Source organism: Platichthys flesus, chromosome 5, assembly GCF_949316205.1.
Source record: "Platichthys flesus chromosome 5, fPlaFle2.1, whole genome shotgun sequence".
NCBI classification, from domain to species: Eukaryota; Metazoa; Chordata; class Actinopteri; order Pleuronectiformes; family Pleuronectidae; genus Platichthys; species Platichthys flesus.
The window spans coordinates 12,501,252-12,567,142 of NC_084949.1; the positions used below are offsets into that span (position 1 = coordinate 12,501,252).

Sequence of the window (65,891 nt, forward strand, 5' to 3'; positions counted from 1 at the left end):
GTAGGTAGTAATACAGGTTCCAAATGCTTTGCAGCACAAGTCAGTTTGGTCCCTGTTGGTAAAGATACTGGATTTCCTGCACTATTCAACCTCCTTGCACAAAATGCAGCACTGTTAAATACATGCAAATGTCTTTTAAAGATAGTTGAATCATTCTCAACTTAAAACATTGATTTCTTATAGTAAAAGTAGTAACAGCAATAGATGCCTGTTATTGGACACACCTTCCTAAGACCTGTTGGACCAAAAAACATTGTTGTTGAGCAAAAATGTTGAATTTGGTGAAGTATTAGCCACAACACAATCGGAGTTTGTTTGAGAATGCCCTACACTAGCCAGTAAAATATATGTGAGGCAAGCGCACATTCCTGGTAGATTACTTTGTTTCATTATTGTCAATGTTTGGCATTGACTCTTATTTTCTCCTTGAGTTCCACTCGGTCACACGATTGTTGGCATCGTGCGGTTCTTTAACGCGGTGATGTTTTTGTTCGGAACACGCTGTAACACAGTGTAAATATTTAAAAGTCTTGTATGTGAAATGTGTGCGTGGTTTTAAATGGGGACAGAAGCTGAGTAAATGTGGGTTTTTTTTCTTGCAGATCAGAGACTGGACCTGAATAAGCTTGGCCCCAATGACAATGATACTGTGAGAGGACAGATAGTAGGTAAGAAGCTCAACCTACCGTGTGGCAGAATAAAGTAGAGTCATCAGTTTGTGTGTTATGTCATCCTGTGTATTTTTGTAAAATTGTAAATTGTATTTATGAGTCAAACATTTTAAGGTCATGGTGTTTTAAAGCGCTGATTTGATTATTGCCTTCAGGAAACTGACTATTTCCCTGCATGTGTCATCCAAACTGTGAAGACAGAGTTCAGTTATTCCAATTAGCTAAATCTTCCAAAATTTACTGCACAAGTTGTTCTATTCACACCCCAAATATTTTGCATTCTTCACATGTGAAAGGCAAACACCTGGACCCCATTGTGAAAGAATTCTCCTGCGATCATGTCTGAAAAAAGGCTTATGTCTGGTTGTCTCAGTGCATTGTTTTATTTAAACATTACAAAACACAGCTTGACCCAGACTGTCTCAATCCTCTGACTCAGTTCATTACCTAACCACCAAACCCAACAAAGCATTTTTTTTGTGTTTACTCTCTGGCTTTATGATACAAAAACATGTTTGATATCTGTTACCCAAGAAAACCTTTTTATTTTTTTAATATTTTTGTCTTTCATTGACATCAGGAGAGAAAAGGAATCATGGACAATATAAAAAAATCACCAATGTATAAAATCATTTGTGGAGATTGAATACATGCTCCATGGGGATTTCATATAAAATGTTGACTGTGCCAAATATGAGTCATCAATATTTCAGCTGTGAGGGTAGAATTATGTTTTATCTGTTGTCTTTCTTGTCGTTAACTGTAGTAAGTCTCCAGTCCAGGGATCGCATCGGAACAGGAGGACCAGTGGTGGACTGCAGTCGTCTGTTCGACAATGACTTACCTGATGGGTCAGTATTTTTACATGTTTTCCTTTTAAATTGATATTAAATCCATTTTCTGGAATTGCTTGGTTAGGAGACTGCAGAGTGACAGCAATATTCACATTGTAATATTATGGCAGGGCAGTAGCTTGAAAAGTGAGGTGTGTGTATATAAGCTATGTCCCAATTCAGGGGCTCCCCTCTTCAGGGCCCATGAAGACAACCTCCTCCATAGACCACGTAGACCACTAAGGCCAAACTGAAATGTGATGGTCTGGTCTGCAGAGGGATTCTACAGAGGATCCGCCTCACCAGCTTGTCCCACACTTTTTGCTGTTGCCTAGCAACAGAGCTGCAGTTGGACATGACAAGAACATTTTAAAGCCCCTTGGTTTTTTAACACGTGCACTGTTAGCTGTTGGGTTGAATTCAAGCATGATACTCAAGTATCTGATCTCGTCGCTTGCGGGCGCCATTACCTTTTTGAAAGTTTGTTCTTAACCAAATCCACCTGTTGGAGCCTTGGTTTCTCTCGGATGAAGGGATGCATTTGTCTTCCACATTTGAAGTAGTATTCAAAATGTGACAGTCCTTTGACACAACCAGTCTTGAACTGCAGTCTTTGAAGGATGCAGCCAGTGAAATGGGGAACAAAAGCTGTGAATATTACTGCTAATCTATATGTTTTCATTGTGGACATTGATTTGTTTATGATACATTCTAACCTGTTTGTCTTAACATGTCATGAATCAGGTGGGAGGAGAGGAGGACAGCTTCTGGAAGGATACAGTATCTGAACCACATCACACGTACCACACAATGGGAGAGACCTACCAGGTAAACCTGCACACACGCAGACATCCCTGAATATCACCTCAGATGATGTAGACTTGTATGAAGGTGAGCCATGCAAAAATGCAAGCTTTCCAATGGCTCAAATCTTATTGTCTTCAACATGCCACAGTGTTTAGTACAGCAGTCACACTATTGCAATCCACAACAAACTTGACCTTTTACAGAAAAGCGAGGGGGGTGGTTCTATTGATGTGCTTGTACCTTCCTGCAGTTTCCTTTTCAAAAGAAAAGAAACCCTCCACTTAGCTCGACTCACAACTCAACAATAACAGTCTGTTGGTCTGCAACACACACACACACACACACACACACACACTCACACGCACACCTGATTAAACTAGCCAGCCAGTTGGGCAGCCAGGTTTTACTTGGCCCCTGTTCCTGCAGGAACAACTGTCGCCTCCTTGCTTGGCTCATATCAGTGAAGCCTTTTGGGTAGTATCCAACCCCCCCAGAAATTAACACCAGTTCTCCACCGCCTCACCCTCTATTACTCCACATCTCTTTTGTGGTCCCAAGGCAGCAAAGCAGAACAAGGTATATGAAAATGGTGAAGATTGTTCAGTTTGGGATTGTGTAGGAGGGAGAAAATACTGATAAGTGATTGAAGATGAGAAGGTCCATGAAAAAGACTGATGACAAATGTAATGTGGTCCATCAGCTATTTGTGAGGAATACTTGAGCTTGGCTCAGAGACAGGGAAAATGAATAGAACATGGAGACCGGACAATGGAAAAAGGAGACAGAGGGGCTAATTAATTGGGCATTGGAGGAGGAGGGAGTTGAGGGGGGAGCAGGTGGGTTGACAGCCAGACAGTGGTCAGACACACATGTGCACACACACACCTAGTGTTAGTGAGCCAATCTGTCTGTTTGTGTCTGCTTATCCGATATCTGCTCTAGATGTCCGAAAAAAACACACTTTAATGTTCTACTATAGTCTTCTGGGTTGCATTGGTTTTTGCTACCCATAATCATCCGTAGCACTTTAATCCTAACCGTAACCATGAAATACTTTATTTCCCCTTGAGGACTGATGACACACACTGTTTTCCAATAATTACACTACACTTGTGCTTATGTCTAGACATCACAATAAGAAATACTGCTGCAACACCTACAACTTAAGCCGTGTTACACCAACTCCCAGTTGCATACCTCTTTGCACACTTCACAGCCAGGTTTCTGCACGTAGAGCTTAATACTGCTCACAGTCACATCTGGTTAATAAAGACGAAAGTCATTCAATTTATTTCACATCCAGTTCCATGTAACAAACTTATCTTTTATCAAAAATGCTGTAAAATGTGTCTAATTTCCAATTTGTCATTAAATTTTTGTTTTGCATTATTGTAGAAATATGGAACTTGAAAATAGCACTGAAGAAATAAATAAACTCTGAAGAACCCTCATTAAGAGGACCATAACCTTTATACACATGAACATGCATACTCTCTGTTGTTTCCCAGGCCGGCGTCTGAGTACTCCAGTCCATCAGGGCGTCCACTGAGCTGCGTGGTGGACGAGAACACACCAGTGATGACACCCGTCAATGGGGCAGAGGCCAGTGTCCCACCAGGTGAACCCAGGATCCAGGAAAGACGGGTTCGATCGCAGCGGCATCGTAACTACATGAGTCGGACACACCTGCATACACCGCCGGACCTCCCAGAGGGTTACGGTGAGTGATGGAAACACACAGACAGAAGCACACCCTCTACGAAGTGAATGTCTGTTTATAAGTCATTCTGTAAAAGTAGAGAATAAAGGGGGGCCGTGTCTCACAGTCTCACATCATATTGTCTAGTTGTGATCATACGATTAGCTGCTCATCCCCACACACAGCTGGTGTGAAACAAAAGCATCACATGATCGGATCACACAGCAGCTACACTGTTTTTGGCCATTGTTCAGCTGCATGCATATAGCATTGTACAGTTACCAGAATTACTGATGAGGTCTCAGGTCATACCCGAAGAACATAAAAGATAAACAAACTTATAACATAGTGAGTTGCTCTTATGCTGTGCCTTGTTTGGCGCCTGCAGGCATTTATACCTCTAATGACGAGAATACAATTTAAATGCTCCTTCTTTCATCTTGTCTCGTTTTCTCTCCGTCTGTTTCTTTGTGCTCTTTCCTCAGACTCACTCTAACTTTATCTGTTAATCCTCTTCTCATCCTCTCTTGCTCTTTCCCAAAGCACCACATCATCACAACTTCATTCAAACCATACTGTGTGTTCCTCTCCTCTCCTCTCCTCTCCTCTCCTCTCCTCTCCTCTCCTCTCCTCTCCTCTCCTCTCCTCTCCTCTCCTCTCCTCTCCTCTCTGTTTTCAAACACTTCCAGCATTGGAATGTTTTGGTTTGCAGACTGATACTCCCACAGCGAAGAGAAGCAAGCTTGGTGTTCCGTTCAGAAAAGGCACTTTAAGTTACTGGTTGTTCTTTGTTGTACTGTAATTATTCCGCTGACTGTACGACATTCAAATGCATCGAAAAAATAATGCAAAAGCTGAAGGATATTTTTCATAGTCGACCACAGAACCCCACAGAATACCCACAGTCTGTAAAATAGATTATTATTCTAAGTGTGCGGTTGTGTGCCAGTGATTTAGAATGGCACTGTTGGACCTCTGCCCCCCTTTTGAAATGTCCTGCTGTGTCCACTGAGGCTGGCCGAGGTCGGACAAAATGAGTCACTGATGCCCAACAGCTAGTGAGCTTTCTTCTTCAGCTGAACCCTCTGAACTGGTGCCTGGGTGTGGTAGGAGAGAGCGTGAGAGAGAAAGAGAGTGAACAAGGGAAAAAAGGGGAATGTGTGAGGGGAGAAAAAGACTGGGAGAGGTGGGTCGGAAATGAGTTGTGCCAGTAGGAAGTGGGGGGTGGTGATGGATTAGTGGGTGAATATACATGCATGAACACCATGCCCATGCAACACCACACACACACACATACACATACACACACACACACACACACACACACACACACACACACACACACACAGACTCCATTCATCAGTGGATGAGATAGAATAAAAGGTCCAACAAGCCAGTGACAGATTATAAATGAGAACCATTCTCCTCAGATTTCATCTCAGTGTCCCCAGCTCCCTTATTTGTTTACAGTATATTATATACGTGGGTTTGGCTGAAACCCTTTACTCTCCATTTCCTTTGGTTTTAGAAATTAATTGGACCGGATGATTTTCAACACACACACTAACCTTAAAGAGAAAACAAGTAAACTAGGATGCATCAAGGAACTCTCTGCGAGGAAAAACACTTATGAAAGTCTCTAATCTGATTAATTCCCCCTCACATTTTATCCCCCCCCCCCCCCCCATACTCACGGGATAAGCCCACTGGGGCCTGGACGGGAACTAATTGATTACATTGGCATACACCTCTCACAAACTCTTAGTTCAACATTGTCCCAGCAGTTTGCTTGTCACGTGTATCATTAACAGACTTCCCCTTCTCCAAAATACACACGCTCACTATCTGCACCGGTGCCTACCGGGACTCCATTGCACAACAATAGTCGCTGCAACAGTTCCAAATTGTTTTGCTGCTGTTTTTGTCTTTTGATAAATTTAATAAAATCCACTGTCTTTTGTTTTTTTAGAGCAAAGAACAACTCAGCAGGGCCAGGTCTACTTCCTCCACACACAGACTGGAGTCAGCACCTGGCATGACCCCCGGGTACCCAGGTACATTTCTGTGCATTTTCCATTGTGTATTTTTCAACTTAATTGTTCAGACCTGCCTGTTTGGAATGGGGTGATGATGGGGTGATGCTGGTTGCAGCTTTCTCTCTGAAACTTTCTGAATACTTTTCATAAAAACTTGAACACTTTTCTTTTTATAATTCACATGTGTGGCTTATATATAGGTTTTGAATTACTGATTTACCCTAACCCTTCTAACATATAGTAACAACAAGTAATTAAACATATTGACTTGAATATATGATAATGCTCCACAGTGCACAACACTGTATTGTATTAATCCCTATATACAAACTGACATATATTCCCAAAACTGACAGAAGTAAGCTGGATGTTACTGGGTTGAATCAGACCTAGTTACTCCTTTTTGTCAAATTTCATGCCTGGGTCAGCCAAAATACTGACCTCTGAGTCCGACACAGAGCAAGAAGAACATTTCTGTACAGATGTTGATCTGAACACAGTGGTCCTGCATTCCATCAATCTGTTTCACCAACTCTCAATAGTCCACTAGTTAACTCACCGGAGACTGCAGGCAGTGCTATTGCGTTACGTTTTTGGCCATGTCTCGATGTAGCCGCTGCTCAGGGATGAAGCACATGCGTGTAACGTCCAACTCACAGCAGCAACTCTGGGTTTGGTCATCTTGGACAGAGCCACTAAAATGACCCAGTATTTTGTGATGAGTGCAGCGAGGCATGTTCTTTGTCCCTGACTTCACACAAGGACAAAGTGTTCACACACACACATATAATCACAAGACCTCCTGAGGCTACGGCCTTGTCCCAGATCAGGACTTTTCTACTGACAGAAATGTCAGTGTGCTGGACAGAAGAAGAATCTAGAAATTGGAGCAGTAACTTTGTCAGGTGGCTAATGGCCATGTTCATGCTGCTAATGGTCCTGGGTCTTTTGATTGGATGATTCTTGTGAAGCTTCTGTAAAAACCTTCATGTAATTGTTAACCCATATCAAATCCCTCATATGTGTTCTGTCGCTAAATCTGTCGTTGATGGACTAATGTTGAGTTTTAGTTATTTAACTATCATCTGTTCAAAATGAAGGATTTATTCAAGAGTTGCTTATATTTATGTTGTTTAGAAAATAAATTAACTAAATATCATATGTGAGGACACTTGTGTCACTGATGCAGAGCAGGATGTTTAATTCTAAGATAACAATCTGTACTTTGTTAATACCGTACTCAATTATACAATAAAATACCAAATCATGTTTGTTAAGAGGACCTTTTCTCCCATCTGAGACCATTCAGTCACTTTAAAAGGCATCATAATTCTAAAGTCCTAGAACTACTTGACTCCTGGTTTTGGTCTGCAGGCCCTGTAGCTTTATACAGTATGTGTGTTTGTATTTCTAATTTAATTCAGCATTTGGTTAAACTTGTATACACGTATAATGAATGGCTTTTATTTATTTTGTTCAGGGACTTGAGCAACGTGAACTGTGAGGAGCTCGGCCCACTGCCTCCAGGTTGGGAGATCAGAAACACAGCCACCGGCCGCGTCTACTTTGTTGACCACAACAACCGGACAACACAGTTCACAGACCCACGACTGTCTGCTAACCTGCACCTAGTACTCAAGTGAGTGTCTCACAGACTGCGTTACCAAGGCCAAAGAATGGCTTTTATTGTTCCATTATTTTTATTTTTTTAAATAAAAGCAACATTGTACGCCTACATTACTCCTTCAAAACTGAAATGGTAAATTATGAGGCTGCTTTGTGCGGCAGCATGGTGATACACTGGTACCCAGGTTGGCTGAGGTCTTTCTTTGGAGAGTTTGCATGTTCTCCATGTGTCTATGTAGGTTTTCTTTGGGTACTGCAGCTTCCTTCATCTTTTTCTTATATTCTTTGGACTTTTCTCCCCTGTATAATATTTTCTGTGTCCTTTCCTCTTTCATTGTTCCTTTTTTAAATTATATCCCCTATTGTGGTTTCTATGCTCTATTCCTCTCCTCTGTCATTCATCTCCTCTTTTTGTGTCATTTTCTCACTCTTTGTTTTTCTCTGTCTCTTCCCCCCCCTTCTCTATTCTCCTGCAGCCCAAGTTCCAATGGTTCCCGTGTGGCCATGGAGAGCCAAAACACTAACCTCAGGTAACCCGCGCGCGCACACACACACACACACACACACACACACACACACACAGTGTGACAAATATGCACATTCCCACCCTTGCATGTAGGAAACTGTCTGTATGGATTTTCCCATTTGCACATGGTCTGGGACATATATGTACAACAATGTGATCAGCACTCACAGGCTGACAGACATTTTCATACTCACAGCTGTCTGTATAAAGCAGTTTCAGCAGCAAGTCAATCACAGCTTCATGCACACACACAAAATGCTGACTTCCACATTGGAATGTCCAGTCGGTGTGTATCAATGCATACACATGCACGTTTATGTGTTTACGTGCATGTTTTGTGCAACCACTTCAGAACTGACCTTCCATTTGACCCTGAGTGTCATTGAAGTTCAAGGCACAGACATGACACACACTTATCTTTCTTCTTTGCATATTTGTGTTTATGTAAAAACGTTTTTTTCTGAAGCAAAAAAAGATATCACCTGCTCGTACAATCATCATCCTGTGCCAATGCACCTTACGTAGGACATTTCATACAAACCACTACAGTGAAAAGGTACATACTCAGCAGTTTTAACTTAATTTTAATAATTATCATTTTTCTATTGCTTTTTTCTACTTCTTTATTCTTGTGTCTAACTGCACTAGATGCAGCGCTATTTGCCACTTGCTTGCGTATGCTGACGTGCTACTGTGAGCTATGGTCTGTTTTTACCATCCACACAGACCGCCAGACTTCATCGTTTTTAAATTGTGGTATCAATGTACCATGTGTGTGAGAGTGTATTTCATGTGTTTACATGTGCAAAACCATAGATTGAATTAATTCTGTAGGAGAAGTTTACACACTCACCATACCCCTAACCCTGGCTGTGTGTAATGGAGAGTTGTCAGTCCATCTTTCAGTGTGTTTGTGCTCTCTGTCAGCAGTCTGCCTTCACTTGAGCTCAGTTCGCAGCCTGCTAAGCCAGCAGAGAGGCCTGATAAAGCCGACCCCGCTAGGGAGAATAATACAAAACACGTGTTAGCACAGCAGCTGTTAGCGAAGTACCAGTTCTCATAGACTCAGTGAACACACATGCGCTGAAGACTTGAGTTGTGTGTTTGCTCTTCAACTTTGCATTAAGTGAAAGTGATGGCTAGTAAAAGCATCTGTGAAGAAAAAGCGATTCATGTGGAAGGAACTTGTGATTGTTATATATGAATCACTGAGAAAAGACACTGCATGACAAACTGAAATCTAGGATTGTTTAAAGGTTTGTTGGCTGTCTTGTAATTTCCTTTGCATCCAGCCTGTAAATGTATGAGGCTGAAATCCCCACAACATGGAGATGTAGAGATTTTCTTCCCCTTTTTCTTTTTTAGAGCAAGTTCTTGGTCAAGATCTCTTGCAATAACAGCGGCTGGCACGACAGACATGTTTGAGAAATCAACATCTGGTCATTTGGTTAAATAGTATCCATATGTGTCAGAATAGCCCCTGGTTGTGAGTTGAGGCTCAGCTATGTTCTCCATTCTGCATCATTAACTGCTTGTCTGACTCCTTATTAGGAGAGATTTGAATAGAGCCAGACAAAGTTTTTGAGCTTTGGGAAGGTCAAAATTAACAAGTTCTATTTTTAATGCAGCTATTTTAGATGTGTACTGATTGATAAAAACTCTCTCTACAAACAGTTCATGTCAGTAATTGTTTGCATGTTATCTGGCCTATATCTGAATAAATAAATGACCGAAGTCTTTGCCAAATTTGGACATGTGGCCTTTCAGGTTCTTGACAAAAGTTTAAGCAAATCAGATATTTATTCTGGCTTTAAGGACTAATAATCTAACAGCCACATTTCAAGCAAAGAGAAGTAGAACTTGAAGGGGTCAAGAAATCATGGTGTTCTTTTTTCCCCAAAAAATGTTGTATATGTAAAGTATTATAGGCAGACTGTGAAGGTATATGAGCTCAAACTCAAATAGTTTGACAGTTGTTAGACAAAAACGCCACTTCTGCCTAGGTACGTCTCGTCCTTATTAAACCTCTGGTGATAGTTTAAGTGTCAACTTCAGTTTGTTTTTCAAAATTGCTCATACAGTATTTATTCAATTATTTATTTTCCTTCTGTGATAGATATTGAATCGTATTAGACAAGTGTAGTACAAACTATGTTGATGAGACTGCCGACTGACTTTGGCTCTGATAAGCTATATTTTATTGGGCGGGCTTTTAACGATCCAGACATGATCTGGTATTATTTACTGTGAGTGAGGCTCAAATACACATAGGGTGTCTGACAGCAGGCCCATTAAAAGAAACCGCAATGGTCAGTGTTATCTTATTATTCCTTACGACCTGTTTTTATACACAGAGATTGAATGCTGGTTTATGGGAACGTGTTTGAAGAATAAATCAAAACCAAACAGAATCCTAACCCTTTTTTCTATTATCTACATGGTTGCATAGATATTGTATTGATCTCATATATTGTCTTCACATACTGTCTAGCGTTTATCTTGCCGCGTTTTATTTCAAAGTTTCAAATCGGTATCCCTCGTTAGTGCATTGCCTCAGTCACTGTTGTTTGCTCATATATATAAATCCTTTCTCAGCAAAATTCCTACCTATTATTTTAAACTCATGGACATCATAATCTTAGTTCTCTGGACATTTTGTGTTTGTTCCCAAAGTCTGGACTGAATTGGGAAAGAAAGCTCTGAGGTTTCCAGCACCAATGCATAAAATAATTGTTATTAATTAATTATTACAGAAAAACTACTGGACAGATTAGCTAGAAACTCGATAGAAGGTCAGGGATCTGACATGAAGGGTGGAGCCAGGAATTTAATGTCACATTCTCTGCAGCGTTTCCCACAGAATTCGTTCAATCTATGGCGGTAGCTCTCATGTGCAACAGATTCCAAGTGACAGTTACAGAGACTAAAGAATGAAAGACAATAAATAAATAAACAGAATTTAGTAAACATAGGGTTAAATAGAAAGAATATTTTCATCTTATTAAACCTTTATAAAAGTATTTTTTCTGATTGACCTGCTGACAAAGCCTGTAGATGCATTGTCGGTAGTTTGAGCTTAAGCAACTAATTTAATTTGCATCTCTGACCATGTGTATCCTTTAACACTCTGTTATCAGACGTCTGTGAGATTAAATGGCGTGGAACAGATCTGATATTTCATCACTGTGAATCTACAGTTAGCACCTCAGTTGACTGCGCCACCAGGACACGTTTTGGTTTAAATGTGACTCCGACAGCCACATCGTCGTCGACCTCAGACTGATGAAAGCCTTGAGTTGTCTGACAGTCAGACACAGCTACATTACTGTGGTCTGCCACACTGTTTCTCACATACCCAGCTTCCTCCCTTGCACCAGCTCATAGTTTATGTCTGCAAGATTACATCAGTGTTTGCTGAAGGTATTTTGGTTTGGCTCTGGTTTTTAGTTTAGTGGCTTTTCTTTCAATCAATTTATAAATCTTCCCCAGATTTAATCTCGACATTTGGATTGATGTGTTAAAAAGTGCTGATTAAATTTGGTGTATTATGGCTGTGTGGTATATGTAACCTTTGAAATATAAGTAGGATTAGCATTAAATCCCAGGATGTCTACGATATGCACTGTGACTGAACTTTTTGCTCGTCTGGTGTATACAGTGTTTCTACATGTCTTGATTTAGTAACTTTGTAAGTATGATTTCATCAGGAAAATTAAATGAAAGCTGATTATTTCTGTCAGGGCGGATTTTTGCAAATCTTTCATTCTCTGAAAGTGTCTTCAGATATTTTAGTCTCATCACCACAGTCTGTCTGCTACTGGTTTCCTGTACTTCATGTACTTTTGGAGAAGGTAGTGTGCAGATGTGGGCGCTTGGCAGCTGGGAAAAATGTTAGAGCTCACATCTTAACTGGCAAAACACACATATTATCCAGGTAAATCACACACACACACACACACACACACACACACACACACACACACACACAAACATACATACTGTATATATGTACACATTGTCTCCATGTTGTGCAGAGTCTGCAGTATCGCTCGCCACTTTTTGCCTGACCTGTCTGCCAGGCCAGTGTAAAGAGCAGGGCAGCAGCTGATACTCTGAGCAGAACAACTCATAAAGGACCCTTTGATTCTCTGGGCTGGTTCGGGAGGGGGTGCCGAGTGGGTGTGTTATGGCGGCTGGTGCTGCTTTCACACCCCTACACTTACTCAACACTCACTGCAGCCCACCTGTGCCAGCTGCCACAGTAAAAGGGGCGAGTATACTTAGTCCTACACAAACAGACATGCAGACTAGCTCTCGTGGGCCTGCTCCCCCTTTGCCTGACACACACCCAGTCTGCCTCCACTGCTAACACAGATGATGGAGGCCGATCATGACTCCGCAGGTTCAGGTGCAGGTGATCCAGTTCAGGAAAAATGTTCACTCCCTCAATTCTTGACTTCTTCAGCTTCTTTCCTTCCACCTTGAAATAACAATATTCATCAAAATCATCTGGCTCTCACATTGAATTTGAAAGTTTATATTTCTTTCCAAACTTCGTATTTCACCCGAGCTGTCACAGCAATTGGAACCTTTTTTTTTCTCGTCTCAGGCAGATATTTCAGCTCTGCTGTGCTTGTATTTTCTATATTTACCATCAAATATGCAGAGCTCGTCCCGTTTGGAAACCAGAGAGGACGAACTATGTCGAAAACGTATTTTTAATTACACCGTGTCCTCCGAAGGAAAAAAAAAGTGCGCTGAAATTATGCTCTTATTATATGGTTCTTGAACCTCCCAGCCAAAAGCAACTCATTCCGTTTTGTTTTAAGGTCATCTTTTCTTCCCCTCCTCATTCCTTAAGTGGTTTTCAGGACTGCTCCGCTGCAGTCTACCCTTTCTTTGACATGCTAGGAGCCTCGGCGCCTGCCAATAAAATAAATAGCAGTGGACTTGATTATACAGGGATAGACTGGTGAAACACTGCACCCATTTAGTTTGGAAAGCCCATATAGGTGAGGCCTTTTTCAAGCTACTGAACCAGAGAACCCAGAAGTACAATGAGTGTTGCAACACGTGGGTGGCTACATGCTGCTACCTTAGAAGGCCTCTCTTTCCTTAAGATACCAATTCAGGCCTCTTGTTTTGCTGCCTTTCTTTGGCCAGTAGCAGCAGCCTCAACACTCCTCCCCCGGCGGAGGACAGTCGCCTCTTTTCTAGAAGTCATCTGCTGGCTCAGCATCTCTCCACGGCTAAACGAGGGCTGCTGTCCTGTGAGATTATGTTTTTACGAGGCCCACCCAGACATCTCACCACCAAGACAACAGCGAGCGCCAGAGGAAGCCAGAACACTGACCATGGCACACATCTCTGCCAAAAGCGTACAAGAATGTATCTCAACCTTTCTCAGAATATACAGGCTCTGAATGGCAACAGAGCAGAAGTGGATACAGCTCAGGCTTTAAATTCCCTGAGGTAAGATCCCAGGTGACAGGCTTGTTTCCCAGCTCACGCTCTTTACCTCACTTAACCGTGCTCATCGGAAATTGCAAAACAGTGCTGCACTTTGGCCAGGCAAACTTGAACACAGTGCAGGGGCTGGATTTTTACATTTATCAGAACATCATTTGTAGCCCAGAGAGATTCAGTGCCATGCTGATAGAAAAAAAGACTGTTGGATAAGAATAAGGAAAGGTGGCAGCTCCATCAGTTGGATGATGTAAGTTCCAGTCGTGGTTGATGGTGGGCAGGGGTTTCCAGTAGGTTGGAAATCAATCATGTCAGTCAGCCTCTCAAGGCTTTAGACAAGAAGTTACGATTTTTTGGGATGCAAAAGACTTGATGACGCACACAGCTGGCTATTTAGGGGCTATATAAAATAATTAAAGTTTGAGGGGTTAGACATTGAGAGAAACTAGCCAGAGGCACCAGCCTTTCCACCACTCTCCTTTCTTCCTTTGTGCGTCTCTCTGCCTGCTCAGGTTTTAACCGCCTCACTCTGTCTTTCCTGGGGTTGATATTTCAGGGCTCTTTGCTTTGACAGGACAGTGAGGGAATTTCTTACCAAACTCCCTGGTTCAGCGGTTTGAGGATATCTGAGATAGAAGGGCTATGGAATTCCCTGCAGGAGTTATCCCTCGTACCTTTTTCTCTGTAAAAAATCTGTTGCCTCCACCAAAGCAGTGTATTTAAAAAATATGTCTATGACCACGTGACAGTAAACGGCGGCAGTACACCGAATGGACATTGGCCTTTGGAGAGGGCAGCTCAGGACAAATTATTCATTACTGCGTTTTAAGTGGATGATAAATCATGCTGACACATTACTGTTCTGTCTTTTCCCTTGTGTCCCTTTTTCATGTCACTCACCTCACGCTCTGCTGACCCCCCCCCCCCCCCCCCAACTGCTCCTCTTCCCCTCCACCTCTTGCTGACTGCTCATCGTCCACCTCCTTTTCAACCGCCTTCTTCCTTCCAGTCATCCGCCTCAGCTGAAGGAACAGGGTGGCCCTGGGGCCCCCCAGCAAGCTCTGTCGCCAGCGCAGTTACCCGAAGAAGCAGAGTGCCTGACGGTGCCCAAATACAAGAGGGACCTGGTGCAGAAGCTGAAGATCCTGCGGCAGGAACTGTCTCAGCAGCAACCCCAGGCTGGCCACTGTCGCATCGAGGTCTGCCGTGAGGAGATATTTGAGGTATTAAAAAGAAACAAATATATTACACAACTCAGTTTAATACACAGACTAAAACAAAACCAGGGCTGCATGTTTTTTGGTCTTTTTTTATGCACAAAGCACTGGGCTACAGAGGTTGATAGTGTTGTAGCACAGGCTGCAGAGTTGGTAAGTATAATGCACTTAATAAAAACATCAATATATATTCATATTGGCAGTTCAACTGTCTTTAAATTTATTATCTTTAATATACATATGTATTTATATTGGATTAAGATAGTGTATAAATCTTTAATAAGAGAACAAATAAAAAAGTGTGAAAACATGGGTGTGTACACACAGCAAAAAGGTTCCTGGTTTGAATCCCTGGTTCTACCAGGATCTATCTGAGTTTACATATTCTACACATGCCAGGTTGGGTTTCCTTTAGATACTCTGGCTTCCTCTCAGATTGAAGTTCTGTTAGTACGAGACTCTAAAGTGACTGAAGGTGTGATGGTGAGTGTGGATGATTCTGTGTCTCGGTATGTTGGCCCTGTGAATAGGCTGGTGACCTGTCCAGGGTCTATCCTGCCTCTCGCTTAATGTCAGCTGGGATTGGCTCCAGCTCCCCCCACTACCCTCAAAGGATAGGCACTATGGATAATGGATGGACACAGTTTTTTTTTTGTAGCACGTGCAACATATGTCTCGCTCTGTACAGCCCTGCAAGATGATAACAATGCAACCGTTTTAGTAGCCTAATGCTCTTGAGAGCAGTCATAGCAGCTAGATTGCAAAAAGAATACAAACACTTCCTTCGTGCGCACAGATCATGAACCATCACGCAAACTTCAATAAACTGTTTGACTTCAGCAGAGCAGATTATTGTCTTAACATAGTGATGATCATTAACATGACGCTCAAACATAAACGTGTTCATTAAACCATAAAAGTCAACATCTGACCACAGCAGCAAAACGCACGCACACAACTGACAGTTACCATGTATTTTATGTGAAGTGCATTGATCACTAGTTTGTAAAACTCATCATTGTGCATTCAGAGCAGTCCATGCTGACAGGCAAAGTCTAAAACTACCATGAGAACAATGGCAAACCCGGAAAGTTGGATTTTACGGGCATTTTTTCACCCCGTTTACGATGTTTGCCCGAAAAGGGCCCGAGGCAGCACAGAACCAGTACTCGGAACCACTTTATGATTTCCAGAGAAAGGCAGAACAAAAGACCTCCACAATACCACAAACAAAGGTTTATTTTTTTTCTCCTCTCCTCCGTCGCTCGTTTTCTTGCTCTCCCAATCATTTGTTCTACTAAGGCAGAGGCATTCTTCCTGGATGATTTCAACAGCTTCAGGGTTTGAGGGGAGGAGGGGAGGGGGGAGAAAAGAGCGGGTGAGAAAGCGGGTGAGAAAAGTGAAGTGTGAAAACCAGCTTCGCAGACCCAGGAACCAGCTCTGCAGCTTTACCACTTGCAGGATGTGCACATTGTAACTGTGCTTTACCTGAAACTTCGACTCCTGTGTTAGCAGCTTCAGAAAAATCGCTGTGGTAGTTCTGTTAATAGGCCATTAACAGACAGACTAATGTAAAGAGGAAACTGGGAGAGGTAGGGGTTAAAAGAAAGAACAGAAATACAAAAATGCATCAGAAATGTTATTTTTTTATTGTAGCTTATTTTTGTCCATCCATCCATTTTCTTCTGCTTGTCCGAGCTCGGGTATTCTTGACAACCCAATCCCCAGCCACGCTTTCCAGCTCCTCCTGGGGGATCCCGAAATGTTCCCAGGCCAGATGGCACACGTAGTCCCTCCAGCGAGTTTTAGGACTACCGCTGGGTCTTCTCTCAGTTGGGAGTCACCAGTAAACCCTCAATAGAAGGCGCTCAGGAGGCATCCTGATTAGAAATCCCCTTTCCCCTTTCTAAGTGAAGGAGCAGCAGTTCTACTCTCAGCTTCCTCCAGATGGCTGAACTCCTCACCCTATCCCTGAGGCTGAGCCCAGACACCTGACGGTGAAAACTCATTTCAGCCGCTTGTATGAGCATTCTCGTGTTCTTGGTCTCTACCCAGAGCTCATGACCATAGGTGAATGTCGGAACGTAGATGGACCGCTAAATTTGAAACTAAGCCTTGCACCTTAGCTTCTTCTTCAGCACAACGGTCCAGTACATTGTCCACAATACGGCCAACACCTCATTGACTTTACTTGACAGTAACATCTGGTCAATCAATCATTTTATTTGTATATCCCATATTTACAAACCACACTTTGCCGCTAACCACAAGGCTTAGCAAGATGTGACATCCTCTGCCCATAACCCTCCAAAAGAAAAGGGAATTAAAACAAATGTAATTTTGACAATAATTGATAGTCTTTAATTATCCTTGAATGCTAATAGTGTCCAGGACTAAGCTATTGTGACATCGTACCAGTCTGTTTTCCTGCCTCTGCTCTACATGTCAATCCCGAGCTGTAAAGAAGAAAACCATCTACATCTGCGATGAAACATTCCTTCATGTTGACAATCATAGTTCCATGACCTAAGTGTGACGTGACAGAGCTCACACACAGCTTCAATAGGCCAGTCCAGTATTATTCTACAGTCTTCCTCCCACCCATCATTAGTACATGGGCTCTCTGAAGGTTTGTTAGTCCCATAACAATCGAATGTTTGTTTGTTGCCGTTTAACTTCAGCTCACATTGTGTTTGTACATACACACACACACACACACACACACACACACACACACACACACACACACACACACCAGCAAAGCTTTACATTAAAAGTAACATTTGGAATGCACTGTTTAATATAACTTTTACTGTGTGCTGAACCGTAGGAGTCGTACCGACAGGTGATGAAAATGCGTCCAAAGGATCTCTGGAAAAGACTGATGATCAAGTTCAGAGGAGAGGAGGGACTGGACTACGGTGGAGTGGCAAGGTAAAGAGTCGTATTTACTTTTCTGCTTGTGAGTTCAAAAGCCAGATTACATCCTATATGTTGGTTTGAGAGTCTTTGTGTGTGTGTGTGTTTGTTAGGGAATGGCTATACCTGCTATCCCATGAGATGCTCAACCCGTACTACGGCCTGTTCCAGTATTCCAGAGATGACATCTACACTCTACAGATTAATCCGGACTCTGCCGTCAACCCGGTATTATATTATATTATTTTGTTTCATAGTCATATTTGTGAAGAATTGGTGTTTTCAGTCATTAGATGTAGATGAAAATGTAAAATATACCATTTGTTTAAACATCTACACAGATCTTGGCAGGAAATCTTTGGATGTTCAAACTAGAGTCACATTTCAGCTGTCCTGTGACACCATGGAATTTAGATTTTTCTTTTAAAGAGCAAGAGTGTCATTGTGACATAATAGTACTTCAGCCACAAATTCTTCTCTGTATAAATATTGATTAATTTATGTTCATGCAGTAGTTTGACAGAGCAGTAAGTGACTGTATCGCCTTTCTTAAAGAAGTATTAATTAAAGACTTCCCATTAATATCTGTGGTGTCATCTGCAGGAGCACCTGTCGTACTTCCACTTTGTGGGTCGCATCATGGGAATGGCGGTGTTCCACGGCCACTACATCGACGGAGGCTTCACGCTGCCGTTCTACAAACAGCTGCTGGGGAAACCCATCACGCTGGACGACATGGAGTCTGTGGATCCTGACCTCCACAACAGCCTCGTCTGGATCCTGTAAGACCTTCTCTTTTACCAGGCGACTATTTACTGACAACATATTATATTTTTCTTGTTAATACGTGTGGAAGTACACAATTTCAAAATGCTCATTTTACTCTGGCTATAACTTTGTTCTAGCTTTCTGATTGCAGACAGGGTGGAAAAAATAAAATGTGTTGATATATACTATAAAAGCATCAATGCACCATTCATTTCTCAACAGTCTAACAAATACCAAGCTAATTCTAATGACTTTACTGCCCTCTGCTGCCACATCAGGTGAACATCTAGTCACTAAAAGTCTGGTTATGAGTCATTCTTATCGCGATAGATCATCTAATTGATAATGTTGCCTGTTCTCATGACTCATTCTTGCTGAATTATCACTGACTACCAGGGGTGAAAAATTACTCAAATAAAGTTCAGATTAAGAAGATTAAGATTAAGAAATCCTTTATTAGTCCAACAATGGGGAAATTTGCATTGTTACAGCAGCAGAAAGACATCACATAGCATGCAGTACTTGGATGAAGGAATATAAAGAAGTGGAAATATAGAAACAAATTCCAGTCGTGACTGTGACCCTCTCTCTCTCTCTCTCTCTCAATCTCTCCCTCTCTCCCTCTCTCTCTGATCAGGGACAATGACATCACTGGCGTCCTGGACCACACTTTCTGTGTGGAGCACAACGCCTACGGAGAAATCATCCAACATGAACTGAAACCTAACGGCAAGAGTATCCCTGTGTCAGAGGACACCAAGAAGGAGTACGTCCGGTAAGGAGGAGGACTATCACCTCGCTGCCTTCACACAGATCTCCAGTGGCTGTGCAGAGAGTCACGTCTCCTTTAGCTCAGCACAGTGAAGATGAGTCTGAATTTCGTTGTTTGAGAAGCTGACAGACGACTTTTATGTTTCTAACCTTCCCCTCTCATCGTCCCCTTCTCTTGTTCCGCAGGTTGTACGTGAGCTGGCGGTTCCTTCATGGCATCGAGGCTCAGTTTCTGGCATTGCAGAAAGGCTTCAATGAGGTTATACCTGAACACCTTCTCAAAGCCTTCGACGAGAAGGAACTGGAGGTACAGCTTACAGAGTCATCTCATCACTGTTTACTGCAATACACCTCGATCATTAGCATCCCTTCTCTCTCTCTCTCTCTCTCTCTCTCTCTCTCTCTCAAACACACACAAATACACACACACACACTAAACCAGCTCACTCATTTACCTTTTTTTAATAATTTTTTGATAGGGAAACAAAACAATCTATTGTCTAATAAACAGATTTATTAATTGATGATGATGAAATTATGCGTTTGTATTACATTTTCTCTGGCCCTCTTTGCTCTCAGCTGATAGTGTGCGGCCTGGGAAAGATCGACATCGCAGACTGGAAGTCCAACACCCGTCTGAAGCACTGCACCGCCGAGAGCAACATCGTGAAGTGGTTCTGGAAAGCCGTGGAGTCGTTCGATGAGGAGAGGAGAGCTCGGCTGCTGCAGTTTGTCACCGGCTCGTCCAGAGTCCCGCTGCAGGGCTTCAAGGCGCTGCAGGGTATTTATCTGACTCTGTGTTCACATGTCGTTTAGTTTGACCTCTGCTGGGAGAGATAAACGTTGTGAGGACTTAAAAGCGTATCAGTCAATTTGATCTTTCTTTTTAATGAGACGATTTTCCAGATTAATAAATGTGATTATCTGTTCCATTAAATATTCTTGTTCTCATAATAGTTATTTTATCAAAGTTTGGCTTTAATCCAGGTAATTTAGAGAAGAAATTTAAATCCCTTTTGAGGACATCTAATGAAGATCCTCTGAGCTGCAATGATCTGCATTTAGTGTTATTTTTGTTTCTCAGACTAACTTTAGAGAGCTGGCATCCTGCCCCGGTTCTGGTTCAGCTTCTGTTCTACTTGGTTGTGCTTGAACAGAGCTGATAAACTAATAACGTGAAATCAGAAAATAATCTCTTTAAATCAGACGAACAGAGCAGAATACTTTCTCATGTGAAGCAGTTTGCTCCTGTAAAGATAAAGTAAGACTGGCCTCTACAGATTGACGGCCACAAAGACAAACAGTACTTAATAGTGTTACCGTTCAACCGCTGCAGCTGCTCTTCTGCTATACTTTACATTTTACATGTCATTTAGCTGACGCTTTTGTCCAAAGCGACTTACATTTTAAGTACACTCAACATTTATGAGGGGCCATTTAGGGGTTCAGTATCTTGCCAAGGACACTTAGGCATGCAGATGGGAAAGAGTGGGATTCGAACCAGCAACCTTCTTGTTGCAGAGCACCCGCTCTATCCCCCTAGGCCACGCTCTCCCCCAAACCATGATGTGGCTCAGACTAATGATATATAATGTGTAACAGGTTTAATGCTCAGATATTATTCATTATGGAATACGGCACATTTATCCAAAGATCAGTAAAAGAAAAGTCGTATAGAAACTTTTCTGACGTGAGCAGGGGAACACAGAGAGCTGTACCAAACCAAACACTGGAATCTGATGGCCGTGGGTTTGTGCTCTGACTGCAGGTGCTGCAGGACCGCGACTCTTCACCATTCATCAGATCGATGCCAACGCCAACAACCTGCCCAAAGCTCACACTTGGTGTGTGTCACATGCACCTACACACACAACCACTTACACACACACAGACACACACAAGCTTATTTGATCACCATAATGCCAAACGATTCCTTTCTCCCTTGGCTTCATTCACTCTCTCCTTCTCTCCAGCTTCAACCGGATCGACATTCCGCCCTACGAGAGCTACGACAAGCTGTACGACAAGCTGCTGACGGCCATCGAGGAGACGTGCGGCTTCGCGGTGGAATGAGAGACGCATAGGAGAGTGTGTCTGTGCATGAACATGTGTACCTGTGTGCGAGACTCTGATAGATTTATTATTGTAATTGTGACATGCCGACGGGCTCACTGTGAGTCGGACACGTTTCTCTTTGACCAGCCTGCAGTCTTCCTCTTATCTCACCGCTGTCCACGTCATGTGGGAACAGCTGCTAGAATCATCGCAAATCCTTTTGGTCTTGTTTTTTTTGTTTTGGTGTCGATCATGTGAAATACAGTGAGCAAATTAAGTGCTGCAGCGTTTCCTAAATCAATTTTCTTATCATGTGGAGTGGACGGTTTATTTTTTTTCCCCCAGAAAAGGTGAAAACAAACCCCCAATGTCTGGTCTCCTTACCTTGAGTCTAATCATATAAGGAAGCAGATTATTAACAAACAGTTGTAGTGTTTTAAAAAATGAGAAATGTGAGGCTCTATTTTCGTTTTGCATTTTGAGCTGATTAAAATGATCCTCGTCATGCTACTGAATATGCAATGTTGCTGGTAGCCATATCTTGCCCTAAGTAGCCATCTCAACCTCAACCAGTACCGGAGCGCCATGAATTCATCCTACCTCAGTGCAACGCTTTGACAGCTGAAGGGTTTTATTCCAAAATGATCTGGATCCTGCTCACAGCATCCTCTGTTGTGAAAGTTGACTGCTCACGTCATTCCTATTCAGAATAGAAATTTGAACTAATTTTCAGAATTAGTTCAAATTTTACACAAGCAGTTACTTTTGTACCTGTAAAAACATAATAAACAATGGTACAAATCATTTTGAAATGAAACTCGCGCAGGCCGACTCGGACGCACAGCAGGTCTTAGGTCTGTGGCATCTCTGAGTCGAGCTTGTGGTGATTGTTCAAAGACGAGAGGAGGACGGACTCTGGTGAAGAAGAAGAAGAAGAAGGAGGCTTGAATCTTGTTTCGTTTTTTCAACCCTGAACCACTGCACACTTTGGCCACAGCTCTCGTAAACGTGTGCGTGCGCGTGCGTGTGTGAGCGCAAATGTACGTATGGGTGCGAGGAAGGTAGACATTTTGTAAACGAGCTGCCCGCCCCCTCTGCTGACACGGTATCCTGTGTATGTCACCGTGAGGCTAATCGAACCTCATTGTTTGAGTCCGGTTCGTCTTCCTTTTCTCCAGCGGTTACAAGTATGCATGTTTGTTTTTTTTCCTGGGGGGGGGGGGGGGGGTTCTTTTCATTCTATCCAACCCAGCGTAGCTCAATACACTTCCTGCGGGATCACAAGTGAAGGGCACAACTGTCGTCGGGACAGGCGTCAGTAAACGGCCTTTAAAGGTGGACGACTATTTTCATCTGTTGAATAAAGCAGAAGTATTTCTTTCCTCTCTCTCATGTCACTTTACAGCACTTTACAAACTCAGCAGTGATGTCAGGACGGCTTCTTCACCTTACATTCAAATATATCATGTTTTTATTTGCTACTCGATTACATTAGAAATATACAGAGTAAAAAGTATCTATACACATGTAATGTTTGAGTATATATGTATATGTATATACATAAATATATGTATGTGTATATATATACATATGTGTGAGTACAAATGCATAGCTATTTTGTATATTGTTGCTTTTTTCCTCTTTCTGTTCAATTTAAATGCAAGCATGTTGCCGTCTGTCACAGACCTCTTTGCATTCTCAGGTGAAGTTGTTCTTTTTTCTTCTTTTTTTTATACATTTATGAGTTTGGTATGTGAGAAGGGGTCAAAGTGGTTTTAATGGAAACTCTATTTCCGAGGACCTGTTGTTAGACTCACTATAGAGTGAGATTTGAAGTGAGATGTCGATCACATTCACTTTTTGACACACACACACCATAGGAGAACAAGAAAGGCCATATTTGCTGCTCCTGAAATCTGTGTCACCATTAAATATCAAACAGCACAGACAACCACATTGTTTCATATGCACAACAAGTCTGTTTGCCACATGAATTTAGAAATGGCGAGAGAACAGCCTGAACGCTGTCGGCGGCCTCACATCCTCGGAGCTTTAATCTGCCGACTGATGCTTCACAGTGAAAATGTTAGATGATGCCCCAGTTCCATCACCAGAGCCGAAATAAAAAAAAAAACTCTGCATGAACTAAAGCTCGAGAGATCAAGCCTATTTATTTGCTTAATTATTACTCTTTGGAAATATGTTGACTCAGATAAATCATTAATTTGAATATGTTATCTTTCTGCATTTATTTGCAACCGTGAACAGTTTGTCAGCAGAAACTCAAAATGTTATTTTTATTTGTCTGATGTCATCGTGAGACAAAACAGAAACAGATCAGTGACATCGTCGTTGTTTTTTTTTTACAGCTACAGAGAATTTCTTAGACTTTTACCTTTTAATAATAACTCCACTCAGAGGCAGAGAAGAAATGCATTACAAGTTCTTTTGCACATAATATGCATATGTGGGCTCCAAGTTATAATCAGACACTTCCTTCTATTCACCAAATAGTTAATGGACTGATGGATCTTTTTTTGTAGATAAAGTGTATATATATATACACACACACACTCATGTATTTTTGTCCAGTGCACACAGTCCTCTTCTGCTCTTTGTTACTTTTCGTCTGCACCAAGTTTTCTGGCTGGTTCAGTCTGCAGTGCAAAATGTTGTGGGGGTTGAAATCTTCAACGAGGGGAGATCACACATCTCATCAGTCCAGCAGCCAAATTGTACATCAACACATAATCTGTTCAAAATGATTCTTCAATGTTAAATTGATCAATCTTTGATGAAAAGACATTTTTGTCTTCTCTGATCTGATTAATCTTCTGATCTCAATTATGCATCGTTATGTTTAATTTGTTACAAACAACAAACCAGCCCCTTCCCCCCAAACACACAGTTTTAGCACAGATTTAGTTCCATGTGCACTTTAATGTGTGCATGCAGGGTATGTGAAAACGACTTTTGATTGAATTCAGGACAAAACAAACAACTTTTCTTTTCAACTGCACCATGTTTGATTTCTTTGATCCTCGCTCTGTTTTTGTATTTATTATGACAGTATACGTGTTCATAGTTTTTCACATCAGCTGCTCTGTGAGCTTGTAACTGACACCTGTACATAAGGACAATAAAGAAGCAATGTAATAAACTTCTTGTACCCTTGCAGAAAGCTGAGCAATAAAACTTTGCTGTTTGGACCTCACAGCATTACGTTTTATAGAAACACATCTATCACGTCTTTTTTTATGCTTAAAATCTTTACTGAAATAAAAAATAGTATCACGTTAATGCGACAACTCACAAATGTAAGAACCATAAATGAACCTTCAATTATTAAATCATTGTAAATTAAAAATACATATAATATGCATAAACATTGGGAGGTTGGAGGATGTATTCTTAGTCATATCTATTGATCTATGAAAAATTGACTTTTTTAAGTGAATTACTTAAAATGATTAATTAGCATTTGCTTCATGTCACAACCAATCACATATAAGTAAGTAAACAAAGTAAACAGTTACTAGTGTCGGATGTAGGTGAGGTAAAATGCACAGTACTTGCCTCTGACATGCAGTTGCTTAGAATTGAAAAAGACCAAAGAGTTCAGTCACTTTGCAAACTTTTCACTTAAAGATGTTTTTATCCCTTTGCTTTTAGTTTGGTTGTTTTTTGTCTGATAGTTTTTGTTTTGAATGCTTTTACTGAATATTAGTTTGGTTTATTTTAAATGTCTGACCCCATTGGAAGCGCCTTGTTTAGAATAGTGTTGTATAATAACACTAATAATAATACAAATATTATTATTGTTGTTATTCCAGCTGGACAACGATATAACTGTTGAATTCAGAAGACTGCATATAATGAATTAGGATACAACTGCGAGAGTGTGAGGAAAAAGATCATCAAATTAGATATTCATTGAAAAAAATTATCTATGGTGTAATTTTGAGAACTGACTCTATGACCAAAAAATCATTTAAAAAGTAATAAATCAAATAAACAATAACAATGTTCAGATACACTATTTTCATCGTGACTATTAGAGGCAGATTTCACCGTAATTTCATAATTTCATGTACTGTGTGTTTTTGTCATCAGTCACAAGATCAGTGACTAATAGTGAAGTACTGCACATTTGAGTCCGGTCAGAACCATGACACCAAACCAGGAAGTATTGTTTAAGTGTTTACAATCCACGGACTGTAGATGAACACGCCAGGTTCCCTGAAGTGAAGCCAATGTGTCTGCATCGCCCCCTGGTGGCCGCTATCAGCACCGTTCACCCGGAAGTGACGTCTCGGCCGTCTTCACCAACATGGCGCCTGCCGCTGGACGAGAATAAGGAGGCTGGAGGGAGGAGAAGAGGAAGAAAAAGACCGAAGGTTCGGAGAGGTGAGAAGGAGTCGGTGTCACATTGAAACAAGTATCAACAAGTGAAGAAACGTTCCGGTGTGAAACGAAGCTAGGGACGTTTTATTGTTCCGGTATGTTTGCTTTCTACTGACAGAGCCTCTGAGCGAATGTGACACACAAAGCTGTTGTTCGTGTTTTTGTATAAACTCCATGTTTTATTTCTGCAGGTGTCTGTGAGCCCCGGTGGAGCTGAGCGAGCAGGACTGACACATGGTGGGTGAGCCTGCTGTTTACATGCTCACACATGAACTCCGGAGAGTATCCGCAGCTTTGGGTCCCCACTTCCTCCGGAGACACAGGCAGTTCCGGAGCCTTAAGGTGAGGGTTGGTGCAGCAGGTAGTCACGTGTTGTTTGTAGCACAACCACAAATTATCAATAAATAAATCATTGTATATTAAGATTAAAACCCAGAGCATCCTGGGATGTGTCAACTGGACGGATTTCTAATTTTGTCAAAGCCTTGATTCTTTGTGTCAGACATTGAATAAAAGGCGTTTGACAATGATTAATTAGCGTCTTGTTATAATTAAGTTTGGTGGGTTCGGTCAGCGACACAGCGGCTCTTTATGGTTAAGAATGGAAGGATGGAGGGGGGGGGGGGGGACTACTTAGGCAACTATTTCTAGCGCAGAGGATTTCCTGCTGTGGTTTTTAACATCCAGAGCTGGCCACGGAAAGTCTGCAGAAAGCCCGGAGCTTCTCATTTGGACATTTGCCTTCTCACCTAAGCTGCCATCAGACAAGAACTGAGCTCTTGACAATCTGCGAACATTCTCTGGAGGGACTGAATGTGACAACGCAAACGTCCAAATGAGAAGCTCCGGACTTTATTTGGAGCTGCCTCAGTCAATCCCCTTGTAGAAACTCCAGAGAAAGTCCGGATTAGATTCTGCCAACATCCTCTGGAGGTCATGTCTACAAACGGCTAGAGTCTCTCTGGAGAGGGATTTATCTGGTCCTCAATGCATGTCTGAAAGCAGCTTCACCTATTTAGTGTTACTGAACCACTTCCTGATGCTGCAGCCTATCACTGCATCTGGAGGATCTTTGCAGAAAATGGTTAAAATGTTCATAATCATGTTTTCATTAGTTTCCTGTTACAATGGATCAACATGTTGTTGGTATGTTATAATAAGTTATAATATAACCTCATATCTACATAGGGAGCATGTCCTGTTCCGCGGCGCCATTGAAGTGATCGCTTGAATGTGGTGGCGCCATAGCACGGATTGTAAAACTGAAGAAGAAGAGGACTCATTGGCTGCTGGAGCTGGCTGACGATGTATCAACACAATTATTGTTTAGCAAAAGATAAACCCAAAGATCCGGATGCCTCGCTGATCAAGAAGGAGAAACGCGAAGAGGCAAGACTGAATCGGCTCAAGCGACTCCAGAAATCCAGGATCACCCTGGGCGTGGCCTATCCCAAATGGAAATCGCTACTGAGGGATAAATGTTTTAAGAGCCACGCTGACGTTGCCTTTTTCCTTCTGGACAGGTAATTCAGCCCAGAGTTCATTCTGTTGTTTTCCATAGCTTTAGCTGGAACGTTGACGCTCATGTCAGCCAACAATTAACATGACACTTAGCATTTTACAGTCCAGTAGGAAACTTGTCTCGATTCTAATTGATAATTGTATTGATAATATTATTATTACTGTGTAGTGTTTATTTAAAGTGAGACATAGTATTCATTTGCTCCTTATCAGTGGTTTTGAAATGGAGGCCCACAAACCCACGGGGATCTGTGATAGGCTTCCGGATTCAGCCATTAATATGATCATTATTAAGATTAAGATGCATTTATTAGTCCCAAACACAGGCCCACTCATGCAGGTAGGGAAATTTAACCTCTGCTTTTGACCCATCTGGTGCAGGACACACAGAGCAGTGAGCGACCATGTACGGCGCACAGGGAGCAGATGTTGGGGGAGTAAGGTGCCTTGCTCAGGGGCACTAGACAGGGTAGGGAGAATCCTCTTGGATTTTTGGACAGATCAAGCCAGGTTCGTCTTTTGTTGTTTCTCCGTGGAGTCGAACCAGAGACGAACCAGAGTCCTTTTCTGCCCATAGTCCAAGTTTCTGCCACTAGACCACCGCCTTTCCTACATAAGATATAGACATTTCACTTGTGAGAGTGAGGACTCCACAAAATATGTTTTTTATCTTGCAGTTGGTCCTTGACTGCAAAAGAATTGAGAATTGGTGTAATCTGATAATTCACTGGTTAAATACCATTGTGTTAGTGTGTCTCCATTAATGGATACGTACCAATCAGCCAATGTCTTGTAATGTTCATGTTTGTATCATTGACTGGTCTAAGTGGTACTTTGTGACAAATTCCAAAGGTAGAAGAGTTCAGGCCCCTCCTGACGAAGCCTTTAGACACTTGGCGTTCAGTAGATTCTCCTGGTTATCTCTCCATGTCCAAGATCAAGAAATTCTCCCAGCTCCTCCGGACTGAACACGATGTGATTGACGATGTGATTGTGTCATCGAGCTCTAATCTTCTTGATGCTGCTCTTGTTTCTCCAGCTATGAGAGAGACGTTGCACCACTGACTCCCATGAGTGAGAGACCTGTTCAGGTCACAGCTCCAGCTCTGTGTGGCCTCGGGGCTTCGAGTTGGACGTACAGGCAAGTCATCACATTGGGCTCATGTGTTTGACTACAAAGCAGCTAATGGGTGTTTTGTGTGCAGTTTTATCTCCATGTGTGTGATTTATAGAAAATGCTCTGGTTCTTCTTTACAGAGGTGAACATCTGAATGTCAAAGCAGAAGCCACAGGAGCTCAGAGCCTTGAACAAAGGTAACAGTTCAACAGCCATAATGTCTTTATCTACGAGTGTCTGTCTGTCCATCTGCTGTCTCTTGTTTTGCTCAGGTTAAGTGAACTAAAGTCACAAGACATGCGTCATAAATTGTTCAGATGAAGACATGTTTTAGTTGCTGGTTTAGGTTTCGGAGTAAGTCTCCAGGAAATGAATGTAGTCAACTGTAATGTCCTTTCATGTCCTGGAGTTGTGTCAGTCCCCTCCGTTTCTTCTATACTATGAGAATAGAGACACAGTGGAGGACCTGATTGAGGTCAGTTGTCAGATATGTTAGTGAATGGTTGAGGGCCAATATTGAAGCAATATTATTTGAACGTGTGGAGAGTTGTGTAACTTTATCTTAATTTATTTGTGCATTATCAGATTTGTAACAGTCTTAAACATGTGTAAACGTTTATTGAGATTTCTACAGGAACATCTGCAAATGTGTGCATAGATTTGTGAATGGGTAGATTTAATTGTTTCTTTGTTTGCACCTTTTTATTCCTGCTTACAATTGTTTTCATAATGTGTTTGAATGTGATATCAGGGTTTTCCCTGTTTCCTTAAGTGTCAAAGGCTTTTGTGAATGTAGAAATCTGCTCAGTTAAAAAGAGTTGGCTTCAAAATCTAACATCGTCTCTCCCACAGAAAATTCAGCTTCTAAAGAGTCTGACATAACATTCTTAAAGTCTATAAGTGAAAAAGTGTGGGTGCACTTAAATGAAAAGAAGCAACCCATGTAAAAAAAATGCTTAGAGTTATGGTTATTATTCTCATATACCCTGACGTGCCAGTAATCAAAGTTTCTCTGTGTGTTCATGTAGTGATTGTGATAGTATCGATTTTAAACACCCACTCATGGATTCACCACTCAAAGCTGAGTGGGGGACTCTTGCTGCTCCTTCCATCCAGTCGTCTGAAAATGGAAAGGTAAACGTGACTGAAACATTTCAAGCTGTAATATTGTGAAAACGTCTTGTTGTAACAACAAACGTTTCAATGAGACCGTGGTTTACCAAGTGCCCAGGTTATCCGAGCATCTTGCCTCCTTCTTGCATTCTAAATAAGTCGTCCCATCATTTGAGCAGCTTGTCTTCTGCACCAATTCATCCTTGAATTTGTAAAGCAGCAGAGTTTAGCTGCTGCTTGAAGCTACAAGTCTGTTTACAAAACCAGCTTGTTTCCGTTTGAGTGTAAGTTGAAAAGATCTATTTTCCACCTGTGTTGATCTCCTTCATTCGCTTTCTAGATTTCCATTATATGTTTTGTTGCTGTACTGTATGATTTAATTGATACAGAGGTGTTGCCTGTTTCCACTATTCTGTGCTGATGGATTTCTGTTATTCATCCCATTTTTTTAAGGAGGAAGAGACAGAAGATGCAGCTTGTGAAAGACGGGACAGTCGAGATGAGCTGACAGAAAATGGCGGTGAGTCGAATCCAGTAAATATAATCTGAAGCTCACAATTTGTTCACTGGGAAAGTGACATTCGATCTAATGTCTGTTTTAAAATGGGTCCCCACAGATTTGGAAGAAGATGAGGATGAAGAATTCAGCACCTCTTTAAGTGTGGGAGACGGTCGTTACCTGGTGGACTTAGGGAGGTATGATGTCATGCTAGTAGTATAAAGAGCACAAAAGCATTTATCCAAACATAAAAAAAACTTTCATTTTCTGAATAGAGATTTTGATTATCAGCCATAATTCTGTATCCATCCAAGGTCAACCTATCACAAGCTATGAGAGTGTGAGCCATTTTATATGCTGCAAATCTTCTGTGCTCTGAATCAAATGCTTTATGGTCCTGATCCTTCTCCTGGCTGGTTGACCTGGTTCCAGGGACGCAACTCTTTCTTAGAGATAATGAAACCAGAGCCTTTCTAAAAGTTGGCGGTCACTGTCACACACTATAGAACCAGACTGAAACATGCGCGCTCACCTCTCCTGCGCCTGTGCTTCTTTTCTCTCACAGCCCGTCAGAGTTGATCGTGGATGAAGCGTGCATCCTGCAGCTGTTCAGGTCGTGTCGGGAATGCAGCAGACAATGTAAAGTTACTAAATATGCTAAAGGACTGAAGATCATCGTTCTCCAGGAGTGTCGTTTCTGTCAAAGCAGCTTTGAATGGACTAACCTGCCGGACGAGGAGGAGAAACATGATGATGATGATGATGATGACGAAGACGACGACAGCAAAGACCATAGCAATTGGCCGATCAATGGTAACGATACAGCCCACCAACAGGCAAACACAGCACCGTCGCCGAGGAGGTGTTGTGTCTGAAATCACAGCGGCCGCTCCAGGAATATGTTTCTGTTGTAACTCTGGATTCAGCTGGACTTCTGGGTATTACACTGCATTTCACTGGAACGTCTTCACGTTCTCTAGACCATTGATTATTTAATGATGCTGTCACACATTTAAAGAACCATCTGATGCAAACAGGAAGGAGATGAGGTCCTTTTCAGGATGGCTGTCTGTTAACGCCACACGCTGCCCCTCACTGGAGAATGTGAATCTGACAGTTAACGACAAAGACGGATCACTGCGTTCGCGTTTCTTTCTTTTTTGGGACGTGTTGATTTGTTTCTTCAGTCGTCATCAAGCTGCTTGAACGAGCAATGCCAATTTAATGTTAATAGTTTAAACTCAAGATCCCTTTACACCTGGAATTAACTTGAAATCTCGACTTGTTTGTTGCCAAGTTTGCCAAACTGTGCAGGATGAAGGAAGTCAGCTGACCACTTTTAGAACCGGTAGTAAATGCAAAGATCTGAGGATCTTTATCCAGATTATGTAATGAGATATGCGTGACACATTGGTATCAGGTGTAAATAGGATGTGTTTTAAGCTTTTATTTTATACTCTGTTTATATTCTCCATACATTTTCTTAGAGGAATTCCCTTCTATTGCTTGAGGCCCAGCTCCAGTCTATCAGGAACACTCAGTCAGTACATATGTGTAAGTCTATACAGTGATCTTTGTCCTTGTTAATCAAAGTTTTTTGATACAGGTGGATTTTAAAATGACGAAACCTCAATAAAATACTCAAATCATAAAGTGCACCTTCTGTAAAAAGCTTGAACTGTGACACAAGGCAGGATGAGGGAGCCCACATGTTTAATGAGGGACGACAGGACATGTGCTCATTACATCTATGCACAGTCATGAGAGGACAGTGTGTTAACATCACAACTGTTGGTGTCATGAATCTACCACGTTTGCCTGCGAGTTAAAAACAAATCACAACAGAGCTCATCAAACACTGATTATCATCGCCCCCTGGTGATCAGAAAGCACAACACCAGGTTCCATTAAAAATCACAAACATTAGGTAAAAAATAAATAATCTGTGATTGGTTAAAATATTAAAGGAAGACATCGCACATGAAATGGAAAACAAGACGTTAAAAATCGTATCGGTGTCATTCATACTAACTTTGCATCGGTGTTCCCCATTTGGCAAGAGGAAGAACATGTGTTTACTAATTTTCTGCTACAGTAACAGTTCAGTGAGGGAACCACTTTAAAACATTCTTAGTTACCAAGTATTAAAACCAGGGAAGAGGAAGGACTTTGTCCAAAGTGTCTTCAAGTTCAGGTATAGCAGCTGAGGTGAGAGGAAGGGTTCGCGACTAGCTACATTTAGTGTGAGTGTTTGGTGTGTGTATCGATAATCAGGATAATCCCTCCTCCTGTGCAAGTCTACAAAGGAAGAAGCCTGAGGAGAGGGCTCTGTTCAGTCAATATGTCGTACCCTTAGATTGTGACGCTTGCAACGTGTTCATACGATATGAATCCAGCTTCAATGGATGGTATGTCACAGCGGTTCTGCTTCACCGATCAGTGCAGGTAACTCTTGCTGTACTGGAACGAAGCCATGTGGACGCGATTACGCAGCCGCTGGACGTCCAGGTCCTGGAAGAAGTCGTCCTCGTCGTTCTGGATGATTATTTTCTGCAGTTCGCCGATCTCCCGCTCCATCCTGGAACGCAGCTCCCGCTTCATCTTCAGCAGGGCCTGCAATCACGTGGGATGAATGGATTCAGTGTTTCTGTTAATTGGTGCCCTTTCAACCTGGTGTTAACATCTGTCCTGAGTGAACCAATCATACGTTGATTTGTTTGTGGCGACAATATCAACACTGACCACCAAACATTGATTGATACTTTTCTTAAATTGATAAAATCTTTTCTTAACTTGTCTCACGTGTCCATACAAGTTCAAATATCGAAACGTGTGGTTATTTGGCTCAGAATATTTCAGACCTGAAATGCATCACTCACAGAAGAAGGTGATATTTTCTCCACTTTACCTTTTCCTGAGCTTTTTTCCGAACCTGGATCTCCTGTCGCTCTTCAGCAAGTTTTTCAGCAAGTAGTGAAAACTGAAAGAGAGAAAACACATTTGATCTCACCTGTGATTTAAGAGTAGAGAAGCTGCCTATGATGGAACCATAGAAGTTTTAACTGACAACCTCCAATTTAGGTCAATTTTCTTTTTGGAGTGTCTTCAGTCTTTTGAGTGGATACAGTTGGACACGAGGCCACACATGTTGTTGAGCTCATGGTGTGTGAAGTTCTTGTACAGTTATCTTTGTGAGGACCAGTTTGAGTCTAGAACCTACGGAGGGAGGACATTTTGGGAAAGTGTGGACCTTTTGTCTGGTGCTCACTTTGTGACCCCCTCTTTAATGGACTGTTTAGGGGGTTCAGACTTGGTTTTAGGGTTAGGGATGGGAGTTTAGTTTGGAGGGTAAGGGGCTAGGGAATGCATAATGCTAATGAGTTTCCTCACTAAGCTGTACAAACGTGTGTGTTTCAGTGTGTGTGTCCCCTACCTGGTCCTTGTAGTAGTTCTCCATAGACTTGATGTGGTCCTGGTGTCGTCTCTGATGTTCTAGTCGCTGCTCCCTGGCGTAGGATCTCTGTTCCCTCAACCGGACTTTCTGTATCTCTAAACCGTCGTCAAACAGCTTCCGAAACATCTAAACACACAAACACACACACAACCACACGTTGGTCATCATGTCATCCAAAAGACACACGGCCTGTGACTCCATTTTTAACATAAGCTTTAGTGTCATCCAAAAGTACCAGGTACTTCTTTCATGGAAATAAAAGGTTCCTGCAGACCAGTGCTACTCTAGAGGAGATTTAAATCATGCTGTTCTTGATCGGAACAGAGACGAGCAACAAAGCGTATTTGTAATGAATTACATTTTACACATGGGAAAAGGCTGCAATTAATGTTAATGGAAATGAATGAAAATATTATTTTATAATTGGACGTAACAGACAGTTGTGGCCCTAATCACAGAAGAGTGTAACAGAGATATGAATCTGGTTGGCTCCCCACCCTCTCGTCCTTGGTGCGTGCCCTCATCAGGCGAGCGCGGTGCTGCACGTGGAAGTCACTGTGGTACTTCTTGGCGCGGGCGACCTGCTGTCTCTGTTCTCTCAGTCGGTTTTGAGTCGACTTCTGCTGCTGGATACGTTCTTTGAAATCCGTCTGCAAGACAAACATTTCCATCTGTCACTGACGGAGCGGCTTGGTGGGACAAATACTGAACAAGACAAAGGGTTTTACTCTTGTAAGAAGATATAATATTAAAATAATAATAAAATGATTGTAGCTGTCGTTGATAACATCACTGAGTATGAAGGTGTTTGTGCGTTGATGCGTTGGCGCTCACCAGTCGCCTGTTGTGGTCCTGTTCTTTGCGGACGATCTGCACCAGCAGGTCGTGTTTCCTCTGTGCTTCCTCCACCTGGAAGAGAGGCGGCCATTCACATACATATTCAATTTTCAACTCATATTTTACAGGGGAGAGATCGGCTGCTGTCAGTGTTGTGGCGACTGCTGACGTCTGCCTTCCCACCTGGCTGGAGCGCTTGCTGCGACGCTGGTGGCTATGGGAGGACGACATGGCGTGGAGTCTGTCCACCTGCTGCTTCTGCTGCTCCCACATCCGGCCCAGAGCGTGAGGAGAAACGTGAAGGTGGGGCAACTCCTCCACGAGCACGGGGAGGAGTTCATTCTCCTTCACTTTCACTGGAGAGAGACAACACAGAATATTAACGTTATAATTACTACACATTACATTGTTGTTCTTGTCTTGCTTGTTACAGGAGGAACAGTTCTGTGAGGAGTTCCAGCTCCAGTGTGCTGAGAAGAACTAGAGTGTCTCCATCAACATTATGCAGTCAGGGATTTTTTTGATGATGACAAACAATTATTTAAAACTGCTGTAGACTTTTACCTTGAGCCCAAAGTTCTAAAAATAAATTTGCTGATACACAACACAAAGAGGAGCAGTGAGCAGGGCTGCTCAGAAGATGTGTTCAATTGTGCTGTTGAAATTTGCATACAGCAAAAGTATAGAAGACTAGTGGTTTTAGCCATAATTCTGCAGGGCTATATATCGACCTAGTCCATGAATGAATGAATACAAGACAATATTAATATATAGGAGAACAGACCTGTGCTCAAGGGTCTCATGGTAAATATATAAGTCGTGACTTACATGATGCAGTTTTCCTGGGGGCTTCCTGCCTTCTCCGTCCTGTTTGTGTGTTTCGTGGTGACTTGTGCTGGGTCTTCGTTCTCACAGGAGACAGTCTGGGAGCTTGGTCAACGTCTCGGAGTAGAGCCTCTCGGTACTCGCGCTCCTACAAACAGCCAACCACTCATTTAGATATTATCCATTTTGCAGGGCTTTTTCCAAGATGAATCCATTGTTGGTTAAACTAATATATATTTCGATTGTTTCATTTTAATGTCTGAGCAGCAGTTTAAATTTGGGTGTAAGTGAGGCTAACAGAACGACAAGTATTATAACAAAGCTTTGCTTCAGTGACCTAAACAGGAGGAGGGGATGAGAATTCCATATCGCACTCATATGATAAGATGTTACACATGACTTACGGCTTCCTGAGCTTTGAGGCGCGCCTTGTCCAGATCTGCCCGTTCTTTGTCTTCATATCTTTTTAACTCTTCCTCATAGGCCTTATTCTCCAGATACTGAAAGAAAGAGACTCGTTTCATTTTCCAAGCATATGAGGATAGAGCACGACATTATTTTATATGATCTTATTTGGTAGCAATAGATGATGATGTAGGATGGATTGTCCTAAGACTACTGCTAAACTCTCATCAGTCTGCAGTGTAGAATTCTTAATCTATTCAACAGTCTGCAAATTATAGCCACTTGTCAAAGTAGAATCCATTCCTGAATACTATAAAGGTAATATGCCTTTAACTCTGTTTATTTAAAATGCCATAAAACAAGCTAGAAACATAATTAGTTGAGGTATGATAGGAACTTTGACATTTAAATCTGTAGATTATATAAAAGATCCATTTAAAAGGAAGCCATTAAAGAAACACAAGGTTGGTGCTGTTTTTTACCTTGTTATGTTTTCTGTGCTCTTTTTGTCTTGAAGTATCCGGAGCTGAGAGGTTTGTCTGTCTGCCGTCATCCAGGCTCAGGGAATCTACCATCGCATCTTCTAACTGTCCCTTCAGGGAGCGACGGGCCTGAGGTGGGGAGGGCGACAAGGAGCGTGTGCATTGCCTGGATCCAACATCGGTCTTACCTGGAACTAATACGTTTTACAATTAAATTAATTAATTTGGTAAAATACCCTACCAAATCAACTTACAAATACATTCAAGCTCATTTCCATGAACTTGTGAGATTAATAGACACATAATGATATGAAAACTTGTGTCAGGTTCTTGTAGATTACGGGCAACACACTAAGCTTGAAGGTTACAGTTTTACTCTTTAAAAACAATTTAGAACATTTAATCCATTATGCATTTATACCCATGAGTTGTCCAGGAGTCTTCCGACACTCCATGATGCTGTCGCTGTGATGGGACTGCTTGTCCTCCTCTATGACCTCACTGGACTCTCCACTTTCTTCCAGAACACGTTTAAGCATCTGCAAGAATTAAACCACAACATTAAGTTGCAAGCATTGAATTAACACGGTGGATTTTCTGGGGGTTTTTTAGTCCATGACCTGATGCAATCAGTTTCAAAAACACACCTCATCGAGTTCTTCCAGTCTATGAGACAGTTTTTCAGATATGTGATGCAGTTCCTCTTCTGCTTTCCTGTTCCTCTGTCTGCGATAAGAAAGAGGTTCCTCGCAACCCTCCTCTGACTGGTTACTGCTCGGGGAACTGATAGAGGCAGCACAAAGCGGAGATGGTTGGATAATCAGAAAGCGACCAATGCAGCACTGCCCTCAAATCCGTCAAATAATAATTTCTCTGATATTCAATTCCTTATTCCGAACAACATCTTTTACCTGAGGTCTGTCCCTTCTCTGCGATCTATTCTTCTGCCTTGTAATCTTCGTGTATAGCTCATATCCTCATCTTCAGTGTCTGGTGGTGAAGGGGTGGTGGGTTCCGTCTCATTCTGCAGGGTGAGGAAGAGCACATCTGGCTGGGTGCGGAATAAAACCCTCCTGGGGCCTCCGTTAGTTGGCTGAGATTTGAAAACATTCAACCTTTTAATTAATTTGCCAGACATGAAGTAACAGAAAATATAACATTGAAAGAGGGAAAGGAAGGGCATGTATTAAAACCTATCCACACACACACTGAACATCCAGCATTGTCCACATGGAGTTAAATGTGGCAGTGAAAGCTTCTTGCGCTCTTACCTCCAGTGTCTCCCCCTTCACTTCTGTCCCAGTTCTTTGTTGACTCGACAAAGACTTCTCACTCACAGCTGGAAATGGAGCAAAACATGACATCAACAAATAAGGGTTGGTCTGTGATCTCTCAGAACTCGTTCTTATGTCGTGCTTCCAGACCATGCTTGCAATCGAGTGCTTGTACTTGTTCAGGACAGACACAAGGGTGAACGAGAGGGGGAGATGAAATATGGTTTAAATACATGCATGTGAGCAGGTTTACAAGTCGTATCTCCTGGGAAAGACTCACAGCGCTATACATGATTGTTTGCCGCACATGACAGTGCGGCAAAAAGTTGAATAACAAATGAAAAACAAAAGCTAATGAGACAAGAACAATGCTTTGGCTCCTTTACCACCTCCCCACCGACAGCAGGTTCCTACATGAAGTGCATGTAAATGTTGGATCGTCTGTTTTAGAACATTACAGTAAAGCGCGGACTCACACCCACCCCCAATTCAACATTAGAAAGGTGCGAGGGGGAGTGTTTTCCCCCCTGACGCTGTAGGTATGCATTTGACTCACCTGGAGACTGGCAAAGAGGAGGAGACTGTAGTCCATTGTTAACAACGATCTCAGCTCTTGGTTTCTGGATCTGGATGAAAAGGATAGTGAGCGGGTGAGAGAAATAGAGGGAGGATGGTTATCGTGAAGCTGAGCAAAGGCTACGAACAATTAAGTAAAACTGAACATTATCCGCAGCTCACAAAAGACGATTTTCTAAAATCGAGCTATCCATTAGTTGATCGACAGGGATCAGAAAACCCTTTTGGTGATGGGTTCATGAACATGTAGGTGGCTTCAAAGAAAGAAGAGGAAGAGTCTGGTGTCAGTTTGAGTTTGGTCTCTATTGTTGTTTATTATACTCTCAGCTACAGAAGCAGGCAGTGGTTAAGTCGTCTGTGTGCAAGCAGCCACACAACACCTCGCTCCGGTGCAGGTCAGGGCCTGACAGAATGTAAGTATGCAGAGGTGTCACATGTTTTTTCTTGGCTTCAGTCATTTCCTTTAAAAATGATTCTCACAGTCAAGCGTTTTTGTGCTAGAAAAGAACAGTTTTCGGTCAAACGACAAATTCCATTTTATTCATATACTTTGGTTTTTGATTCCACCAGCAGATTTAACGATCACTCAACTTTGTCAACACTAAACTTATCATCTTATTCTTGGTCATGGTTGTAGGCTAGTACAGATGTAGTAATAAGTTTTCATCAGTATTTATAAGTATAAAGTATAGCTCTCTATATATATATATAGCCCATATACAGCATATGTGTTTGTTTCTAATGGGTCAGCACATATTCAAAAGAACTGAATCTCTACCATTTAAGTACTTCCTTGTCTTGGCCATTTTGAATGAGTCAGCATGTGTCACGTGTGTTTGTGTAAGACACACACAGCCTTGCATTGTTGGCCCTGCAGTAACATTCTGTATCGCACTGCTACTAAAACACTGGTAGGTTTGCATGTCCTTTCAAACTGCATGAAAATAACAAACAAATTAAATGAACAACTATTAAATATCATCACTGTGTTTTATGAGCCTACCTCTGTAGTGACGGGGGCAGCTTCTTCCTCTGTTAGTCCGAGGCCTGGCCCGGCTGCTTTGGGGGGCTGGATGTGTGTGTGTGGGTCTGTGTCCGGTCTGTGGGGGGTGTTGCTCTGGTTGGGTGGCTGCAGAGCAATGGCTAAGTGCCGTGGTTCAGTCAGTGAAGCATCCTGGTCATCCAGAGGCCCAGAGGTGGTGATTTGATCTGAGGTTTGGGGAGGGACAGCCATTACTTGCAGAAGCATAAATCAATCAGAAGATTTATTGAAATAAATATAAGATTTCGTAAATACTAATAGAAATGTAAAAAGATACTGCCATTGGCAGAGGAATGCATGATTAGTGTTTTACGGGTCTAACCTTGTTTTCCTGTAAATGTGCGGGCAGAGACGCCCAGACCAATGAGCTCACTGGCTGATCCCATCTCCTCACCATTCCAGGAGTGGAGGGAATGTTTGCTGGACTGGGCAGCAGACCTGGATGACACAGGAAAAATATGATGTACCACAGGTAGACATGTGTTTCTCAGGGAATAATTCATGGCTCTTGATTAATAAAATCAGGTGTATTTACAGAAATTATATCTATGAGTGTGTGCTCTTTGGTGCAGCTTCATTGAACATCGGAGACTGTGTGCCATTCAAGTGAGATTATTGAATTTTCAAAGATTGTGATTTTTTGTTTTCTTTCCTGTTGTATCAATAAGAGCACGAAGCAAACACTGGTTAATGGCTGCAATGAACCTTTCAGGGATGACGTTTTACTGAACTGAATAGCATCAGACACAATAAAAAAATTTGCCTTGCTTGTTGCTGGACTTTTCCAGATCAAAGCCTTGTGTAAGACCAGATCCCAACAGTGTTGCCGTTAGGCGGTTTTTCCTGCACATAGACAGCATATTGTTGAAATCCTAACAGCAGGAGCATTGACTCGCTAGGAGCTGCATAGTCCTGCTCAGACACAGACTGTTAATCACACTACCACTGTAACACAAATGTTATTTACATATTCGATCTAAAATATAGAAATATACAAAGAAAGTTTTATATTTCATTCTCTTTTAAGAGTAAGAATAATGGCAACGGCGATAAAGAAAAATGTAACCACAATGAGCTGTGAGGATGTCCCCTCTATGACAGCTACTTACGAGCATCTTAATATTTACACTGCTGCTTAGAAGTTACAGAGCTTAGCTGGCTGTGTCAACAGGAGGTACAGCCCGGATCTACAGAGCATTGAAGCCGAGTGACACGGTCAGAGTCATGTGGGGGAAACATGACTGTCAGGAGGGTTTTGTGTCTGGTGAAGCTCAACTCAAAAAGAACAGCTCGTATTCTTTTACTTTGTTTAAGATATCATTTCAGTCTGCGTGTGACGGAGCACATTTTCAGAATTTTCACAAGCAAGATATTTATAGTCATTGTTGGACACAGCAATGAAGCTGTCTGAGCAAAAAACTGGGAAAGTTCTTCAGTGCCTATACTTTCTGAAGATGAGATATCTGAGATTCTCTAGTAAAGAGGAAATGTGGATTTCACATTTAAAGCTGCAGCAGCACTGGTGCATTCGGGATATATAGTAGAACTGTATACTTAGCATGCGTTGTTAAGTTACAACAAGCCAGCAAAATATGAGTGTTGCTGGTGGATAAATTAAGAGTGAAACTCAAGTTTTGATAATAATTATACCCAATTTATCTTGTGAAAACAGGACTTTCATAAGTGTTACGTGTGTTTTACAGTATTTGGGAAGGACAAGCTCTTACTCTCCAGTGGAAGACAATGATGCTTCGTCTCTTTTAGTCGCCTTGAGATCTGTGCCATTGCAGTTTGAGTCCTTTTCACTGGGGACATCCTCATTAAGACCGTTACCCAGTTTCTCTGAAAAAAAAGGAAAGACAATAAACGAAAATCCAAATGAATAACAAAAAGAAAACAATGAGTGACAAAGTTACAGCCATACACAGGCCTGATTCATGTTAAAGTCTTTCAATTAACCACTAAATGCATATGTGAACTCTTTAATAGTTTGACTGAAACATGAAATCACATTGTAAAAATGTCACAACTTTTTAACATTTCACATTCATTACAAGAAACAGGCCACTGCTTCTTTGAACTCTAATTTCAGTTTACCACATCCAGCCTTTTACAAACAAATCATTTGTAAATGCCGACAGTCATCAACTACTAATTGCTGCTTGGCAGTGACCTGAGGGACAGACTGTCACACAAAGACACACTCAGTTCCTCTTAATGAAGAGGGCTGACTGTTCCCCAGAAAGTCCTGCACCAGCTGGCCTTTTACTGGGATTAAGACACATTATGTCCAGTTCATGCTGGAGGACAGACAGGCCATCTCACCTCAACGGGTTATTCTGTCTCACCCAAGAAGAGGCAGAAGGGACAGTTTCATGCAAACTGAGGATAAAGGCTGGAATGAACCTCAGGCCACTTTTAATGATGATAACTTTGTATCAACAGTGTGCTGAAAGTTTAGTTTAGATCATGAAACTGTTTTATCACTTATGGTGTTTGAACATCTTTTTTCTGTAAAATAACGAACTGTTTTGTTGTAAATTTGTATCATTGGTTAATTAGGATTAACGGGGAATCAGCTTATTGAGTTTCTGATGGAAAAAAAAGGGTTCTGAAAATAATTTTCTAAAAACTCAAAAGGATTATGGAGTTATTGAATATGTGACAAAATATAAAAGTGGTCTACTTTATTTAATGTGTAATAATTGGAAAGATAGGATCTTGAAAAATACTCAAGTCAAAATATGCATATTATCTATTGAGTTGACAAGAGGAAAATGAAAATTTTTCTGCCTACCACCATTCTGTGACTCCACGCTTATCTCCTCGTTGAGATACTCCAGGAGGCCATCAAAGATTTCCAGGAGGTTCTCGATCGACTCTTTGTCTCCTCTGACAACATTTTCTCCTGTGACCAAACAGCCATTGTCAGCATTATACTCAGTGCTCGTCAGTTTTATTGTTAAGCTTCGAGGACAGCGAAATCTGCCACTCATCTCCAAATAAAGTTTCACGTTGATAGTGAAAGTCGTGCAGGTATTTAGTAGCAGATTATAGTGAAGCTTACACATATTTATACTTTTATATACAGACATTTAGACTCAAAGGTGTACCTGCGATGTGCGAGAGGCTTATCTGAAGGTAATCCAGAGACAGTGAATCAATCATAGACTGAACGTTATGGACGTCATCCTCCTGAGTGCATGGTGCTGCAATATAATCTAACAAACATGTAAATAATATTAAGCATGTACGCATGAGACCACAGGAGCATTTTCAACGGTGCTGAGAAACAGGCATTCACATAAACATCCCTAGGCTCTTTCCTGTCTCATGATAGTGTGTTCAATGGTCTTAGGAGGAATTCCTTACATACTAAGCACATAGTTTACAGCTTGTTAATCTTCAATGTTTGTACTGTAGCCTTTTAAATGCCTTTTCTAACAGGTCTAAGCTCACAAGTTTAAGAACAAACTGTAGATAATAGGGTTATAACTCTGTTATTGTAATGTTTAGTAACTCTGAAGATTATTTATCGCCCAGTCCTAAGTTGTCTATTATTTTCCTATTGGTCGACTGATTGATCAATCTATTGTTATGTAGTCTGGAATTTGTTTAACTTGCTCTTACCTGGAACTTTCTCCCCCAAGATGTTCTCATACAGAGCGAGAAAAACATTTGCATCACACTCAGTCAGTTTCCTCAACCTCAGGTTTAAGTGACATTTGCTGAACAGATCATTTGCCACATCAACCCAATCTGTGAACAAGAAAGAAATAAGATGAATGTCCATCACTTTTTAAATAGATGATCTCAGTTTCAAGTGATCAAATACATGAATGAAATAAAAAAACTAGATCTTCTGATACCTGTTTGTTCAGTCACTGGTTATCTCTTCACAAACCAGTTTCAGCACCTCCTCTAGAGGTGGAAACTCTAATTCAGTACTGTTTGCCCATCCGCGGCAAACTTCAGTTTGAGAGCGGGGAGTAGTATCACACAACAAACCGCTACACCAGCGAACAATGAAACACATCCTGTCTGCGATGGATAAAACCAGTGGCTGTGAACTACACACACTTAAAGCCCCCGATCACCCTGAACCCATCCCTGCCTTCGTTTACTGTAACTTTACCGGTTGGGCGAACTCAAAAGTAGCTAGCTAGCGATGCTAATGCGGTGTGTTTACTAACGGACACATGATCAGAAAAGCGGTAAATGTTGAGCTGTAGTCGCGAAACCAACATGAGATGTAAGGTAAGAGCTCGTGTACATGCTGCCCGGCTCAGTGACATCAGGAAACTTAGCGTATCCCGGGCAACTAGCGTTAGCCGGGGGTGAAGTTAGCGATACGTGTCGTTAGCTCTCTCCGGACAAGGAGCACTCAGCCCGGGCAGCCTCACCTCTCTCTCCCTCCTGGGTTCCCATGAAACAGCTGTCGACTGGAATAACACAGCTCACAAACAACCGAGTGGCTCAAGGACGAGTCGGTACTAACTCCGAGCCGTGAGGAGGAGTTCGGCTGGAATGTTGTTGTGGTTTTCGCTAAGAGCGAGAAGGGACCTTCGGGTCAGTTCAAACTCAAGTCTTGTTTGATTGGGCGTTACGCTTGTTCTTTGTTTCCGGAAGTGTTCTGCAATGTGGGCGCACCGCCATCTGCTGGTGACCGTGCTGAAGCGCAGGCAATGATACAAGCTAAATGTAGCAGGTGCTGTTGCTTTCAACTCAGATAAAACACAAGACTACAGACACACTTTAACTGCTCTTAAGTAAATATATACGCTGTGAACTGTTACATGTTATCCGATTATATACGTTTTTTTTGTCGTTATGTATTATGTGTATGGGTTGTGTGACTACTGTTTGAAAACCAAATGGACACTCATCATTTAATTTTTTTTTCAAGCAACATACAATCCTCGTCCAGCAGGCCGTGGAGGAAGAGCAGCTCGGTCCCTGAAGAACCCACGAGCTCTACTGCCCCAAACAGTGACAGAAGCCACACAGCATGGAATAAGTGGTAAATGCACTGTGATAACCCAAATTCCCTTTGTGACGTTGTGTACTGTCAAATGTTTTTGTGTGCTGTAGTAGGAATTTGTAGATGTGAAGTGCAAAACAAATAGACACCGCGGATGATCAGCTCCACTACACGTCACTTCATGTCTCAACCTTGTTACGGCCCCTAGGCTTTTCACTCATTTGGAGAGACTGACACGGACAGGGCGAGATCACTGAGCTCAGACGTCTGATGAGGGATTTTCAGAATAAAACCACTGCGTAACATGTTTGATGCAAAATTCGGATTATTATTTTTCAATCCTCAGTAAGAAAAAGAGCAGAATAAAAATGAACAGGTAACTTAAAGTCAAAATAAGTAAAGATACAATATAGACACAAGGAAAGACTAAAAAAATAATACAATTACAAAGAAGCTAAATGTGTTTCTAAATGGTTGGGCCTTGGTTTGGGTGATATCGCCCAAACTTTCATCAAGATAAATGTCACATTGTTGTTTCTTCAAGTTAAAAGATGGATTTTTATTCCTAAGCGTAGGTTGTGGTTTTTAACTCATCCTTGTGAAGAGAATGACAAACATTTAAATAACAGCAAAACATTATACAAATCTGCAGTAGTAAAAAAAAAAAAAAAAGGATTAAAAACAAAAAATAAACGAGCGGGCCAAAATTAGTTGTAATTCAATGTCTATTACTGACAGCACTGTGGGTGAGGAGAAGCGAGATAGTGGGAGAACGAGAGGAGACGAGTCATAAAGGAGAAAGGACAAAAAACAGACTACACCCTGCTGCCAGTGAGGACGTCCAGTCTGTCGTGCCTCTGACCTTTTCCCCACGTCTCTGCACAATGTCAGGACTCCTGCTGAACAACAGCCCTCTCTGAAGAGAGATTTCTTCTTTGGTTTGATTTTCTGAAAACTCAATCAGCTGATTCTCCATGATCTGATTATTTTTCACCAGGGCTTCCCTTGATGTCTTTACCGCCTCTTCCTCTTCGTCCACAGCCTGTGTGGCGGCCCTGAGGGACTCTTGGAGCTTAAGCTTTTCCTGATGCCACAGGCTCCTCTCTGCCTCGAGCTCTTTCTGGGACCTGGTCCGTGCTGCTGTGAGGCTGGAGGTCACCTACGGTGTTCGGGACTCGTCTTGCTCCTACTGGCTTTGTGGATGCTCTGTGTCTTTTTTAAGCCCGGGCCAGTGTATATCTGACTTTACTAGATCTCCTCTTCCTCTTTGGTAAGGCGGAAACCTGTGTAATGAGCTGTAGTGGAAAATATTGTAAAACTGGTAAATTCATGGAAAATTATGAATGTGGCACTTCATTATTGCATTTAATATGACATCAGGATATAGATCTTCAGCACAAACAACTAAGACTGACTTCATTTTATGTTTTCAAAAGAGACTTTAGAAGACACAAGAGAATTACCCTCTGGACACTTGGTCTCTGTTACAACACAGACAAAATTTGGGGAAATCAGGCAATCAAAGAAAAAAATAAATAACTTGCTTAAGAGCTACATGTACATTTATTAACCATCGTTTTTGTGTAATCCTTCAAACAGACATAAACACAAACGCTCAAAAATATGACCACCTCGGTGGAGGTGAACAAAAATATAGGATTCATCGTCTGTTTTTGGATTTTCTTGAAAACCTTTGGTCCAGTCAACTTTGTGAGTGTATAACTGAGCACTAAAGAAGGTGCACTATATAATTAAGTTTTTTTTAAAGATCCACAGAAACATATGCTTTTAGTTAAGATCGACTGGAGATTATAGTTTTTTCTTAAAACATTTGTGTAATTTTTTATTGAATATTTTTACAGGTTGAATCTGTAACGGATGTTAACTTGAAGAGGGACTTTTTAATCAGACTTTGCAGTATTCACGGTACCATAAGAAGATGGCCTCCGCCGTGTGTCAAGATGTCAATTTCAATAGAAAATCTAAACCGGACCATTTCAACAAAGTGATTACAAAGCATTTATTCATAAGAAAAAGTGTGATTCTGATATTGACAGAAGCTACAGTATGAAAACAAATGACACAGGAAGCAAATAAAATATCAGGACCCAGGAACGAATCAAACTAAATATCATTAGTTTTGTTATTAGTGCCTCTTACTATGGGGAGATGTCAAAATGTAGCTTAGCTGTTTATGTCTTTGCATTTTAATGAGTCACTTCCTCTGCAGCTCAGCAGTTGCCAGTGTGGTGCGTGTGGGTGCAGCGTTATCAAGCCTCCATCTTTTCACAGATCCAGAACTTCTGCCAGTGACATTTTTCATCATTCCAGTTGTCTTCGACTTCGTTGAACTTTGTCTCTCCACAGTCTTCATCAGTGCTAAAATAAGAGTTTGGTTCCCCACGGTGCCAGAAGCTGAAACCAAAAACAGTATGAGCTTTTAACTGAAACACACAATAACATTTAATAAACAGCCAGAAACTATGAGGCAAATTGAAGATTGATATTGAATATTGTTATGAGACATTAGCCTCTGTTTAGACGCCTGCAGCTGATAGTTGGTACATGCAGCTTCTTGTCAAACCAGAATATTGGATATATACAGTTGATGTGGATTATGAATAAAACTAGATTGCTTTGATAAACAATATGTCTACTCATATATACCACCATTATTGGTTATATCCCTCTCATTACATTTGTCATTTAAATGGATTTTAAATGTTGCATAGCACAGCCATCAGGGTTCAGTGTCTGACCAACAGACAGTTAAAGAAAGAGACTATAGTTGTATTCAGTAATAGCACTATAATACAGCAGTGCAACTCATGATAATCAATGTAATCATAAAAATTATCTATTAACCTTGATGTTGTGCTCAGCAAAGTCCCATCCACCCATTTCCATATCCCTTCTTTCTCTTTGTCAGTCAGTCCGATCCAGAAGAGCCTTCTGAACTGTCTTATGAACTCCTTGTTTACAGGGACAGAGGGACAGACCATAATTATATCAAATTGGAATATAACCAATATGATTTTACTCTTTCAGAAGAGTTGTGACTCTCATACGCACATTTTCCTCTTTGCTGTTGATAATCACCAGGTCGGCTACTTTCTGCAGACAGTTGTCTCTACTGTCTGCCCAGGATTTCGTGTCAGAGGAGATGAAGTAGAAACTAGAGCGGAAGTATACCCATCCTTCTTGGGTGTAATGATCTATTGAGGATAAGGAAAATAAAATAAACTTGACATCTCAGCAAAATATAGAGAAGAACAATCGCAAATATAAATTGAAGTTGCATCTTTCTTTCTGTTGCTGTTATCTTATTCTTTCCATGTCATAAAGAGTTCAGCTCATATTCACCAAATGTTTTCAATTTCCTCTTCAACTGGTCCCTCTCTTCTGTCAGGTTCCTGATCACAGCATCACAATCTGGTGCATCAGAACTGTCTGTGTGAGCAAAGAGATTTACACATGACCTTCAGTCTCTGGTTGATGGTGAGTTCACAGTACAATGGAAAAATGGGAAAGACACAGGTTTCTTTTCTTCCAGCTCAGTCACTGCTCCACAGTGTCACAAGTTAAATGTACGGTACAATATAGGTGTTTGACCAACATTTCCATGACAGGCAATTACATATACATGTTACTGCAGAAAGACTGGAGGTTCTCAATTAGAGCAGCCCCCTCCGGAGGATGTTCAGAGGATCTGCAAAGCTCAGTGTGTGTGTATGATGTGTCAGAAGTGGAGATTCACACTTAGACTTGATCACTTTTCTACTATTTATGTGCATATACACTTATTTGTTTATAATTTTATACAAAAATAATCATTTGAATATTGGAAAGATGTGGTTTGGTATCATGTGTTTCTTTGGGTAGAGAGTTGACATTCAGGTCCCTTTGCCTGGGGCCCCCAAAGTCCCTTGTAATGCTCCTGAATGTTTGCAGCACATTTAATGTTAAGCCTTCAATGCCAGACGAACATCTAAATCTTAACATTGAAAATAAATAGTTGGAAATCTGAAACTTAAAATGTTTACTGCAAATACATTTATTAACCTCAACATGTGAAAAGGTTCTCGTTTTATTTTAAAGGAAAACACCCTGACAGTCATTTTTACTGTCTCCCCAGGACTTCTTGACAGAGGAACTGAAGTAGAAACTAGAGCGAAAGTATACCCATCCTTCTTGGGTGTGACGATTTGTTGAGGACAACGTAAATAAAATAAACTTGACATCTCAGCTAAAAAGAGAAGAACAATAGCTAAAATGAATTGAAGTTGCATCTTTCTTTCGGTTACTGTTCTCTTATTCTTTCCATGTCATAAAGAGTTCAGCTTATATTCACCAGATGTATTCAACTTCCTCTTCAACTGGTCCCTCTCTTCTGTCAGGTTCCTGATCACAGCATCATAATCTGGTGCATCAGAACTGTCTGTGTGAGCAAAGAGATTTACACATGACCTTCAGTCTCTGGTTGATGGTGAGTTCACGGTACCATGGAAAAATGGGAAAGACCAACCCAGTCTCATCAGAAAACGTTCAGTGGCAACGTTGGTCCACTTGGAACGACGTTACCATCTCACAATCTGACCTCTCAGATTGTGAGATGGTAACATTTTGTCCGCCCATTGTTTTGCATTGGCGCGTTCTCACGTCACGTGACTCACAAGCTCCCGTCTGCGGAGAGGAAAACATGGAGGATATTCCTTGTTTTTTCAGATAAAAATGTAACTTAGTTTGGGCATTAAAATACATCCTGACACCATTTCTAGCGAGAAATGTGCTCTTTGCTTCCACAGTCTTCAGCCAGTTCATGCTTATGATAAATATTTTAATAGTTATCACGAATGTTTTTATCGTTGCTATGATGGTTGCTAGGACACTGCCATAACATCACGTCGTAGCTTGCTGTTAAACTCAACGTCCCTGCGTGGTGTCCTTCAGTGATCGTGAATGTTATTCACGTTATATAATATTAATATTTGAGGCTAGATTACACCTCTAATGCGAAGGATCCTGCGAGACTGTTCATACCGAGGCGGGACCAAGTTCGCAAGCGGACATGACGTGTGGCTTGTAAACATCCGGTCCATTTAACTCAGCGCTGAGCCACATAGCTGGTGCGCTTGGAAGACCACGGTGTAATATTCCTTCTGTCAGGTAAGTAGTTTATTGTTTTCAAAGATCGTTACGATCTAGGTTTACAGTCTGAGTGCTGAGACAGCGGATGCGGAGTCCGTTGATACACACAATGGATGCTATTCTTCAGCTAATATGCCATTGTTAGCCACATGCTTCAGCCCACGGTAGCCTGTGCTACCTGGGAGGTGAATACATGGTTGTTGAAACCAGTTCAAGACGCTTAGCTCATCATTGAGGGATGCTACAATATAAATATAAACATGAATTTGATTTATGAATGCTTTAGATTAATAAGGAGTGTATTTCTCTACCATTACTCCACAATATCAGATCAATTTTGTTTAATGTATAGTATGCAATATGACAATAATGTTTCCATGTTATGGAGTTGCGATTCATTTTATAAAACAATTGCTATGTTCTGTTTCTTAATCCAAGTGAAGCTACAGGAGTTTCATTAACGTCAATGACTTGGACCGAACAGTTTGTTTTGCTTGATGAAGAGCAGGAAGGGCAGCCTGGAGAGAAAGAGAAGCCGGGTTGAGCCCACTACCATCATCCACTTACCACGAGGATGATGAGGGAGAGAAATGATCCTCTCCCTCAGGAGATCCCTCAGGCCCCCCCTCGCGGTCCCGCCTCGGTATGAACAGTCTCGCAGGATCCTTCGCATTAGAGGTGTAATCTAGCCTCAAATATTAATATTATATAACGTCAACAACATTCACGATCACTGAAGGACACCACGCAGGGACGGTGAGTTTAACAGCAAGCTACGACGTGGTGTTATGGCAGCGTCATAGCAACCATCATAGCAACGATAAAAACATTCGCGATAACTATTAAAATATTTATCATAAGCATGAACTGGCTGAAGACTGTGGAAGCAAAGAGCACATTTCTCGCTAGAAATGGTGTCAGGATGTATTTTAATGCCCAAACTAAGTTATATTTTTATCTGAAAAAACAAGGAATATCCGCCATGTTTTCCTCTCCGCAGACGGGAGCTTGTGAGTCACGTGACGTGAGAACACACCAATGCAAAACAATGGGCGGACAAAATGTTACCATCTCACAATCTGAGAGGTCAGATTGTGAGATGGTAACGTCGTTCCAAGTGGACCCACATTGCCACTGAACGTTTTCTGATGAGACTGGGTTGGAAAGACACAGGTCTCTTGTGTTCCAGCTCAGTCACTGCTCCAGTGTGTCACAAGTAAAATCTATGGTACAATGTAGGTGTTTGACCAACATTTCCATGACAGGCAATTACATATACATGTTACTGCTAGCTAACTATAGCATATTCAGAAATACTCCAATGATAATCATAGTCAGACTCAGTAGAGGTAACTTTTCAATTTCTGGTTTTATCACATTCACCTGTTGAATTTCAGAGTGAGTCACGGAGAGGATGTGTCGTCCACACAGGATGAAAATATTAAACTGAATTAAAGACAACTCACAGAGAGCAAGACGCAGGGAAATGTTGAGAGCAGCTTGCAGGATACACAGGAGTCCGAGGCTCCAGACAACCAGTTTCCTATCTGTGTGCAAAAAAACACACATACATATGCAACACCACCATTATTATGATTGTTGTTGTTATTGTTATTATTATTGTTATTCCTTTTAGGAAGCCAGGTCTGATATTGTGTTATTTGAGACAGAACAACAACAATCTTTTCCCTTCTTGGACACTTTCCCTAGGTGAAAAATAACCCACTAAAAATGTTGCGTGTTGCTAAATCCAACACAAGAACAGTAACACTCTGATCACTCTTAAAGTAACTTACTTGTGGCTGAAGCATCAGGCAGGTTTTTGTCCATGGTCACCTCAGACTGTGTTTTACAGACAGAAGTTAGAATACTGTGAGCGCTGCAGTCGCCACGATTCTTGGTCTTAACTGTGGACTGCTTCTGTATTTCTGTTCCTGATATGAAGCTGTTCAAGTCAGCATTTTACTTCTCTTCGTCTTTCAGCTTGTTGTCACCTCCAGTTTAATTAATTCTGACCTGTCATTGTGACCTCCTTGTTTCCTTAACTCATAACCACAATATTATAAATGAGAGCAGAAGGCTTTTCATTCAAAAGTATCATCATGTATTCGTGACTGTGAAACATTTTCAGCCTGTCTGATGTTATATATCATGCCATAACCGGAAACTGATAAAAAAAAAACACAGTGAATCTCTCACTTAGATCAAACTAGAATGCTACTCAGAGCACATACCCCACAGTCCCTTTCATATTAATCAAGCTGCACCAAATTACACAAACTTATAGAAATCAATTTCCTGCTCCACCTTGGTTTCAAACATTGACTGTGACCAAGTAATGGAGAAGTAAAGGGAGTGTGAACAGCCCAGTTAAAAATAAACTACAAGTGTTAGCTGCTCCGAAGACTGTGTTATCAGAAAATAAGGAAGTAAAAAACAGTCCAAGTCACATTTATTAAAAATAAAAATAAAAATAAAAAATTATAGTTACATAGTCAGGGATTACATGATTGTATTTTATATTATATCTTGAACAAATGACAAATATGATAAACCTAGCTGGTGGCCGCTTTATGTCCCCTGATTTAGAAAACCCCCACATCCCCCACTGAGCGACCAGTTCACAGTTTTTACTTTGACTTATAGAGAGACATTTTTTTCACAGATCCAGAAGTTTTTATTTTCTCATGGCAGGTCATACCATAGTGGCTTTTACTGCACAGTTTTCACTTTGGCCCAAAAGTTAATTTATCAAAACCCAAGAAGCATTTGAGGGACAGTCAGCAGCTTGCTATAAAGTCAGCGGGTGCGGCTCAATGAAAGAGTAAGCTGTGGAACTTTGAGTCAGTGGAAAACAACACCAACGGAATTTAAATAGTTTTTTTCTTTATGTTGCTGTTATCTTCCTGTTTCATATTCAACAAATATTTCCAACATCCTGTTCAACTGGTCCCCCTCTTCTGTCAGCTCTTTGATCACAGCCTTGTAATTTGGCTTCCTCGCACCAGAACTGTCTTTGTGAGCAAAGAGATTTACACATGACCTTTAGTTACTCTCTTCAACTCTGGCCACTCCGCTCCAGGGTTGGATCCCTTACTGCCGCGTACTGGCTGCACCGTCACAGGAGTTCCAGATCCCGAGTCCACTCCAGCACAGCCTGATGATCTGTGGATGACAATGGGAACAAAGCCAAAAATAATAGCCAACTCCGTACCATGCTCCAGTAAAGTTGCGATAATGTGGTCCCGTGAAGGTTCTGACTGCTCCCTGCAAACAGGAGCAGTGGATTGTAGCCGGAAAAAGGATATGCACTGTGCCGGGCGCCTGTCTCCCCCTCATCCACCTCGAGACCTAAAGCTGTCCAACAGATTTTATATCCTGAATACTGAGGACTTCTCGCCTATGGAAGCACCCCCACTCCATCCTGTGGTCAAGTCCTCAACTCAGAACATTGGTTTATCCACAACTTCGAATTTATTCTGGAATCGCTCTCTAAGACTATTTATATCACCTGCCAGCCCCTGCTTTTCTTCTACCACTTTAAACAGTCATGCTTCCCATACTACCACTAGCCCTCCATTGTGGAGAATTCTCAGTACTGCCCCCGGTACACTATCTCCCACAGCCTCCGACATTCCTGTCATGATTACTCCCATGCTTGGCCTGCGCTCAAAGCTGGACAGTATGGACCTAGCTCTACAAAGGGTTCTGATTGATGCTAGTATATCAGATCATCTGCCTGTTTTGTTTAGAGTTACTGTCCCTGGCTCTATAGTCAAGTCAGCTCCTCCTGCACGCTGCCGCCGTATAACTGATAGTCAAACTGTGTTGCCCCTCCCCGCTTGTATTTATTAAGACTCTGTGCTCCTTAACTTGGATTGTGGTGATGTTCTCAATGCTGATGAGATTATCTCTCTTTTTAATTCAACCTGTGCAAGCAGTCGAGACGAAATGACCAAACGCACCAAAGCACTCTCAGAGCCATGGCTAAACGACTCTAACCACGGTCTCAGACGTGCATGTCGTCAAGCAGAGAGGAGGTGGAAAAAGAACAGACTCAGAGTATCATATGAAATCTTACAGCGCCGTCTATCTGATTACCAGAAAGCGGTAAATGAGGTAAAACTAAGTTTATATCTAACCTGGTCTCCGATAACTATCGCAGGCCTCGGTTTCTTTTAATATTTTTAATTATATAATAAACCCCGGTAATCGTACTCATATTCTGCCTACACCTGACCTCCCGTCTCTATTATTGTAATTCCCTGTATGTAGAATTAGACAAATCCTCCATTAAACGCCTGCAGTTAGTCAAAAATGCTGCTGCTCGCCTACTGACTAGGAAAAAAAAGAGAGACCATATCAAACCCATGGTGCGCCTCCTACACTGGCTTCCTGTTTGTCACAGGATAGTTTTTAAAATCGTACTTTTAACTTTTAAATCTCTTAAAGGACTGGCAACATCTTACTTATCCTAAACTTCTCTTTACGCACACTCCAGTTAGGGAACTGAGATCAGCAACTCAACCGCTCCTTGACAAACCTCAGACAAGTCTAGTAACCAGAGGTGATCGCGCAGTAGCCGTCCCAAGATTGTATTGTAGCCACTGATGCTGTGCCGCGGCTGCCAGCAGGCCCAGGTTGAGATAAACTGTAATTCCCCTTGAAAGATTCATATAATATTCTTTTGTTTTGATGTTTTGCCTTGTTACTCTGTTTGACTCTACACTTCCCTAAATTTGTCTCAATCTGAACATTGAGAAATTCTTATGCAATAACTAGAAGGTTCAGCAAGTTGAACAGGATATTACTAAATTGGATAAAAAACAGAATTTGAATGAGGCCTAGCTACTGCATGTTATATTTAATAAATTTACACAATAAAAATGTATGAAGATGAGAACTTGCTTGTAACACTCAGATAAAGAGATTGCCATGTCTCATATATGAGCAATTGTTCAAACCGTCCACCTAATATTAAAATAGTTCATAATTTGTTTTAATGTCTAGGAAAGCATTGGTAAAGATAGGAGACACTGTTTAACTTGACTCACAGAAAGCAAGGTGCATGGACATGTTGAGAGCAGCTTGCAGGATACACAGAATCCGAAGCTCACACCAACCAGTCTGAAGAGCTTTCTTCCTTCCAGCAGAAATCACACAGACAATGATCACTGGATAACAACGAGAGCCGGCTGCAGGACACACACTGGTTTACAGAGTAAAATCTGACACCTGCTCTGGATTTTAATTGAAGTTACTCATTGAAACAGCTTGTTGTTGTAAAATGCAAGCATGAGGATGAATAAAAATGCATAATTATAAGGATACATATGATAGGGAGGCTGTGGCAGCCTTCAGTTCTCTCAAAACTCAAAAGATTTTTAATTTGATACAGTAATTCATGGGTGGTGTAATTTTGTTCACAGCTACATCTCTATCTATATTGTGATTTTTTCTTTAAATCAGACTTTGCAAATTGGTTACAAAACATTTATTTATAAGAAAAAGCGTGATTCTGATAACAAATAGTCAGAACAGCAAACACATATTGACAGAAGCTACAGTATGAAAACAAATGACACAGGCAGCATGTACAATACCAGGACCCAGGAACGAATCAAACTAAATATCATTAGTTTTGTTATTAGTACTTCTTACTATGGGGACATGTCAAAGTGTGAATGGCTGTTTATGTCTTTGCATTTTAATGAGTCACTTCCTCTGCAGCTCAGCAGTTACCAGCGTGGTGCGTTTGGGTTGCAGCGTAATCAAGCCTCCATCTTTTCACAGATCCAGGAGATCAGCTTGTTACATTCTTCATCATTCCAGTTGTATTCAAGGTCGTTGAACTTTATCTCTCCACAGTCTTCATCAGCGTTTTGATAGGAGTTTGGTTCCCCAGGGTGCCAGTAGCTGAAACCAAAAACAGAATGAGCTTTTAACTGAAACACACAATAACATTTAATAAACAGCCAGAAACACTTAGACAGATCAAAGATCAATATTGAATATTGTTATGAGACATTGGCTGCTGTTTAGAAACCTGCAGCTGATAGTTGGTACATGCAGCTTCTTGTCAAACCAGAATATTGGATATATACAGTTGATGTGGATTATGATTAAAACTAAATTGCTTTGATACACAATATGTCTACTCATATATACCACCATTATTGGTGATATCCCTCTCATTACAATTGTCATTTCTGCTCACTTCATCTCTGTCAGATATTTTCGTTTGTATAAGTCTTAAAATCAGAAGTGTAAAGTAACGAATTACATTTACTCACGTTACTGTAATTGAGTATTTTTTGTGTACTTTGTAATTTTTGGAGTAGTTTTTTAAATGGGTAATTTTACCTTTACTTAAGTAGATTTTGACTGAAGTATTGTACTTCGCTACATTGGAATTACATCCGTTACTGAGTAAAAAAAAAACATAGTTCAAGGCGCAAGGCAATTGTCACTGCAGTGGTAGATTTGGCATAGAGTGGATGAGGTTCCCTCACGTGCACTTTCAACATATGAAACTGATCGTAAAGTTCACTGTTCGTGAAAAGTATGCGCGACATGCACAACACTGCACTGGGAGCCACTGCAGAGGGGCTGAAGAGCAACCCGCAGCTACAGAGCAGCGAGTTCCGACGCCTGGCTACAGCGAAAGAGCGATTTTTTTACTGCTCCGCCGTTAAAGAGATACGGACGTCAAAACATTAGTTCGGCTATGATATTAGTTCCGCGGCCGCCTCGCATTTTCCCCTCCGGTCGCGTGCACCACCTGCTATGGGCGCACCACACAGTTTGAGAATCACTGCGCTACACAGGGCCGGCCCTTTTTGGGGCTCTATGCAAGCTTGACTCCTGCCCCCTCCTGTCCCCCCCTCCGGTCCCCCACAATTTTCAAACAATTTTCCAAGAAAACGGAATTACAACTTTCAGACGGTATTCTGCCCTGTATGACTGCATTAAAGAAATGCAGTCATACAGGGCAGAATACCGTCATTAATACCGTCATTAAAGAAATGCAGGAGTCCATAACTAACTGTCAATTATTTACATAGAATTTATTTACCCAAGGCAGGCATGTAGTTGATATAGTGATGATTCGCTACCAGAAATAAGATTTAGTTATATTTAGGCTTTTTAAACTATATTTAGGCCCTGAATAACAAACAGCATCTCACATTTAAACCTGACATATCATTAGGTAACTAATAATAAACCACACAGAATAATAACTGTCACAAAAATCTCCCTAGTATAAGAAAAACTTTGTGTTCACATGGAATAACAATCACCTGTTACAAACAGGAACATCATACTGGTATAAAAGAAAATACAAAAGCCGGCACTGGAAAACAACAAATAAAACAATCAGTTCAACCCCCTGTTGCAGGCCTGTTAACTGGATTATTTTTCGCCCAACAATGGCTACTCACGACCTCCCCGATAATATTGCCTTCAGTAGGTCCGCTAGCATCCACACGTAGCTAAATGGTCGTCCAACGAGGCTGAATGGAACCGCCAGCGTTCTTTTGAACTCGTTCATGCACAACACTGCCTGAAACTAAACACTGGCCTACCTGCCTCGGCCGCCTGCAAGCAACTCTTCAGCTGTGCTGCTGTTCACTGCACAGCAAGCCTGGATGAGCTCTACTCACCTTGAAATTCAGCTGCTGCTCAAACTCAACAAGAAGTTTGTAGACTAGTGCGCTAAAGGTGGACCAAAGTTTAACAAAAAGTTTAAATATACAGTATACAGCGGCATTTTAACTTTTTATTTTAACTGTCATGTGGTTCCTCACAAAAGTTGATTGATTATTTATTTAAGCCTCCGAAAACACATTGAGGAATAAGACCCTCATTTACACTGGTGCCGAGGGGCAGTTATTAAATGTTGTGTTGACATGTTACATTTTAATGTTTGACATGTGACTGCACTTATATTTGTAAAGATTATCCTTTAATTAATTGGATTTATAACCCCTTGTCCTTTTTTGCACCGTATAGGAGCGGCCCCCATCAAGCTATTGGAAGTAACTAAGTAACTTTTACTTAAAGTACATTTTAAATGAGCTACTTTTTACTTTTACTTGAGTAGATTTTTAGATGGGTCCTTTTAATTGTACTTAAGTAAAATTTCATCAAAGTAAAGGTACTCCTACTTGAGTACAATATTTCAGTACTTTTTACACCTCTGCTTAAAATATAGTGCAAAGTGTTGCAGAGTAAATGGATTTTAAATGTTGCATAGCACAGCCATCAGGGTTCAGTGTCTGACCAACAGACAGTTAAAGAAAGAGACTATAGTTTTATTCAGTAATAGCACTATAATACAGCAGTACAACTCATGATAATCAATTTAATCATAAAAAGTTATCTATGAACCTTGTTGTTGTGCTCAGCAAAGTCCCATCCACCCATTTCCATGTCCCTTCTGTGTCTTTGTCAGTCAGTCCGATCCAGAAGAGCCTTCTGATCTGTCTGTGAACTCCTTGTTTACAGGGACAGAGGGACAGACCATAATTATATCAAATTGGAATATAACCAATATGATTTTACTCTTTCAGAAGAGTTGTGACTCTCATACGCACATTTTCCTCTTTGCTGTTGATAATCACCAGGTCGGCTCCTTTCTGCAGACAGTCGTCTCTACTGTCTCCCCAGGATTTCGTGTCAGAGGAGATGAAGTAGAAACTAGAGCGGAAGTATACCCATCCTTCTTGGGTGTAATGATCTATTGAGGATAAGGAAAATAAAATAAACTTGACATATCAGCAAAATATAGAGAAAAACAATAGCAACATTAATTGAAGTTGCATCTGTCTTTATGTTACTGTTATCTTATTCTTTCCATGTCATAAAGAGTTCAGCTCATATTCACCAGATGTATTCGACTTCCTCTTCAACTGGTCCCTCTCTTCTGTTAGGTTCCTGATCACAGCATCATAATCAGGTGCATCAGAACTGTCTGTGTGAGCATAGAGATTTACACAGGACCTTCAGTTTCTGGTTGATGGTGAGTTCACGGTACCATAGGAAAATGGGAAAGACACAGGTCTCTTGTGTTCCAGCTCAGTCACTGCTCCACTGTGTCACAAGTAAAATTTACGGTACAATATAGGTGTTTGACCAACATTTCCATGACATGCAATTACATATACATGTTACTGCAGAAAGACTGGAGGTTCTCAATTAGACCAGCCCCATCCGGAGGATGTTCAGAGGATCTGCAAAGTTCAGTGTGTGTGTATGATGTGTCAGAAGTGGTGATTCGCACTTAGACTTGATCACTTTTCTACTATTTATGTGCATATACACTTCTTTGTTTATAATTTTATACAAAAATAATCTTTTGAATATTGGAATGATGTGGTTTGGTATCATGTGTTTCTTTGGGTAGGTTGTTGACATCCAAGTCCCTTTGCCTGGGGCCCCCAAAGTCCCTTGTAATGCTCCTGTATGTTTGCAGCACATTTAGTGTTAAGCCTTCAATGCCAGATGAACACATTCAAAATAAATAGTTGGAAATCTGAAACTTAAAATGTTTTCTGCAAATCCATTTATTAACCTTAACATGTGAAACGGTTCTCGTTTTATTTTAAAGGAAAACACCCTGACTCACAACTGTAAAGCCCCATTATTTTCTTACATGACCTTAGAATCTTCTCTAACCAACAACCACAATGTACAAAATACTGTTTCGTTATAAAGCTAGCTAACTATAGCATATTCAGAAATACTCAGATGATAATCATAGTCAGACTCACTAGAGGTAACTTTTCAATTTCTGGTTTTATCACATTCACCTGATGAATTTCAGAGTGAGTCACGGACAGGATGTGTCGTCCACACAGGATGAAAATATTAAACTGAATTAAAGAAAACTTACAGAGAGCAAGACGCAGGGAAATGTTGAGAGCAGCTTGCAGGATACACAGGAGTCCGAGGGTCAAGACAACCAGTTTCCTATCTGTGTGCAAAACAACACACATACATATGCAACACCACCATTGTTATGATTGTTATTGTTATTGTTATTCGTTTTAGGAAGCCAGGTTTGATATTGTGTTATTTTAGACAGAACAACTAAAATAGACTGTCCCTAGGTGAAAAATAACCCAGTAAAAATGTTGCATGTTGCTTAATCCATCACAGTATCAGTCTGATCACTCTTAAAGTAACTTACTTGTGGTTGAAGCATCAGGCAGGTTTTTGTCCATGGTCACCTCAAACTGTGTTTTACGGACAGAAGTTAGAATACTGTGAGCGCTGCAGTACGACACGATTCTCGGTCTTAACTATGGACTGCTTCTGTGTTCTGTTCCTGATATTAAGCTGCTCAGTCTCTTTGTCTTTCAGCTTGTTGTCACCTCCAGTTTTTTTCATTCTGACTTGGCATTGTGACCTCCTTGTTTCCTTTACTCATAACCACAAGATTGTAAATGAGAGCAGAAGGGTTTTAACCCGAAAGTATCATGAATTTGTGATTTTGAAAAATGTTCACCCTGTCTGATGTTATTGACCTCAACCTGGGTATAGATGCAGCTGCTTTAAGCTTCCGCTGTTTGTATGGAATATATATCAAGCCATAACCTGAAACTGATAAAAACTAGAATGCCACTCAGAGCACATACCCAACAGTCCCTTTCATATTAATCAAGCTGCACCAAATTTCACACATTCATAGATATCAGTTTCTTGCTCCACTTTTGTTTCAAACATTGAGTATGACCAAGTACCAGAGAAGTAAAGGGTGTGTGAACAGCCCAGCTAAAAATAAACTGCACATGCTAGCTGCATCCGCAAACCCATTCTTTTATTAGTACTGTTATTGTGTAATCAGAGAATTAGGAAGTAAAAACTAGTCCAGGTCCCATTTAATTGTTTTTATAGTAACATAGTCAGGGATTACATGATTGTATTTTATATTATATCTTGAACATATGACAAATTTGATAAACCTAGCTGGTGGCCTTTTTATGGCCCCTGATTTAGAAAAAAACCACATCCCCCACTGAGCGACCAGTTCACAGTTTTTACTTTGACTTATATCGAGACAGTTTTTTCACAGATGCAGAAGTTTTTCCTTCCACATGGCAGGTCATACCAGCTGTTGACTGGTACTGCACAGTCTTCACTTTGACTCAAATAGTTGGGTTCCCCGGTATTCCAGTTGCAGAAACCCCATTTGACTGTGGACCTTTGAGTCAGCGGAAAACAACACCAATGGAATTTAAATAGTTATTTTCTTTACGTTGCAGATATCTTCCTGTTTGATATTCACCAAATATTTCCAACATCCTGTTCAACTTGTCCCCCTCTTCTGTCAGCTCTCTGATCACAGCCTTGTAATTTGGGTTCCTCACACCAGAACTGTCTTTTTGATTTACACATATCCTTTATGTAACGGGGTCAAATCTTAATAAAGTAAAATAGTTTTAGCAGTGTTATTTTCCCCCTTTCTGCTGATGTGTTAATCTACCTGACAGGAAGGTGATTCCTATAGGCTGCGGGGATTTGGCGAAGTCTATTTAGGGACACCGTAGCTCTCCCCCTCTCTCTCCCCACTGCTGGTCCTGTGTGTGTGTGTGTGTGTGTGTGTGTGTGTGTGTGTGTGTGTGTATGTGTGTGTGTGTGTGTGTGTGTGTGTGTGTGTGTGTGTGTGTGTGTGTGTGTGTGTGTGTGTGTGGAAGGTAGCGTGGTCGCAGCAGTTGCGGACACAAATTCTTTGTTGCAGTAAGTTTGCTGAAAGTAACTTTAATGTTAACTGAGATCATGCAGAAAACGTTCCGCAAACATGAACCTTTATTCTGTCCATAGAGCCCAGCTTACAGCTCTGTTTGTGTGCATGTGAGTGAGACGGTATCAGCGTCTGCATAAATGCACGCTGTAATCTCCAGTCATAACATTAATACTTGTAAGTAATGCGCCGGAACATTTACCAGTGTCTTCACTATTGTGTCCCAGACATTTAGTTAAGTTGTCTTTTCCTGTTTTAGTAATTGTCGTCAGGATAATAAGGACGGTGTAGGTCCCTTCGTTATTTTAATGAATTAAAGGTATGACATATATTTAATGTTTGTAAATGTTTTTAAACATTTTGATAAACTGGTTTAAATTGTGTGACCTAAATACAACATTTGTTTATAGGGCTGCCTTCAGCAGAATATTTACGGTCACTGTTTTTTTCCACATTTAGTTTAGATTAGGTGTTTAGCTGATTAATTGGTTTCTTTGTATTGCTTTATTTTTTTTGGTTCTATGGCAATTTGCAATCTGGTCGACTGGAACTGTGCAATCCGGCTTTCCAGACTTGAACATTTTAGAGTTATTGGCTCCAAAAACTATAGGCCCTCTTCTGTGCTTGTGGTGTATTATATCGTTTGCAGTGTTAGGATTTTTAAAGTGTGCTGTGTTTGTTTTCCTGCACGATATTTTAGCGTTGTAAAATTGGGTCTGGAGCCTGTAATTTCTCTCTTTTGATCTGTTATTTGTATCAAGTCCAGGCCAGTACCTCAACCGTTGCACATGTCACTGTGCTGTTTGATCAGTCTTTTTAAATCATTTGCACGAATTCAATAAATTGTATATATCTGATATCTCAGCCTCCCGTCCTATTTTACTCTGGATATATGTGTTGAACCAAATTGACATTCAACTGTCACTCTAGACCAGGGGTCGGCAACCTGCGGCTCCGGAGCCGTATGCAGCTCTTCAGCCCCTCTGCAGTGGCTCCTATACAGTGCTGTGCATGTTGCGCATATTTTTCGCGAACGGAGAATTTAACGAATCAGTTTTCATATGATGAACGTGAGTGAATGTCATTTTTTAAATCATCATCTTATCAGGCCGTCATGAAATACCAGGAGCGTGCGAGTGAGTGAGTGAGTGTTCCCAGATAGCGGACACACACACAGGCCCCGGGGCTTCGCCCTCGCTCAGAGACTCACACAGTGAGATCAGAGCTCGTTCACGTACGCAGACGCTCAGTGACTGACCACACACACAGAGGGGCTGAAGAGCCCATGCGGCTCCAGAGCCGCCGGTCGCCAACCCCTGTGTGGAACCGAATTTGTATGATGTATTGGACGTTTTTGTGTCTCCTGTGGCAGCAGTGTCCATCACTTTTAGCTGTCCTTTGGAAACACTTCGGTTGTCGTTTCTCCTCTATTTGCAGCGCGTTTCTCTATTTGCAGCGCGGTGCTGCGCGTTTGTGTATTTGCTGCGCACTTTTTTTATTTGCTGACTATTTCTGTAATGTGTTGTGTTGTGTTGTGAAATTGATGAAGAACTTTTCTTACTTTGCTTGTGTTTTGTCAACTTGCATGTGTTTTCTTAAGTTGCTGTTCGTTGAGCTCTCAGGGCCACCGTAGCTCAGAGATCAGAGCCGCAGCTTCTTGATCAGAGCAGAAGCTGCATTTGGTTTGTACCGAGCTTCAGTTTCTGTGACTGCCTCCAGTCTTTTTTTGTAATAGGTAAAAATAGCAGTTAAATGTCAACAGTTTTTTTTATTGTCGTTCTATAATTTAATAAATGCAACAAACTATAGTTTTTATATATAGTATATAACTATATATATACTTTATAACCTGTTATCGAATATGTTTTGCGGCTCAAGAGAGATTTAATTTGGGGGAAGAGGGGGCAAAATGGCTCTTTCGATTGTAAAGATTGCCTACCCCTGCTGCAGACCTTTTAAATCACTACAGAACTGGCGTTGTTGGCAGGGTGGGAGGCTGAAAATATAATGTTTGTCTTTATTCTCAATATTTTGTTGTGTTTTCTTTGTTTTTTGTCCCTATTGATTAGTAGAAAATAGGCCAGAGTGGGAAAAAAACAGGGGCTGGTCAACAGGTGAAGAGGACCACAGGCTTATTTGAAGCTCTTTCAACATACTGACTGTCCATTTGGAGGATGGAAGAAGTACAGGCCCTTATGAAGCGGCTGCAATAGCTGAAATCAGCCAATGAACAGTTGAGAGATCAGTTGCAGAACCAATCACAGTTACCTGAACCAGTCCCAGGGTCATCCACTTCTTCGCCTAATGTGGTTCCAGAAGGCAGCCTAGCATGTGATGCAGCCAACCTCTGTTATGTAAATGTACCTAGAGAGCGCAAATGCTCCCAGTTCACTGGTAAAATATCAGTTGATCTGTTAACAGTTGAACAATGGATTGAGGAGGTACGTAGATGTCTGGAGGTTAGGCATATGTCAATACTTGAACAGTTAATGTCTGTCACGAAGAAGCGTTGGCAGCCTTCAGATGTCATAAAAACGCAAAAGGTGTTTAATTTGAAACAGTAATCATGGGTGATGTAATTTTGTTCAAAGCTACATCCCTATCTATAATATGATTGTGTGACTTAATCAGACTTCGCAAAGTGGTTACAAAACATTCATTCATGAGAAAAAGTGTGATTCTGATAACAAGAACAGCAACCACATATGGACAGAAGCTACAGTATGAAAACATATGACACAGGCAGCATGTACAATACCAGGACCCAGGAACGAATCAAACTAAATATCATACGTTTAGTTACCAGCGCCTCTTACTATGGGGACATGTCAAAATGAAGCAAGGCTGTTTATGTCTTTGCATTTTAATGAGCCACTTCCTCTGATCAGTTGCCCGTGTGGTGCGTTTGGGTGCAGCGTTATCAAGCCACCTTCTTTTCACAGATCCAGAAGTAAAGCGTTTTACAATTGTTATCATTCCAGTTGTTTTCATTGTAGTTGTACCTTGCCTCTCCACAGTTTTCATCAGGGTAATACTTGGGGTTTGGCTCCCCAGGGTACCAGTAGCTGAAACCAAAAACAGAAGGAGATTTTAACTGAAACACAAAAAAACATTTAAAAAACAGCCAGAAACACTGAGATATCCCTCTCCTTAAAATTGTCATTTCTGCTCACTTCTTCTCTGTCAGCCATTTTTTTCGTTTGTATAAATACTTAAAATAAAGTGCAAAGTGTTGCAGAGTAAATGGATTTTATATGTTACATAGCACAGCCGTCAGGGTTCAGTGTCTGACCAACAGACAGTTAAAGAAAGAGATAATCTTTTTATTCAGTAATAGCACCATAATACAGATGTGCAACTAATAATAATCAATTTAAACTTAAAAAGTTATCTATGAACCTTGTTGTTGAGTTCAGCAAAGTTCCATCCACCCATTTCCATGTCCCTTCTGTCTCTGTGTCAGTTAGTCCGATCCAGAAGGACCTATTGAGCTGTCTTGTGAACTCCTTGTTTACAGGGACAGAGGGACAGACCATAATTATATCAAATTGGAATATAACCAATATGATTTTACTCTTTCAGAAGAGTTGTGACTCTCATACGCACATTTTCCTCTTTGCTGTTGATAATCACCAGGTCGGCTCCTTTCTGCAGACAGTCGTATCTACTGTCTGCCCAGGATTTCGTGTCAGATGAGATGAAGTAGAAACTAGAGCGGAAGTATACCCATCCTTCTCGGGTGTAATGATCTGTTGAGGATAAGGAAAATAAAATAAACTTGACATATCAGCCAAAAAGAGAAAAACAATAGCAAAAATAAATTGAAGTTGCATCTTTCTTTCTGTTATTGTTATTTTATTTTTTTCACGTCATAAAGAGTTCGGCTCATATTCACCAAATGTTTTCAACTTCCTCTTCAACTGGTCCCTCTCTTCTGTCAGATTCCTGATCACAGCATCATAATCAGGTGCATCAGAACTGTCTGTGTGAGCAAAGAGATTTACACATGACCTTCAGTCTCTGGATGATGGTGAGTTCACGGTACCATGGAAAAATGGGAAAGACACAGGTCTCTTGTGTTCCAGCTTAGCCACTGCTCCACAGTGTCACAAGTAAAACTTGACCAACATTTCCATGACATGCAATTACATATACATGTAACTGCAGGAAGACTGGAGGTTCTCAATCAGACCAGCCCCCTCCGGAGGATGTTCAGAGGATCTGCAAAGCTCAGTGTGTGTGTATGATGTGTCAGAAGTGGAGATCTGGACTTAGACTTGATCACTTTTCTACCATTTATGTGCATATACACTTATTTGTTTAAAATTTTATACAAAAAAAATCATTTGAATATTTGAATGATGTGGTTTGGTATCAGTGTTAATTTTGGCAGCTATTTTTGATTTAGTCTTAGTCTTAGTCTTTTGACGAAAATGCATATTAGTTTTAGTCACGTTTTAGTCATTTTAATCCTTCTTAGTTTTAGTCTAGTTTTAGTCGACGAAAAATAATTCCATTTTAGTCTAGTTTTAGTCACATTTAATAGCCACATTAAAAACCTTTTCTATAAAAACATATAGCTGCAAGCGAGAGCGCGAGGCGGGGGGCGGAGCTACGGACCGGAGCGCTATCTGGGGCGCACACACACACACACACACAGACACACAGGTACAGACACAGTCACTCGCCCGCTCCTGATACTTCATGACGGCCTGATACGATGATGTTTTAAAATTATTGTGACTTAGTCAACCACCAACATTTTCGTCTCGTCTCGTCTCGTCAACGAAAATCTAAATAGATTTCGTCATAGTTTTATTTTCAAAGATTCGTTTTCGTTATGTCTTCGTCTCTTCTTCGTCATGGAAAAAAGGTCGTTAACGAATATATTTCGTCATAGTCTTCATCAACGAAATTAACACTGTTTTGTATCATGTGTTTCTTTGGGTAGGGAGTTGACATCCAGTTCCTTTGCCTGGGGCCCCCAAAGTCCCTTGTAATGCTCCTGAATGTTTGCAGCACATTTATTGTTAAGCCTTCAATGCCAGACGAACATCTAAATCTTAACATTGA

The 65,891-nt window shown here is 41.2% G+C and overlaps 5 protein-coding genes and 1 long non-coding RNA gene across 12 annotated transcripts in view; 2 read left to right on the forward strand and 4 right to left on the reverse strand.

Annotated features, from left to right (window-relative positions):
• The window catches only part of LOC133953596 (E3 ubiquitin-protein ligase SMURF2-like), a 59,386-nt gene extending 34,757 nt beyond the window's left edge, over nucleotides 1-24,629 (forward strand). The window contains exons 5-20 of the mRNA XM_062387582.1: nucleotides 603-668; nucleotides 1,438-1,522; nucleotides 2,249-2,332; nucleotides 3,820-4,031; nucleotides 5,980-6,064; nucleotides 7,527-7,685; nucleotides 8,149-8,202; nucleotides 14,674-14,887; nucleotides 17,712-17,815; nucleotides 17,914-18,028; nucleotides 18,404-18,582; nucleotides 19,206-19,343; nucleotides 19,526-19,646; nucleotides 19,919-20,120; nucleotides 21,108-21,183; nucleotides 21,313-24,629. Of these exons, the coding sequence (XP_062243566.1) occupies nucleotides 603-668; nucleotides 1,438-1,522; nucleotides 2,249-2,332; nucleotides 3,820-4,031; nucleotides 5,980-6,064; nucleotides 7,527-7,685; nucleotides 8,149-8,202; nucleotides 14,674-14,887; nucleotides 17,712-17,815; nucleotides 17,914-18,028; nucleotides 18,404-18,582; nucleotides 19,206-19,343; nucleotides 19,526-19,646; nucleotides 19,919-20,120; nucleotides 21,108-21,183; nucleotides 21,313-21,412 (1,994 nt within the window). The 3' untranslated portion in view covers nucleotides 21,413-24,629. The remainder of the gene's footprint in view (nucleotides 1-602; nucleotides 669-1,437; nucleotides 1,523-2,248; nucleotides 2,333-3,819; nucleotides 4,032-5,979; nucleotides 6,065-7,526; nucleotides 7,686-8,148; nucleotides 8,203-14,673; nucleotides 14,888-17,711; nucleotides 17,816-17,913; nucleotides 18,029-18,403; nucleotides 18,583-19,205; nucleotides 19,344-19,525; nucleotides 19,647-19,918; nucleotides 20,121-21,107; nucleotides 21,184-21,312) is intronic.
• Nucleotides 24,630-25,677: 1,048 nt separating this feature from the next.
• LOC133953808 (uncharacterized) lies at nucleotides 25,678-31,701 on the forward strand. Of its 3 annotated transcripts, none has more exons than XM_062387912.1 (9): nucleotides 25,678-25,801; nucleotides 25,990-26,140; nucleotides 26,987-27,321; nucleotides 28,359-28,460; nucleotides 28,577-28,633; nucleotides 29,465-29,570; nucleotides 30,003-30,069; nucleotides 30,167-30,245; nucleotides 30,614-31,701. In XM_062387912.1, exons 3-9 carry the CDS (start codon nucleotides 27,104-27,106, stop codon nucleotides 30,921-30,923), a joined length of 939 nt encoding a protein of 312 aa, XP_062243896.1. In that variant the 5' UTR covers nucleotides 25,678-25,801; nucleotides 25,990-26,140; nucleotides 26,987-27,103; the 3' UTR covers nucleotides 30,924-31,701. The 3 variants fall into 3 exon arrangements, with proteins under 3 accessions (XP_062243896.1, XP_062243895.1, XP_062243898.1); XM_062387911.1 differs by having other exon boundaries at nucleotides 25,716-25,893; XM_062387914.1 differs by lacking the exons at nucleotides 25,678-25,801; nucleotides 25,990-26,140; nucleotides 26,987-27,321 and adding an exon at nucleotides 27,413-27,788.
• A 43-nt stretch (nucleotides 31,702-31,744) lies between these two features.
• LOC133953807 (centrosomal protein of 95 kDa-like) lies at nucleotides 31,745-43,539 on the reverse strand. Of its 2 annotated transcripts, none has more exons than XM_062387910.1 (21): nucleotides 43,347-43,539; nucleotides 42,574-42,702; nucleotides 42,057-42,164; nucleotides 41,741-41,851; nucleotides 40,671-40,785; nucleotides 39,266-39,381; nucleotides 38,905-39,110; nucleotides 37,882-37,951; nucleotides 37,323-37,390; nucleotides 36,963-37,075; nucleotides 36,699-36,834; nucleotides 36,473-36,590; nucleotides 36,052-36,245; nucleotides 35,569-35,664; nucleotides 35,168-35,312; nucleotides 34,523-34,695; nucleotides 34,337-34,411; nucleotides 34,000-34,152; nucleotides 33,482-33,628; nucleotides 32,957-33,028; nucleotides 31,745-32,661 (listed from the first exon to the last, which is right to left on the reverse strand). In XM_062387910.1, exons 1-21 carry the CDS (start codon nucleotides 43,369-43,371, stop codon nucleotides 32,485-32,487), a joined length of 2,547 nt encoding a protein of 848 aa, XP_062243894.1. In that variant the 5' UTR covers nucleotides 43,372-43,539; the 3' UTR covers nucleotides 31,745-32,484. The 2 variants fall into 2 exon arrangements, with proteins under 2 accessions (XP_062243894.1, XP_062243893.1); XM_062387909.1 differs by having other exon boundaries at nucleotides 36,963-37,144.
• Nucleotides 43,540-45,930: 2,391 nt separating this feature from the next.
• On the reverse strand, nucleotides 45,931-59,424 carry LOC133953775 (CD209 antigen-like). Of its 4 annotated transcripts, XM_062387856.1 has the most exons (7): nucleotides 50,869-51,227; nucleotides 50,539-50,619; nucleotides 48,276-48,362; nucleotides 47,288-47,374; nucleotides 46,997-47,139; nucleotides 46,790-46,896; nucleotides 45,931-46,339 (listed from the first exon to the last, which is right to left on the reverse strand). In XM_062387856.1, exons 1-7 carry the CDS (start codon nucleotides 50,900-50,902, stop codon nucleotides 46,195-46,197), a joined length of 684 nt encoding a protein of 227 aa, XP_062243840.1. In that variant the 5' UTR covers nucleotides 50,903-51,227; the 3' UTR covers nucleotides 45,931-46,194. The 4 variants fall into 4 exon arrangements, with proteins under 4 accessions (XP_062243840.1, XP_062243843.1, XP_062243841.1 ...); XM_062387859.1 differs by lacking the exons at nucleotides 46,997-47,139; nucleotides 47,288-47,374; nucleotides 48,276-48,362; nucleotides 50,539-50,619; nucleotides 50,869-51,227 and adding exons at nucleotides 57,670-57,812; nucleotides 57,960-58,046; nucleotides 58,968-59,048; nucleotides 59,265-59,424; XM_062387857.1 differs by lacking the exon at nucleotides 50,539-50,619 and having other exon boundaries at nucleotides 50,869-51,224.
• On the reverse strand, nucleotides 54,552-57,584 carry LOC133953778 (uncharacterized). The gene is made up of 2 exons (XR_009920720.1): nucleotides 57,464-57,584; nucleotides 54,552-54,988 (listed from the first exon to the last, which is right to left on the reverse strand). It is a non-coding gene; the product is annotated as an uncharacterized LOC133953778 (long non-coding RNA).
• Nucleotides 59,425-63,369: 3,945 nt separating the features above from the next.
• Nucleotides 63,370-65,891, reverse strand: part of LOC133953777 (CD209 antigen-like) — a 4,233-nt gene continuing 1,711 nt past the window's right edge. Inside the window, exons 3-6 of the mRNA XM_062387860.1 lie at nucleotides 64,714-64,800; nucleotides 64,425-64,567; nucleotides 64,218-64,324; nucleotides 63,370-63,883 (exon numbers count right to left, since the gene is read on the reverse strand). Of these exons, the coding sequence (XP_062243844.1) occupies nucleotides 63,739-63,883; nucleotides 64,218-64,324; nucleotides 64,425-64,567; nucleotides 64,714-64,800 (482 nt within the window). The 3' untranslated portion in view covers nucleotides 63,370-63,738. The remainder of the gene's footprint in view (nucleotides 63,884-64,217; nucleotides 64,325-64,424; nucleotides 64,568-64,713; nucleotides 64,801-65,891) is intronic.

Bases quoted from the DNA above. Each gene is read 5' to 3' on its own strand.
- LOC133953808 (XM_062387912.1), top strand. From the start codon at position 27,104: ATGTATCAACACAATTATTGTTTAGCAAAAGATAAACCCAAAGATCCG. The intron at 28,461-28,576 runs GCAAGTCATCAC...TCTTCTTTACAG, and splicing joins GCTTCGAGTTGGACGTACAG to AGGTGAACATCTGAATGTCA. The intron at 30,070-30,166 runs GTGAGTCGAATC...GGGTCCCCACAG, and splicing joins TGAGCTGACAGAAAATGGCG to ATTTGGAAGAAGATGAGGAT.
- LOC133953807 (XM_062387909.1), bottom strand. From the start codon at position 43,371: ATGGGAACCCAGGAGGGAGAGAGAG. The intron at 35,313-35,568 runs GTAAGTCATGTG...GGCTGTTTGTAG, and splicing joins GCCTCAAAGCTCAGGAAGCC to GAGCGCGAGTACCGAGAGGC. The intron at 34,696-35,167 runs GTAAGTCACGAC...GTCTCTCTCCAG, and splicing joins CCCCAGGAAAACTGCATCAT to TGAAAGTGAAGGAGAATGAA.
- LOC133953775 (XM_062387856.1), bottom strand. From the start codon at position 50,902: ATGGACAAAAACCTGCCTGATGCTTCAGCCACAA. The intron at 50,620-50,868 runs GTAAGTTACTTT...TTTTGCACACAG, and splicing joins GCCTGATGCTTCAGCCACAA to ATAGGAAACTGGTTGTCTGG. The intron at 47,140-47,287 runs GTGAATATGAGC...TATCCTCAATAG, and splicing joins GAGGAAATTGAAAACATTTG to ATCATTACACCCAAGAAGGA.